General features: G+C 41.5%; 2 protein-coding genes across 4 annotated transcripts; both read left to right on the top strand.

The window, feature by feature from the left end:
- Nucleotides 1-419: 419 nt before the first annotated feature.
- On the top strand, nucleotides 420-4,289 carry LOC118085117 (uncharacterized). The gene is made up of 3 exons (XM_035115430.3): nucleotides 420-708; nucleotides 1,727-1,789; nucleotides 3,369-4,289. Exons 1-3 carry the CDS (start codon nucleotides 543-545, stop codon nucleotides 4,160-4,162), a joined length of 1,023 nt encoding a protein of 340 aa, XP_034971321.3. The 5' UTR covers nucleotides 420-542; the 3' UTR covers nucleotides 4,163-4,289.
- A 1,930-nt stretch (nucleotides 4,290-6,219) lies between these two features.
- MIPEP (mitochondrial intermediate peptidase) lies at nucleotides 6,220-55,044 on the top strand. Of its 3 annotated transcripts, XR_015949690.1 has the most exons (20): nucleotides 6,220-6,450; nucleotides 8,211-8,384; nucleotides 9,023-9,111; nucleotides 9,628-9,714; nucleotides 11,367-11,430; nucleotides 11,766-11,948; nucleotides 12,669-12,825; nucleotides 14,021-14,069; nucleotides 14,595-14,655; nucleotides 16,212-16,264; nucleotides 20,743-20,896; nucleotides 22,425-22,502; nucleotides 23,022-23,226; nucleotides 25,226-25,335; nucleotides 32,545-32,619; nucleotides 37,660-37,779; nucleotides 47,025-47,146; nucleotides 49,506-49,579; nucleotides 49,946-50,067; nucleotides 53,423-54,857. XR_015949690.1 is itself a non-coding variant. In XM_035115153.3 (19 exons), the coding sequence occupies exons 2-19, from the start codon at nucleotides 8,337-8,339 to the stop codon at nucleotides 53,518-53,520; spliced, it is 1,827 nt and encodes a 608-aa protein (XP_034971044.2). In that variant the 5' UTR covers nucleotides 6,220-6,666; nucleotides 8,211-8,336; the 3' UTR covers nucleotides 53,521-55,044. The 3 variants fall into 3 exon arrangements, 2 of the variants coding, with proteins under 2 accessions (XP_034971044.2, XP_034971042.2); XM_035115153.3 differs by lacking the exon at nucleotides 49,946-50,067 and having other exon boundaries at nucleotides 6,220-6,666; nucleotides 53,423-55,044; XM_035115151.3 differs by lacking the exon at nucleotides 49,946-50,067 and having other exon boundaries at nucleotides 53,423-55,044.
- The last annotated feature ends 10,927 nt before the right edge of the window (nucleotides 55,045-65,971 follow it).

The following is a 65,971-nucleotide window of genomic DNA, read 5'->3' on the forward strand; positions in this document are numbered from 1 at the left end:
TTATTAAGTTGTATTCTCTTAAAATATTTGCTCGCTGCTAAAACTAGCTCTTGATTAAGGGGTTTATAGACTTCCCATAGGAAGTCTAATCTAAACGAATTATGGACTACAGCAACCTATAAGGACTTGTTCAGTGACAAAGTACAGACTTTGCATGCAGGCATCTCTATTCCTCGTGCCCCCCCCCCAAAAAAAACCCTGATTACTCCTCTTGAGATCTCTGAGCTGCTTCTAGACAGAGTGTGGAGCACCGTACTAGCTGGACTAATGGTCTGACAGTATAAGACAACTTTGTATGTTCACAGTAACCTCCTGTTATCAAAATGAATTTTACCCCCACACACCCTACACTACATAACCTTGTGCCCAATTGACAGCATGTGTTAGCGAACTCTCAAATGCATTTAAAACAAGATGAAGATGCACAACAACTTTATGATTAAAACATAGCATTTATTTGGCAAAGCATGCTATTAATTGGTTGTTTTATGTTGGTTTTTTGCTTTTAAATATATTGATTCCTTCAGCTGAAATTAGATAGCATGAAACTCTGGATTATTCTGCTGGCTGTTGCAGTCAGCACAGAAGAAATACAAAGACAGAGCAGTTGCAATGAAAGGTATCCTGGGATCCCTGGGAATCCTGGACACAACGGCATACCGGGACGTGACGGACGTGATGGACCAAAGGGAGAAAAAGGAGACACAGGTATCACACGTGTTGTCATCATGAGAACCCCATGTGCCAAGGTAGAGGAGAGCGGAGCCACTGATTCACTGTAACAATTGAGTTTACGGTGATTTTCAAGGCTACTTTGGGTGTGAGGTTAATGTTTGCGTCTGCAACCAATGCTGATGGGTTGTCAGAAGTTGTGGCTGTGCAGTACTATGTGTAGCACAATTATGTGGTTGGGAGTTTATGAATGGAAGAAGTTTATGAATGGAAGAAGTTTTATCCCCTCCCCGATTAGAGCCTGCTGTGAGCCCCTCTCAGGTGAGAGATGGGAAAGCAGCATTTGGTGGTCCAGACTCCAGCATTAGTGTTTCAGAGATGGGATGAGTCTCTAATATGTTACAGGTAGGTAGCCGTGTTGGTCTGGGTCGAAGTAAAATAAAAAAATTCCTTCAGTAGCACCTTAAAGACCAACTAAGTTTTTATTTTGGTATGAGCTTTCGTGTGCATGTATCTGAAGAAGTGTGCATGCACACGAAAGCTCATACCAAAATAAAAACTTAGTTGGTCTTTAAGGTGCTACTGAAGGAATTTTTTTATTTTACTTCTCTAATATGTGTATACCCAGCAGTGATCCTTTGTATGGGAGTTGTAATATTGCTGAGTGTGAGTGGTTGGCTAATGAATGGCTGGTTGACAGAGATAATGAAAGAGGTACGACTTCCAGTTTTAAAAAGCAAAGCTAATTACAGAAGACCAAAATCACCCAGCCATTAACTTAGAATCCATCAGTAACAAATATGAACAAGTGTAATAATGCACCTACTCAATATGGCTGTACCTGTGCAAGCAATGACCAGTGGTGCTGCTTGCAGGAACATTATCTTGCACTGCCTTTGATTTTGTGCATTCCAGTTCTCCCTAATGGAGCAGAATTGTGTGTTGTTGCAGGATGTGAGGTCATTTTTGCAGTCCAAAAGCAGAAAGCTTAAACATTACCTTTTTTTAGAATGAAATGCTTAACAGAACTGACACTGCCTTTTTCTGCGGCTAGGTGAACCAGGACATCCTGGAAAATCAGGCACAGATGGCATAAATGGAGAAAAGGGAGATTCAGGTGAGAGCAAAAAGTGGTTTTGCTTGTTTTAGCTTGTTACCGTGTTTCTCATATTTTAAGGCATCCCCAAAAAATAAGCCATGACAGGATTTCTAAGGGTTGGTGAAAAATAAGACATACCCCGAAAATAAGCCATGTCGTGTAGCCCCGACCGAGCGAGAGGCGAAGGCGCGGGACCCAGCAGGAGCTCCCTGCCTGCTTCCCCGAGCCGTCGCGCATCGGGGGACAGAGCCGAAGATCGGCGGGCGCTCCTTGCTGGGCTTGACAAGCCCGGGAAACAGCGCCCGCCGATCTTCGGACCTGTGCTGTGTGACAGGCAGGAGTGGGGGGAAGCGGAGATCGTTCTCCGCTCTCCCCCCACCCCCGCCTGTCACCAAAGATCGGCGGGCGCTCCTTGCTGGGCTTGACAAGCCCGGCAAACAGCGCCCGCCGATCTTCGGACCTGTCCTGTGTGACAGGCGGGGGTGGGGGGGGAAGCGGAGATCGTTCTCCGCTCTCCCCCCACCCCCGCCTGTCACCAAAGATCGGCGGGCGCTCCTTGCTGGGCTTGACAAGCCCGGCAAACAGCGCCCGCCGATCTTCGGACCTGTCCTGTGTGACAGGCGGGGGGGGGAAGCGGAGATCGTTCTCCGCTCTCCCCCCATCCCCGCCTGTCACCGAAGATCGGCGGGCGCTCCTAGCTGGGCTTGACAAGCCCGGCAAACAGCGCCCGCCGACCTGTGCTGTGTGACAGGCGGGGGTGGGGGGGAAGCGGAGATCGTTCTCCGCTCTCCGCCCACCCCCGCCTGTCACCGAAGATCGGCGGGCGCTGTTTGCTGGGCTTGACAAGCCCGGCAAACAGCGCCCGCGTGCACTTTATTAAAAAATAAGACATCCCTCAAAAATAAGCCATGTCGTGTTTTTTTGAAGAAAAAATTAATATAAGACATGACTTATAATATGAGAAACATGGTACCTGCTCCTGAGGGGATATGGATAGATGCAGCTGAATTTTCATGGGTTAGGAATGGGGTTCAGCTAAGATTTTAATGCAAACCTACCTAATTTGGGGGGGGGCATTTAATCTGCAGTAATGTAAAGTGAATTAAAAAGTGCCACTATTGGAGAATAGAGGTCACTGTCTCCCACTGTATGTCTTAAGCACTTCACTGAGCACATCATAATTAAAGTGGAATCCTCCCATTTCCTATATGTTTGGATATATATATATCCCAACTGACAGCTAAATTGCAGCTCTGGAAAATCTCTTTTTCTCCCACAACACTTTCTCTCATGCTCTGAAAATTCCAAGGCCGTCCTTGACCTTCTCATCTCCTATCAGGGCAGTGTTAGCTAATTTCTCCTCCTTCTTTGGTGATCACTCGTAGCTGAGTAAGATTGTCTTCCATAAACACGATCTTAACAATGGGTCCATAAGTGACTGTGAAGGCCAAATCTGGATCCACATGTCCTTCCACAGTGGGGACATTGGTTTCCCCTGTTATCTTGCACACATGTTCCTACAGTAACAATCTTATACTAGATAATTAATCCATTCTCTTAAATAAAAGAAATCTCTCTCTTTCTCCTTTGCTTTTAGGAGCTGATGGCAGAGTTGAAGAGAAAGGGAACAAAGGCAATAAAGGGTCAAGAGGCTGGCCTGGGAAATTTGGACCTAAGGGAATTCCTGGTCCTGTTGGTGATAAAGGTCAAAAGGGTGAGCTAGGACTGCAAGGACAAAAGGGGACAAAAGGGGACATTGGGCCCATTGGCCCAAAAGGACTCAAAGGTGAAATTGGAGTCCAAGGCGAAATAGGCTTAAGGGGTCCCATTGGACCAATTGGCCCCATTGGTCCAAAAGGAGATGTGGGAGGCCCAGGTCCAAAGGGCAGTAGAGGAATCCAGGGAGAAAGGGGATGGAAGGGAGACAGGGGAGAAAAGGGAAAACTTGGTAGTATCCCAGTCATCCCGAGAAGTGCCTTCAGTGTAGGTCTTACCACTAAGTTTCCTCCTCTCAACGTTCCCATCAAATTTGACAAAGTGATGTACAACGGCTTAAACCATTATAACACTGCCACTGGGGTATTCACTTGCCAGATTCCTGGTGTCTATTACTTCACCTACCACATCACTGTCTATTCAAGGAACGTTAAGGTAGCTCTGATTAAAAATGGGAACAGGATGCTCCACACCGCTGACCACTACCAGAATGGTGAAGACCAGGCCTCAGGAGCAACCATCTTGGAGCTGCAGAAAGGTGATCAGATATGGCTGCAGACCCATGGGACTTCTAATGGTTTGTTTGCAGACCCTGATGATGACACAACCTTCACAGGCTTCCTTATATTTAGTACCTCAGAGACAGCAGCTCCTATACCACTCCTTAGTTTGTGATCTGTTTTGTTTCTAATGTGATGCCAATTATACATACTATTACTTATTTCTCACATCGAGATTTGTATGGCAACAAAGCTTACAAGAGCATATTAATAGCTAATTGCATGTGACATAGTCCTTGATGCTAAACATTTGCACACTACTTTGTTTATATTATTCCCAGGAGCAGTCTTGTTGGTTTTGAAGAAAAAAATCTGAAAACTAGGCCGGCTAGTCCATATCTCAATTTATACAAAATTCTGTCTGCAACACTGTATGTAACACTCAGAATCACAAATGTGGAGAATTATCTTACCTTGGGAGAACAGGGTGTTGCTGTTTGTTTGTTTTAAATGAGAAGAATAAGCTCCCATACTTTTTGCCAGAATAGCTAGACCTGGATTAAATTGTGCAACCTACTTTTGCATGCCCATGCCAAGATGCAATGAGCTTGTTGCTAGATGCCGCATCAGGACCTGAAGAAATTTATCCTATTTCTGCCACTCCCCACCCTCTCAAGTTCCCAGTTAGTCTGTAGAACTTGGGTTTTCTGTTTTGCAGTGGTGACGAACCAAGCAAATTCAGGTTCCCTGTTATGGTTGGTACTGTAGCTGACATTTTCCCTAACATGCTACAATGTTTCTGAACATTGGACAATGTTTGCCTGGAATAAAACATACTTTTACCTATTTAGTATCTTATCTTTGGGGGGCATAAAAATTATTACACATTACTCTGGAATTCTAAATGTGTGAGAGAGACAGAGGGGAGAGGAATATCCCTTGATGCCTAATTTGAGTGAAGGGCAATAAGACTGCTTTGTTGTTGTTGTTTAGTCGTTTAGTCGTGTCCGACTCTTCGTGACCCCATGGACCATAGCACGTCAGGCACTCCTGTCTTGCACTGCCTCCCGCAGTTTGGTCAAACTCATGTTCGTAGCAATAAGACTGCTAACCGAATTTATTTAATTAATTTATTTAGTAATACACAGTACCCTTATTTATTACTTCCTCTCAGGAGCTCTGGGCAACATTGAAGCGTCTCTCTTCCTTGTATCCTAATATCAACTCTGTGACATAGCTTACTGCAAGAGAGAGTGACTGGCCCAGAGACACCCAGCAAGTTTCAAGACTGACCTTGAAGCTGGCTGCGCTCCCTCTGAATCCCACACTCTAACCACTATACCACCCCACCGAATTCACATTTCCGGGAGTGCAAAACCCATCAGCAGGTTCGGCCCACCCATGAGACAAGGTGAAGCAACCACTTCGGGCAGCAGGATCTGCAGGGGCAGCAGATCCAGATGTGGGTCTTTATTCCTCCCCCACCCCCTTGTTCATGATGTACTGTAGAATGATCTTCACTCAGGCCTTTTCCCCGGCGGGGAGGGGGAGGCCATTTTATGATCTACCTCAGGCACAAAAATAAATGGGGCCTGGGGCTGCCCATTCGTCTCAGCAAGAGTCCCACTTCAGATGAAATCAGCCTGCACAGCAAACTGTGGCTCGGGTGTAGCATTTACACCTAAAAGTGGTAGATCTGTAAATACATGTCGCCCATGCAATGTGCAAAGATGGGGCGTCGTTTTTTAAAATATTATTTCAGGTTGTTTTTTTTTTTAAAAAAGCCAGCAAACAAAATGCCTTGCAACACCAGAGCAGCGTGAAAAGTTGCAACCCCCTTTTTTGTAAGGAGGATTCTTGCTTGCTTGCATTATTTACTAGTTCTTTCGCTTTCCCTATTAAAGCAGCGTTCAAAAAAATTAAGTAGAGCCCATTAGCAGAGGCGGCGCATCATCATCTTTACCATCATCTCCTTCAGCTGTCCGCCGCCGCCTCGGAGTGAAGGATAATTGAAAACATAAGGGCGGAAAGCCGAAGCGCTAGGGAAATCCCTCTTGCCGCCACACCGGGGCGAATGTCTGCCTCCAGGACGCGAGAGAGGAGGCGACGAAGCTCCTCCTCACGGCCCGGCCGCGTAAGAGGTCGCCGCCGGAACCAGGAACAAGCGAGGCCGAGGCGCTCTAGCGGCCTGGTCGGCGTGTAGCCAAGGGAGCTTTCCCCCCTCAAGAAAAAGAGTACAGGCCAAGCAGGCAGGCGGGGAGCCCGGCCGGTGCCGCCATGCTGGCCGGCTGCGGTCGTGTGGCGCGGTCTGCCGCGAGCGGCCTGAGGTGGGGCCGGGCCGGCGGCTGCAGCAGCAGCAACGGCAGCTCCGGTCCCCAGAGATGGGTCAGCACCAGCTGGTCCCCGGTGGGCGCTGCCTTTAACGCTCAGCAGCAGCACCGGTGGGAGCTGGGGAAGAAAACGGTGAGAGGCCGCATGGGCCGGGGAGGCTGCGGCGACCCCCTCATGGGGTCGGAGAGAGAGGGGCTTGTTCTGAGCCCCAGGACCTCTTTTCGGTGCCAAGACTCCGGAGCAAGCGATGCGAAGACTGTGCACGGCCAGGATTTTATTTTTATTCATGCCTGCTTCCGAAAGGAATAGATAGCTGCTCCCACCCATCCCTTTATCCTCACCACAGCGGTTTGTGTAGTGTGTTGTTTCTTACCTGTGCATAATGGTTTTGTACTATTGTATGCTACTTAAAGGTTTTTTTAAAAGTGGTTTACATCCACTACCGCTCCTAAATAAATAAAACAGCCCTGTGAGGTGGGTTAAGCAGCTGGCCCAAGTTTTGTGGCCGAGTGGAGATCTGACCCAAAGTGCCTCAGGTTTGAATAAAACACCTTAACTACTACACCTGGTTGGTTCCCAGTGTCTGGGGTCTCACTGAATTTCCCCACAGAATAGTCCTTGATTTGAATTGGGGGTTTAGCAACACCTCACCCCTTAGAGCTTCATGGCATAGTAGCTGAGCTAGAAATCCAGCAGGACCTTTTTTCCACCTCTGTCTCTCTATGCTAGGACAAGCTTTCCAAGCTCTTTGCTTGTTGTGCACTGTTAAAGCATACCTGCGCACTCCTTGTTCTGCTAAGTCTTTGGAGCACTGGCGTTAGGGCTCAGTTAATTTAATGTATCCACTGCTGGTTTTGGATGAGCTGAATTTTAACTCTGAACTAATCCTGGATCAGCAACATGTCACATAGCACAGGTTGACCTGAAAAGCCAGCTAGAGTTGTCAGTAAAACACAGGAATAATCCATAAAGGCGACAACCTTCGGCTTAATGGTGGCATTTGGAAATTAGTGACCCATTCAAGAGTTTTTTCTCTTTTGAAAAGTGATTAGCAAGTTATGGTAACCTGGTGTAAGAAGTCACTAATCTATATACTGCACCTCAGTTTCCAACACTGAGGTTTTGTGTATGCGTACAGATGTAGATGTACCTCGGTTTCCGAACGCCTTTGTTGTTGTACGTTTCGGTTCTCGAACGCTGAAAACGTAGAAGTAAATGCTTCCGTTTTTGAACGTTTTTCGGAACTCAAACGTGCAACATGACTTCCGCTGGGTGCAATAAGCTCTTACAACCAATGGGAAGATGTGCCTTGGTTTTCAAACTTTTCGGAAGCCAAATGGTCTTCCGGAACAGATTACTTTCAAGATCCGAGGTACCACTCTGTATGTATAATGTACATCACAGACGCACATATTATATATGACACATAAACACATATGTTGCAGACACATGCATATATAAACCTATGGGGGAAGCCCCAAAACATCCCTATAACTGAATAAGCTCAGTGGATACAGGATGCTGACTGGCCTATGGGATGGGGTGAATGGAGCATCCTGAAAGACTCCATGGCTCACCGGTGAACTGAGTAGCAGCATCCCAAGCAACAACATTTTGTTGCAAAGCATACCAGTGATTCCCACTTGTACTTTAAACGCAAGATGATGTAATATAAATTTAGGAATCTACTTCGGGCATCCAAATAAAAACATAATTGCTGTGTTGTGGAATTGGTGATTAGATAAAGTGTGCTGAAACATTTTCACACTTCACGTCTTTTTACAAATACAGCTTAAATGTAAAAAGCGGGTTTATAATTTATAGCATTGCTGCGAACAGGAAAAGTTGTAGTGTATTTATTTTTTATATGGGACCTGTTCTCTGTGTTTTAGGGTCTGTTTGGTGTACCAGAGCTGAGTTGTCCAGAAGGATTTCAAGAAGCTCAAGAAAAATCACTGCAAGAAACAGAACAACTAGTACAAAAAGCATGTACTACACCGCCTGGGAAGGAGACAGTCATGATCTTTGATCAGCTCTCAGATGCTTTGTGTAGAGTAGCAGATCTGGTAAGATACTTTTGAAACTTTGAAATTGTCATTTGTTAATTAACACATTTCTAGATTCCAGTTTCATAAACTTTGTCAAATGCAGTGGGAACTATATCAATATTAGAATCTAACAATGAAACTAAATGAGATTTCCTGCTAAAACAGACAAGCCTGTTGCTCTAACTCCTTGATTTCTTTTTTAAAATGTAGTGCCCAATACTGTATAGTGAACACTGGGCTTGTTAATACATTGCTTTTAGGCAGTAATTGATTACCTGGGGATTATGCCGTTATATTAGATAGTGCATGTATTTGTTCTATACATTTTGGTAACCCACTGCTAATTATGGCTTCCCATTACGTATACAGACAGTAGAATAGACATGTGGCTGATCCTCAAGCACAGTGGTACAAAGACTTTCCTCCTCTCATGTTCATCTGTGTATGAAAATAATTTAAATGTGCTTTTTCCTGAGGCTGGGTGAGGAAAATGCCGTGTTAAATAGTATCAATAGATTGTACTGCTATGAAACACAAGATGCACTTACAAAAAAAGATGCACATGGCAATTTAAGTTAGAATTTATAACTTTTCTTTAAATATCAAAATAAACATTTCCCTATCACTATTATAGTTTCTTTTTTTTACCGCTTTAGGCTGACTTTGTGAAAATTGCCCATCCAGATTTTGCTTTCAGAGAGGCTGCTGAGGAAGCCTGCAGAAGCATTGGCACTATGGTAGAAAAGTATGTTTTATTCATTATGTTACAGCTTATCTGTTTATTGAATGCTGTTATGAACAGTAGATAACAAGGTGTTTTGTTTTCCTATGTATTCTAAAGTCTTTATGGAAACAAGGAGAATCTCTTCCAATTAAGAAATCTGGTAAAAATGTTTTTTAGTTTATAGTAATTACAGCCCTGATATTCCAATTCTAAATACATGTTTCCTAACTACTAGGGCTGTTTCCAGACTGACATCTAATAGTGTTACTAATTATAATTGAGATATTGTCCTTTTACAATGTGTTATATTTTTCTATGTTCTGTCCATACCAGTGGGGAAAGCAATGGTCCATATTACATGAGTGGTCATTTAATTAAAATGAAATCCAAGAGTTCCATTTAAAAAACCAACCTGACAGTTTAAAAGACATGACAGAAAAATTCTGCAGAAATAGTAAACCTAAAAATGTTTTTGTTATTGTATTGTGAAATAATTGTATTAGTAGCAACTGATCCTTTAATCTTCTGTATTTCTAGATTAAATACAGATGTAGATTTGTGCCAAAGTCTAAGAAAGTTGTTGGCTGATAAAGGTGTAATGGCGTCCCTTGATCCAGAAACAAGGTACACATTTTTTATTTTGTTTCAGTAGATATTTCTTCATGATACTCAAAATGTTGGCTATTTAATGTTCTGCATATACCTTATTACAATATAGGAAGTTCAAAACACGGTGAAATTATTTTCATAGTATACCATATTTGTGAGTCTAATTTCAGTCTTTAACTATAGAACACATTGTGTTAGTGGTCTAGGTAACCTATGGTTACAGGTGCCATTTCATGCTTTGAAATATATACCCAATATATCCAGACTTGTCCTTTCATAGACTTACCATGCTTCCATCTACATTCCTCAATACAGAATCTACTCGCTGCTTTGAAACTGAAGGGACTTTTGTAAAATTTGTAAAATTCTGTGCTTTCCTCTGGAAATTTTAAAACTCCATGCTTTGGTCAGGGTTGGTAACCCTAACACCCCAATTATCATGGTCATCTTCAATTCCTTTTGACTTTTTTATCTAAGGCCTCAGAGCTGTATCAGACTTATGGTCAGTGTGCCACAAAAAAAGTTTGCAAGCAAGACATGATAATATCTATTGTTAGAAGGAATTAAACAATGCAAATATTTGTCTTCCCTGTGAACATGAAGGTTACCATGAGCCTGCAATCTTAACCCTGCTTACCTGGGAGTAAGCACCATTGAATTCAACAGGACTTACTTCTGAGAGCACATGGTTAGGATTGTTTTGTACATATGCCATATGGAAAGCTATTTTCATAAAAAAAGATGTTCCATTGCTGTGAGATTGCATCCATGTTACTATTTGTTTTCATCAGCACCAGGCAATTAGTGAGTAAATTGCATACTTCATGATTCTGCTGGCTTGACTGTGAAGTCAGCTGGTATGTCATTGTTAATGATTTTCAATATTTTCTGTATGCCACACTCAGTTTGTGGAATACCCTTCCCTCTAAGGCATGGCTGGGACTGATACTATCCATTTTTCAGTGCCAGCTGAAAACTTTCCTCTGCCTCCAGGTCTTTGGATATTTCAGGGCAATTTGCCTGTACAGAAATAGTGATGGAGGATTTTTAAAAAATTGAATTGTGTATTGCTTTTGATTTTGTAAAACATATTTTAATAATTGTAACACTCTCTGGGGTCCTGTGGTGAAAAGTGGGATAGAAATTATATTAAATAATGAATAAATTGTATTGATAATTCCCTACATTGACAAATTAGAACTTGGTCTGCAATATAGGTAAAGGGACCCCTGACCATTAGGTCCACTTGTGACCGACTCTGGGGTTGCGCGCTCATCTCGCATTATTGGCCGAGGGAGCCGGCATATAGCTTCCAGGTCATGTGGCCAGCATGACAAAGCCACTTCTGGCGAACCAGAGCAGCACACGGAAACACCGTTTACCTTCCCACTGTAGCGGTTCCTATTTATCTACTTGCATTTTGACGTGCTTTCGAACTGCTAGGTTGGCAGGAGCTGGGACCGAGCAACGGGAGCTCACCCCGTCGCAGGGATTCGAACCGCTGACCTTCTGATCAGCAAGCCCTAGGCTCAGTGGTTTAACCCACAGCTCCACCTGGGTCCCTATGGTCTGCAATATAATAATCTGCAAAATGTAATATATATTCGTAAAAGGGATGACTCTATAACAGTACATGTCCTGGACTTAATGTGATTTTATTATTTTAGGCGAGTGGCGGAACTTTTCATGTTTGATTTTGAGATCAGTGGTATTCATTTGGATGAAGAAAAGGTGAGTTATTTCCATTATAAGAAAGGCTATTGCCTGAGCCTTCTAAAAACTAAGCCCATATCCCAAGCATAATCTGCTGATTAACCACCATAATCAAGATTTACAGAATACAATGATCCTTAACCTTAATAGCATGGTATTGATTTCTACAGCTAAGATACTATGGCCTTAGTTTTTAAAACATCTTAATTACATAAGGAATATGTATGCATGGGAATATTCCCACAGATTGCTGAACCAATGCAATGCAGGAATCTCAACTAAAGTTTGAAAGATGTTAACGGAAACTATATTTTAAAGAAATATTTATTACTCTGTTTATTTCTCATTTGCAGCGAAGGAGAGCAGTAAATCTCAATGTCAAAATATTGGATTTGTGTAATGAATTTCTCATAGGATCTCATCTTCCAAACAAGGTTGACAAGCACATTTTACCAGAACACATTCGGCATCATTTTGCAGTTGAAGGCAATTATGCCCAAATCAGTGGTCTCAATGCTGATAGTCCTGATGATCTGGTATGTATACATGAAGTACATTACAGCACCATATATAGTACGATCACACCTTACAAGCATTTAACTCATGTTAGTTCAACCCTATGTGGTTGAAGGCCATTTGGTTGAAACCCACAAGTTAAATGCAAGCAAGGCCCTCTTGGCGCATCGGTTCTAGGATGCTCTCATGAGATCTCTTGGAGTCATCCTTGTTCCTGTGAGGTATTGTGCCAGCATCCCTAGCCTTCTGGAGCCAATGTGCTGAGCAGGACTTGCCAAGCAAGCAAGGCAGGGAGCTTAAAAGTTCTTTTCGCACTGGGAAAACCCAGTAATCCAAGTTGACCATCACCCCAATTCCATAGTATGTGCTATGTGAAGAAGACTTCTTTTTGTCTGTCTGGGATCTTCCAACTTCCAACTGGGTTCTTTAAGTACGTGAGAGGGAGGAAAACCTTCAATCATCTCCATTTGTCTGCATGGAGGTCTTTTAACTGTACAGTGTACCCCACACCTAAGCCATAGGTGTGATGACTAAATTTGCTAAAGCTATCTTCTTTAATGCTCCATCTAATGACCGGGAAAAGGGATTCAGAAATTGACCAGTTAGGGAAGAAGCGAATATTCCTACTGTCTCTTCCCTTCATTTGGGTGATACTGTATAATATAAATGTCTTTTCATCCATTTCTGCATTTTGCTATTATAGTTGTCCATATATTGCTTTTCTTTTGAATTAACCTTAGGTACGTGAAGTTGCCTACAAGATTTTCCTGTACCCAAATGCTCAGCAATTACACTGTTTAGAGGAACTTCTTACCAGCAGAAACCTTCTGGCCCAGTTAGTAGGATATGATACATTTGCTCATCGGGCTCTTCAGGGGACAATGGCCAAAACTCCAGGTACAGTAATGCTTGCATTGTGAATTATGCCAGGATAAATGCAGGCTGTGCAGATTGTTACAAGAGATTAGTAGTACACGGGAGGTGAGAAAAGTAGGAGGGGAACATTTTCCTTCGTGTTCAATTCCCCCTCCCCCTGGCAACAGTTTCTCTCATATTGATTCTAATGGGAGGGAAATAACACTAGCTCTGTTTCAGGGAAGTGGGATGCCTTTGGATCCTGTGGATCTACAGCCTTTCCTGGCATGCCCCTGACAGCACCCTGCAAGGCCCATATTTGCCCTCTCCCAACACCCGAGGGGCACTATGTGGACCTTTTCACAGCCTCATGAGGGTGGCATACGAGGTTGGATCTCCCTCTCCAAGGGTGGACCTTTGTTTCTCTCCATCCTCTGAAAGGGATATCAGAGAATCCTATGGTCCTGGGACACTCTCCCAAGGAACATGATTTCCCAAACACTAATTTATGCAGTGTCAGAATGTTTTAAATATATTACACCCTCATACGAAATACACTGCATAGAATGATGTCTCAGTGAAATCGTTATGTTAAAGAAATGTTGCTGCTTGTTATTTTAGTTATGTTGACCGTCCATGAGTATTTATTATTTGCTGTTAATAGACAACTTCCTTTATTCAGTATATTCCCATTGTTTCAAAGTTCCAGTGAACTTTGCATGGGGAACATTCAGATGTTGTTAGACTACAATTCTTGTCATCTCTGACCATCCCGGGCCATCCTTGCTGTGTGACAAAGAGGAGTTGGAGTCAAACAATATCTGTTGGTCCACAGGTTCCTCAGCTGTAGTAAAGTTGAATACTCAAACTTCTGCATTATGATTTAATTGTTATCCATCAGTTTTAAGATTAGGAACCTAGAAACCTTGCACTAGTCAGTTCTGTTTATTCAGCTATGACCTGCTGTAGTTCTTTTAGGGCTGAAAATGAACCTACATTAATGTCTCCAGGGAGTCAGAAATTTCAAGTTTAATTTTGCTTAATAGCTTTTTTAGTAAATAAAACAGGTAACCACTACATTCAGCCTTTTTAAAAAACTATGGCTTAATTCACTTCTGAATTATGAATTGTTTAGTAGATTACTTTAAACTAGATAAAAGTTTACAGCTGTATATGTTATTTCTTAAGTGTTCTTTCTGGCTACTGTACCAATATTTTCTTCCATTCTGTTTTTTAGAGAAAGTAATGCAATTTCTTGTGAAGCTTTCAGATAAGTTATTCAGTCGGTGAGTTTATTTTTAATAAGATTTAAAAGAACAAATTTGCCTTGCTGCAGTGTAAAAATATTGTAATATTACTTGTAGAATCAATAAAAATACCCTTAGATTTCATAATTAATTCCCCCATCTTAATACTGCAAGATTATTGTAAATAATTATATCTAATCAACTGCAGACTAAGGTCATAATTGTAAAAATATTCTGAACGGTGGATGTCTCACTGCCAGCCAAAAGGCCCATTCATGGTACAGTAAATGTTCTTTTTTCCAGTGATGTAAAGAGGAAAACCAGCCAAATACTTTCTGGATATTGCAAAGTATTAACCCTTACTGAAAAACCTATTCTAAAAAAGCAGAGAAGAATCACAACTCTTTATGTGATTTTGTTTGTTTGTCTTCATTTTGTTTGTTTGCTTGTGTGAATGATACTTTTATTTGCAAAATGGACAAATGGTTGTCTAGTAATTGTCTTATACTACAAGGTCTTTTGAAAAGCACTTTAACAAAATTTTATGGTGAAATTGTTTTTCAGAACTCTAAAGGATTTTGAAATGATGAAGGGCATGAAAATGAAACTAAATCCTATAAAATCAGTAAGTTATATTTAGCATTTACTTTTTCTCAACTTGAATGAGTTGAATGCTAGTTTGAGAAAATACTTTCTATAATTTCAGAGTTATGTTGATGTAAACTAAGCTTTCTCTTTCTCTTGGCTTTGTATTATAACGGTGTTGGGTTTCAAGGCTCTTTTCTCTAAGGGAAACTAACCACTAAAAAGAAGATATTGGTTTAAACACAGTGATTTAAGTGGTAGCCAAAACCTAAGATGGAAAATGTAATGTCTTCTCTTGAGTATGTCAAACATTTTGTTCAATTAGTTTTTGCAAGCTTGAAAAGGCAGAGGCCAGATTTGAAAAACTGCACGTGTCTAGCCTGTATGTTGGCAGGCATCAGTATTTTTGTTCAGAAACCACCGTTTTTCCAATAACTGGGTTGCTGCATGATTATTCTAATAGTTCTGCCTCACAGTGTATAATTTGGGACCTCAAATGCCCCTCAATGAATTTTGGTTGGATAAATACAAGTGGACATCTTGAAGCCTTTTAAGTCTTAGATCACATTATTTGATAATATTAAAATCTTCTAGTTGCCTGTCCTGGATGCTCAAGGCAAGTTCACTTAGCACCACTTTTCACTTGCTGCTTTGTACTTTGATGTGGTCATATCATCTGTAAATGATGTAGATGTGTTAAATCTGTGCTTTCTTTTGTAAAATACACAGAAGTGGTAGGTAAATTCTTTCCTGATCATCATTTCTTTGTATTTCTCCCCGCTCCAGAAAACTGGAGATACTTAATTGAACATGCCCCTTTTAGAGCGGATGCATGTGGGAGGAGAAGTTTGGCTTAAGTTACTAAAGAGATTGTGTATTTATGTATTTTAATCTTTGTTGGAAGCCACCCAGAGTGACTGGGGAAACCCACCGGATGGGCAGGGTACAAATATTATTGTTGTTGTTGTTTTTTAAAAAAGGCATATTGAATTTTGCCTTTGATTTCATGGATAGCCCTTGCCATCACTGAAACACAGGTATCATGTGCTCTCAGTTATCTTTTTGGTGTTTATTCACATATTTTTCATTTGTTACAGGGGTGGCTATAAGACGTAGGGCCTTTTCAGTAGTAGCACCCAGTTAAGGAATTCTGTACCTAGGCTCACCTGCTAACATCCTTCTTTATCTTTTGATGGCAGGTGGAAACCATACTTTTTCAAAGGGCGTTTGGCTTGCTAAAATATTAGGATGTTAGCAGCGTTCTTAGCTGGATTATTTGCTTAATTCTTGCTTTGGTCTTTATTTTTGTTTGTTTTCTTGTGTTATTGTCGATACACTTTTATGTAAAACCATAACACTGGCAATGAAGTGATATATACATTCGAAAAACAACACGTCCAGAACTTGTAAATTGTGTTTCCATGCACCATGCATAAGCCAAATAGCCAGGATGTGTACAGGGCAGGTAAGATAGCACCTAAAGCTCTGTGAAACAGTCATTACAGGAATGCTGCTGTGGAAAGAAAGCTGTTGTATCTGACTTGTTTCATCTGATTTGTGTTATGTGTTTGAAAATGTGAATGCTTTAATTTTCAGAAATTGATGCCTTGGGATCATCCATACCACAGTGGTGTCCTACGTGCTGAGAGGTCAGTGTTATGACCTTCTGCTGCAGCTGGTGTATCTAGCACTTTATTTGCATTCTAAAATTTGATTTTTAGTTGTTAAAAGTTCTGCTATAGTTATATATACTCCCATAGCAAATTCTTGTTTCTTTACCTTTTTGTATTGTTTTGAAATGCGTGTTTTTGTTTGAGCTTGCATTGGAGCCAGCCACAACTTTTCAATGTACAGAATATATTTTCTATATAAGAGCTGAGATAATCACCAGGTTGTAGTTTTCTTTTCTGTGAAGGAGGGTATGGCTAGGAATCTATTTGCATTGGTCACCTTTCTCCAAAACCATGTGCGTGTTCTGGAAAAATAAGCGTTTAAACCCCTCTGCTATCTGTTGGATTTTTTAATGGATATAACTGAATCCTCCCAAAGTAAAATGTGCCAGTGTCTTCCCAGATAATAATCATCCTAAATATTGAACATACATTTTTTTAAAATCACACTGAAGCCAGCAAAACACATACGTACCATGTACGTGTTAATAATTATTCCTAATTAATTCATTAGTTCAGTTGATCTTTAAAGAGAGGCATTGTGATACCTTACGCTATTGTAATAAAATAATGTTGTGGTTAGTTTATCATCTTACACCATAACAGACACATTACAGTCAGTGAGCATAGTTATTCAGCAAAGTCTATGTTAAGCATATTTCTAGGAAATAAAATTGAACCTGAGTAATACTTTTAATGAGTGGAGTTTAAGGAGAATGGCTTTTATGAAGAAAAGCATACTTTCACACCCCACACTTCGCTTTGCACCCCTTGCAAATTTACCCCCCAGGGGGATTGGGGAACCCGCTGAAACAGAATGGCATGTGTTGCAGTGGGATGCAGCAGGAAGGTGAGATGGCCAAAGCTGCAACAAAAAGTTTGAATCACAATCTTTATGTTTGAGGTTTTTTAAAGCAAAATGTGTACTGTATTTCTTAGAAATACAGGTGGCCCCACCCTATTTACATGGGGGTTATATTCGGAAACACTGTGCACATTGGTGAAATCGCATATAATTGAAACCTATTGAAAAAGCCTGCAAACACCCTGTTCCACCCCTGTTCTGCCCTTTTAGTGACTTTTCGGTGGCATCTTTATGATGTTTCTGGGTCACTTCCAGGTTCAGTTGCACGCAAATTGAATGTGTGTAAACGGGGGGGGGGGGGGCTGCCTGTAGTTTACATTTGCCATGTAATCAGTGATTTGAGATTCTGCATAATGAAATATATTTTCTCAATATCTTCGGCCCTGATTTTACTGGTGCTTTTTAATGTTTATTATTAACTGTGTGATTTTAAAGATTCCGCTACATAAGCAGAAAGCACTTGTGTGTGTCCTGGGCAAGTCTACCAGCCCACCCACCCACCATCGTCAGCTCCCCTGGCCTAAAACTAAGGTAGAAGGCATCTTGATTCCTTGGAGCCAGTCTTCAGGGGTGCAGGGGCACAGATGAATTTGGGGGTGGGAAGGTGTGTCCTGCAGCCTGAGGCCCTTCCACATGTACAGCAGGATTTTGTGTCCAGGCCTATTAATAGTAACATTTCTATTTGTAAACACCAGGGGGAGCTCCTGCACCAGTTTGCCACTTTTTTTGCATAGCTTTGTCAAGTTTTCTTTTGGAAAGATGAGCTGCCTCTTAGCTCTGCCGTCAGAGAACAGCAATAGTTTTCATTTTATGATTAGACTAGCTGGCCCGGCCACGCATTGCTGTGGGTTTTTGTGTTAAATGGACCCTTTTCTGTTAAATTGACCTTCAGAGTCTCCCTTCAGAGTCCCCTCACCTGCCCTGTCCCAACCCTGACTCCCCTACTGTGTGTTTCAAAAATAAGACTCCCCCACCCACGCGTGTACCTGAAAATGTCCCCACCCCCCACTGCTTTGGCTGACTCAGGGTCCTACCTCCCCCCCATGGCTATGTGTTCCCCCCCTCTCCCGTTGTTGTGCCTCTTCCCTATGATTCCCCCACCCTGTGAAAGGCCCATATTCTGTTTGTTTTTGCCTGTGGCCTACTGGGCAATGTTACGGCCTACTAATTTTTCCCTGTCCCAACCCACCCCAACTGCTTTGGCTGACTCAGGGTTCTTCCTTCCCCCCATGGCTATGTGTTCCCCCCTCCTTTTGTTGTCCCTCATCCTTGTGACCCCCCCCATTGTGAAAGCCCCATATTCTGTTTGCTTTTGCTGGGCAATGTTGCGGCCTACTCAGTTTTTCCTGTCCCAACCCACCCCCCCCCACTGCTTGGGCTGACTCAGGGTTCTCCCCCCCACAATGGCTATGTGTTCTCCCTTCCCTTTGTTGTGCCTCATCCCTGTGACTACCCCCCCCCATTGTGAAAGGCCCTATTCTGTTTGTTTTTCCCTGTGGCCTACTGAATGGTGCGGTCTACTCAGGGCAGTCTCGAGCAGGTCGTGCGCCCTGGTGCTGAGGGGCGGAGATCGCTCCGGCGCCCCTGCCCTCACAGGGCGCAGCATGGTTTCCTACCGGACTATCTGAAGAAGTGTGCATGCACACAAAAGCTCATACCAATGACAAACTTAGTTGGTCTCTAAGGTGCTACTGGAAGGAATTTTTTTTTTGTTTCAAATAAAACTGCAATCTGAAGTACGCATCACCTAGGAGAGCCAGCATGTAAAACAGATATAGTGTTGGTGTTGGACTGGGAAGACTTGATTCAAAACACCCCTTGGCCATAGAACTCCTTGGGTGGTCTTGAGCCAATTGCTGTTTCTTACTCTACATTATGCCACAGGGTTGTTGGGAATATAAAATGGGTAATCCCATGTACACTGCCCTGAGCTCCTTGGAGAAAGCATAGACATGCAGAATATGAGAAATAAATGATTACACCGATTTAGGACTAAGCTGTAAGTCTGTAAGTATTGTTGTCTGGCATGCAGTTAAGGCTAGAAATGATTTAAATAAGTCATTTCTTTGGCTAATGTATTCCAGTGTTTTGGTTGTTAAAACAAAATCTCAAAATGCTCAACAATCAAACAAACATGGGGTAATTATATATGGGGTAATTATATTTCCCCCTTTTATTGGCATATGTTATGGTTAAGGAATGCTGCAAGAAATTATCTCCCCGTGTGATAGCTACAGTTCTGAATGTTCAGTGATTAATGATATAGAGTAAATATAACCCTTCCTTTAATTACTAGGTCTATCAAAAAGATTTTGAATAAAGTTGATGACAGTCATAATACACAAGAGTCTTAACTTCTTTCCAAATGTACAACTTAAATGAATGCAGTTTTATACTCCTTCATTTTATTTGGACTGAATGAAGCCATCTAGGCTTAGAAATAATTGTTTACAATGGCACACTACATCTATTGCTCTTTAGAAGTACTTTCTTTCCAATTTGAATCGTGCTGTTCATGAAGAATAATGAACACCTCATTGTACCATTTAACTTCATGTTTAAAGCAGCTGGCTTGGTGTCTTGCCTTTCAAAATACTAGTAAGTCAAATGCTGTATGATTAAGGTCATTGGATTGCTTCCCATAACTCATCCTTTTAATCTAAAACAGGATTTCACATCAAATAAAGAAACCAATGCCCTCTATCATTTTATCAACTTTCTTAGTACATTTGTTGTGCTTTCTCAACCCTACATTCACCTTCTTATGAAATGTGTTATAGGGGAAACCTCTTATTACAGTGCAATGGTAATCCTGATGTAACATGTCAAGCTTTGCCTCTAGAAACCAAGGAGTTGGAAGAAACCTGGTGTATGAAATATGTTTATATTTATCAGCAGTAAAACTGTCAGCAAACTTTGTATACTTTAGCTGTATCCTGTGTACAATTCAGGTTGCATCACAACCAGTCGTTGCTTGATTTTGTGTGGTCACGTTATCGATATGTATAACCACACTATGATATTGGCTGGCTTTTTAAAGTCATTTTCCTAATGTAAAATATTGTACCGGTAGCTAGGATCAAATATTGTAGCTGAACCCCAGAACACAGGAATCGTTTGCCTTTAACTAGCAAACATAAAATTGTGGTACCAAATGTGCAATCCACCTGATCTATTTATTGAAAATATTTGTAGGCCACCTTCTAGGGTGAAGAACAAACATTGGCTACAGCTTGCGGTTAGTAAGGAGAGCGTTTAGCCACATCTCCTGGTTTGGATGGCCTGCTAAGCCAAACTTTGGCATAGCTTAGGGCCACTCAGCAGCAAAAAGGACCGGGACGAGCAAAGCAGCTGCAAGCTCATTTCTGGAATCTACGTGTTTGTGTTGACATACTAAGTCAAGGTTTGCCTTAGCATGCCACGTGAATGAGACCATGTTTCTGCCTAAGTGTTCGATCCGAGTAGATGCCCTATTTCTAGCAAGTGTGATGTTTTAATTCATTTAATTGTGGATTGCATGATATAAACTGTTTAAATTGGGACAATGTTGTAGCTCTTCATAATTCATTTCCTTCCATTTTGTATGTTTTAGGTATAATATTGAACCCAGCCTGTATTGCCCCTTTTTCTCTCTTGGAGCATGTATGGAAGGCCTGAACATCTTGTTCAATAAACTCTTAGGGATCTCTCTTTATGCTGAACAGACCATGAAGGGAGAGGTGTGGAGTGAGGAGGTTCGCAAACTGGTAAGAATTCAGAGTCCTGAATTTCAGACCCCTTGTGCACAAAAACAATAAAGATAATAAGTACCGTAAATCCCACTGTTGAGCAAAGCACGAGATGCTTAGAAAGGAAGTTTTCTGAATTACACCGAAACACACCTCGTAGGGCAATATATAGCTATTTGTTTTTAATTCCTGCATTGTCTTTGTTACCGTTAACAATCATTTTGTATAGCACCTATAAATGCAAAAAAGGCTTGTTCCCAAGCTGGTGCTTAAGAATATCTCTCTTTTTTCCATTTTAAAGAACGGAGAAATATGTCAGGCTTTTAGACCAAAGGGAGGGAACAGACAGCAAAATGAAGAGGTGGATTCTGGTGGCATTATATAGAACTTATCTAGATCAAGGAAGGGCAGCATTTCTGGGAATTTTGGATCAGATAGTGGTAAACAATTGGACATTTGGTAATATCTGATTTCCTGGGCCAGGAGGATTCTGGGCTGTTGGGTGTGAATTTTCAAGCTTGAACTGCCTGCAGTTCCCTTCTCCTTGGTACCCAGTGATGACTGAGATAAATATTTGCCCAAGGCCACTGAGGAAGGGCTTGTTTCTGGTGCCACATCTCCCGCCTTGCATTTTACAAATATGTTTAAGGAAGCAGCTTGAAAATGGCTACAGGCAAAAATTTCGTAAAGTTGAAAGAGCCAAGACCTAAGAATGAGCTACACAGACTTCAAAAGAAAATGTGTTTGATGGCACATTGAGACTAACTTTTAATAAGCTTTTTATTGCAAAATGGCGTGAGCTTTCATGGGCAACAACCAACCTCAGATTCTGAGTTGGAACAAACTTTAAAGAAGATCATGGGAAAACAAATTTGCAAAACAAATTAAATATTTACAACTTAAATTTATTTCTTAATGCTTGAACTTGTATCCTGCTTTTCTTCTCTCTACGGTATTTCCAATATCTAAAACATGCATGTAGGAAAATGTGATATTAAAATCAGTACTGTGACTAAGAAAACATTTAAAAGCAGGTTTATCAGGTCTAGGGCATGCTGGTTTTCTCACATCTTTTTATTTCCTTTTCTTAATGCTTGCTAGTGGGTCATCTTTCTCTCTTATACTTCAAAGTCCAATTAACAGCAGGAGCTGTCATTCATCAAACATCTGTAAAGTGAATAAACTATTCCTGTCTCATCTTTCATAACTGCTTCCCATTAGACATTTGCTCATATTGCTTAATTGTGATATATGTAGTGTGAAACAGATTTAAAACTCAAATATTGCTTTAAAAGGTATTGGTTATTTTTGTATTGCTTCATGAGTCACCAATTGGATAAGCGGAAGAACTTGTATATTAAAACCTTTAGCAATCTTGTGAATGAGACTTGAATCACCTAGTAGTAGCTTGAATTCTACAACAAAGAGAAAAAATTGTAAAATCATATAAAATGGTCAGATTTGGAATGTTCTTCCCATAAAGCCTACAGTAGCATATCACCGGTTATTGGGTCTTTCACTTTGTCCTTTCCTGTTTTATTTTTAGGCAGTTGTCCATGAACAAGAGGGATTATTGGGATACATCTATTGTGATTTTTTTCAAAGACCAGACAAGCCTTATCAGGTAACAACTCCCTAACATTACAAACGCTATGAGCCTTTTTTCTTCTCAAAATATGATCCCAAAGCCCCCTGTGGCCCTCCAAACACATCTCTGGTCAGGAGATCTTTGTAAGGGGTGTAGAACCAGGGGTACTGGGGGCTGCTAGTGGAGAGGGGATCATGGAAAATCTTCAAAGGGTTGAGTTGGTATTTCAGCTTCAAAAGCAGAATTATGCCCTGAAAGCGTGCACCCAATTTGATCCTGGTATCTCAGTGTTCAACTGAATTGCCACATTTAAAATAAACCAGTAAACAAACTTATAAACAGAATGCCAAACAATCAAGTTAAACCAAAGGGCTTCACTTTGCTTAGCCACTCCATCTGTTCCGGTACGGTGCAACAGCTTGATTTCAGATGATTCTATAATTGTAAGCAGATTCTGTGACTGCTTGAAACCGTGCGGATGTCTTAAATTATATTAGTATGCTGAAGTATTGTCGAAAAAGAGTGTTTTTTCCTGATCTAAATATATATTTATAGGATTGCCACTTTACAATACGTGGAGGCAGACTAAAAGAAAATGGAGAATACCAGCTTCCTGTTGTGGTCGTTATGCTAAGTTTACCCCATTCCACTAGTAGTTCACCAACATTGCTTACTCCTGGGATGATGGAGAATCTCTTCCATGAAATGGGACATGCCATGCATTCTATGCTGGGAAGGACTCGATACCAACATGTCACTGGTAAGCTTACTGGTTAAAAGTCAAATAAGTACTTCAGTGCAACCCTTTCATAGTTTGCACATTATGTATCTGGTTGTACTGCAAGTAGAGGTTTTAGTCTTTAAGGCAGCTGAGAGCAATTTTCTTACTGGCCTTTAAAAACTACTCCAAATTATCTTCTGTATATTACATATAAGCCTTTTCCCAACTGCCCATCATACTTTGCGTGAATAAGGAGCAGAAACAAGGATGGTACTATGCGGGAACAGACTTAATTCTTGATAGGTGGAGTAGTGGGCAGAGACAGGGAGCAGATTTAGTCTCCATTTCAGTAGCATCCATGTTAATGATGATTTTGCTAGCATTAAATCTATCAGATCAGTAGTAAGTGGTGAGCTAGAAATTTTGGTATGTTGCAGAAGCTTCCTCCCCGAACTCTGTTGTGCTTAACCTTCCTTCAGACTCTTTGTGATTCCTCAGTTTCACTGTTACTCCTCTTCCTCCTTCTATTCTCCTCTAAATGATGTAATTAAACTAGTTCTCATCCCATGCAAGAGGTGGGGGAACATAAGAGGAGCCTGCTGGATCATGTCATTGGGCCATCTAGTCCAGCATCCTGTTCTCACAGTAGCCAACCAGGTGTTTGTCGGAAGTCTGCAGGCAGCATATGAGCAGAATAGCACTCTGCCCACCTGCGATTCCCAGCAGCTGGTATTCAAAGGCATACTACCTCTGACAGTGGAGGTAGAACATAGCCATCATGGCTAGTCGCCACTAAAAGCCTTATCGTCCATTAATTTGTCCAGTCATCTTTTAAAGCCATCCAAGTTGGTGGTGGCCACCACTTACCTTCTGTGGGAGCACATTCTATAGTTTAACTACGAGCTTCATGAAGAAGTGCTGGGAGTGAGAAATGTACAATGCATCCCCCCCCAACCTGGCACTGTTCAGTAGATGTTCATGACACTCATGTTACACACAGCCTCCCAGACCACAATGGATCTGCTAGCTAAGGCTAAGGAAACAAAACGTCGTCGCAGCATGTTGTGGTTTGAGCGCTGCAAAAATGCAAGATCCCCCATCTACTTGAGGAAAGAAGTCCAGGTTGTGTACAAAGTGGTGGGGAACCTCCAGCCCTCAGGCCTAATTAGGCTTGCCAGGTTTTGGAGGTTGGCTTGCCAAGTGGCTTTGGGCAAATCACACCCACCTTTCTTGTAGGCGCCAGTTGCAGGAAAAACCTTTTGAACCTCGGCTTGAATTCATGCCAAGGATGCAAAGGTTCTTCCTTTCAACTGTGGTCTGAACATGCTGCAACTTCAAAGGAAGGTCCTTTTCATTCCCAGATTGAATTTTCCATTGCAGCTTGAGTTTTGAATCACCTTATGTTATATGATGTCACCTTACGTTACATGACTGGATCCACCAGCTGGATCTAGTTCCCTACCCCCTTCCACACAAGGAATAGTAATATACAAATATTTGTAGCTCCAGAAAGTGACAATCTATAACCCCCCCCCAAAAAAACTGCTTTTCAGTGACTGATACCTTGAACAATAAAGGAAAGCAAATATGGACAATAATTGTGCTAGCTCATCAGACAGATGGGATGATAATATTTGTAAATGGGATTAAATTTTTAAGCACAGTTTGATATTTTTATTGTAATTAGGTATAAAGTAACCACAATTAAGGATTTAGTGTTTAAAGTGGGGCCAGATTGGCTGTAGCCTGGTTTAAGTTTATAAAGGGTGTGAGCCATAGCTTTATAGGGTGCCTCACCCAGCTGTTCAAATATTGTATTTACTTTGCGATTTGCAGTAAAACATGTAGGATTATAATTTAGCTTTTCTGCCAGTTTGTACAATAACATTACAGAAATGAAATATTTACTTAATGAATGATTTACCACAGTTCATCAAAAGTGCAGATGGAAAGCTAAGAGGAACTTTGGGGAAGACAGAAGAATTTATGTAAACTTTATGGCTACCTGTATGTTAATGCTTCTGCTTCTTTTCTATAGGGACAAGATGTTCTACAGACTTTGCTGAAGTTCCCTCTATCTTGATGGAGTATTTTGCAAATGATTATCGAGTGGTGAACCAATTTGCAAGGCACTATAAAACGGGTCAGGTAGGATAACTAAAAAGCAGGCTGATTGTAAATAACATAAGAGTTTTGGGTTGTTGAGGTTTTTTTGGGGGGGCAACAGAATAGATTCAGATGTATGAAGCTAGGTGGAGAAATATTTTGTCATGAGACTCATACCTCATGGCCCCCTTTTTGTATGTTCCCATAAGTAACTGAGTGATAGAAACAAAATGATTGAGACTGCCATTTTTATTTTTAAAAACTTTATTTTTGAGCCTTTGGAAATATTAAGTCTTAAGTGCTGTGAGACGTCCTCAGGCTTTTGGGCAGCCTTCCCCAACCTGGTGCCCTTCAGGCATTTTGAACAGCAATTTCCATTGGTACTGGAGAGGGCTAATGGGAGCTGTGGTCTGGAACATTTGGAGGGCAGCAGGTTGGAGAAAGCCTACTCCAGTGCTTCTTCCTCGTCAAGTGGTCCATTCCTTCCCTAGCCTGGAAGGATTATAAAGGTTTCCAGGAATCTGCCTGATCAGATTTCAACTATGGCTGCTGTTTCCAAGGCTTTGCTTCCTTTCCCCTCTGCGGGGCCCAGTGCAGACAGGGATGCTGAGGGAAACGGAATGTCAGGGCTGGAGTCAGACGCAGGTCAGGACAAAAGACGCAGGGCTCCATTGTCAGTGAAGTTAACCCTTTATTCAAGGAAATGGCATACAACCCCAGGGACACTTCTTAGTAGGTCTTGCTCTATGGAGCAGTTGCCAGGACTGAAGGTCCCTGCCTTCCACACTTTCTAAGACTCCTCTCTCAGATGTTTCCCAAGCAGTGTCAAACTGCGTCTGCATACCTCTGTTCTGCTCTTTTCATTATTCTGCATTTTCTTGGAGACCAGCAGGGAGGGGAGCTTGGTGCAGCAGGAGAGGGAGACTCCCTGGATTCTTGAGCAGCCTGTTGACTCCCCTTCTCTGCTTCAGCCTCGGAGTCTAAAGTGCTCCCTGTCACAGACTCTTCCTGCTCTACTAAACCCTGTTGCCCCTTCAGCATCCAGCCCCTGCTCCCCATCTTCTCCCTCTGAACTTTTCTCAGCATCCAACCACCAATCTCCTGGTTCTGAGCCTTCCCCCTCTGGGGTTTCTCTTGAGGGTCCCCCAGCTGGTGCCTCCCACCACACCTTTTCATCCAGCCAGTCCCCGACTGAGTTAGATAAAATTGCTATAAGTTGTTGTTGTGATTCAGAGGATTAATTTGATATCAAGCTGGATTTGAGTTTGTTGTTGTCTCTGGTAACCCCTCTTTTACATCATGGATGTTGACTCATATTATGACTGTATGATCCGTATTGTTTTATTGGTACTGTTGCTGCAGGTTTGTCATGGCCTTTGGCTAGAACAATAAAATTGAAGTCCTAAGTGTGCTACATGATTCTTCAAAGAACTAGGAGCTTTCAAATCTGTAAAACAGCAGTGGGAATTCAGGATATTCAGTGTTTAACAAGGAGCTGCCATCACTTAAAAGAATCAGTAACACGCAATTCCTTGGTGATAGAAAGATACGGTTGGGATGGTTGTTTCCAGTGCATTTCAATGAATTTATTTGTTTAATATTATTTTGCAGAGTTGAAAATATCCCAGGCACCTCAACATTTAATACTGACTTTTAAAAGATGCTTTTGTTTCTTTTTAGCCAGCCCTGTTGTCTAGCCTTGTGGAACTGATTTATAGAATGATGTGGGCTTAAGGGAGAAATACATTTAAGAAAGATACTTACAATGAAATCCTAAAAATGTTTTCTTGGAAGTAAGTCCCACTAATCCAGTGGGATTTACTTTCTGGTAAGTGTGCCTCAGATCGCAGCCTTAAGGGTATAATATACTACTTCTATTTTCCAGATACTTTACAAAGCTTGTCTCTTTTTAGCTCACAAATTTGGAGCCAGGCACTGTATGCCCCATTCCTTAGATATTCCTGGCCTGTTTTGTGATGGAAGCCGTTTGGCATAGAATCATTGTGTACCAGGAAGTAATTGAGTCAGCTTTAATTCATCCTTGCAGACAGGATAAAATGTAATGTGGGATTAGGACTTGAGCCTAAACAACTGTTTTCATGTCATGTTTCTGAATGTGCATTTCTTTCACATTTCTGAATAGCTTAAAAATTATTTTTGACTCAGTTGTCTATTTTTCTTTTTTAAAGGGTGATTGGTTTTAAAGGGTTTGATAACAAATGCTTTTATTTCCTGTAATTTTGAATAAAAATTTGAGAGCAGACCTGTTGTTTGCTATGTTAATAACTGGTTGTGACCTATTTTGTCTGGAGGAAACTTGTTTTCATGTGCTTAGAAGGAGGACCAGATTCTACTCACTTTCCTCGCCATATTTGATTCTTTCTGAGGACTGTTGCTTTGACTTGGCACTCTCAATTATATCAGCTTTAGTAAAACGTAAGCAAAAAGCTTTCACCGAGCATTTTTGGTTATAGAACAAAAAACTGGGGCTAGGTTTTAACCAGAAAAGTCTGGTGCCTTTTGAACATTCACTGATTTAGTGGAATTTACAAAAGTCATTAAAATATGTTTTCTCAATTACTTTCTTTGTGAGAAAGGAAGAGAAAATGAAGAGGGAATGGGATGGATAGGGGTGTGACTGATTGATTATGTTAGGTGCTGATGACCTGAAAATCATCATGACCTTGCATCTCCATCCAGCTTTCTTTGTTTGTTTGTCTTTCTGTCTTTCTGTCTTTATCTGTTTCTCTCTCACTCTCTCTTTCACACACACACACAATTCCCAACTGAGTCTCGGGAAAAGACATAGAAATAGCCACTCATCTTCCTCTCCTCTCTTTATCCCCTCTTTGCAGTCTCTATCAAATAGCCCTCTCCTGCCCACCAGCGACTGACAGTGTTTTGAAGTCCCATGACTTCTGTGGCCATGTCCCCCCCCCCTTCATTGGCTGTTCCCATTCCTCCCCTCCACTTTCATTTTCCAGCCAATTCTCAAGAGACTGTGGCTATAAAGTAAAGTCAATCTCCACTGGGATGTTTGGGAAGATATAGCGCCTTTAGGTTTTTTGTTTTTTTAAAAAAGAACTTTTGTACTTCTGCTTATCTCAAGGTTCCCCTGAGCATGCTGATAACTCCCCTCTCCCTTTGTTCTTCAGTAACCCTGTTTTGGCTACAATCATGTTGGCATTTGCCATCTGAGCTGTTGGTTAGAAATAGTGATATGTTGTCACGGGTTGGCATTTTAAAAGAATTATAAAAGATTGCTGAGGCAGGAGTACCCTTTGCAGAAACCATGTGGATTAATTCTCAGCAAGGGTTTAATAATGCTAGCTTTAATAATCCATTTACATGAGGCAGAAGAATGGCTACCCTGGGCTAGCCTATGTGGTGCACTCCAGATGTTGCTGGACTGCAACTCCCATTGGCCTCAGCCAGCATGGTCAGTGGTCAGGGATAATGGAAGTTGTAGTTCAGCAACACCAAGAGTGCACCACATTGGCTACTTCTGGGTTAGCAGACCATAGGTTCCAGATACTATCTTTAAAATAAAAAAGATTGCCCTCCAATCGTTTGGCAAGATGGCTAATTTTAATAAGTTGCATTTTTAAAAACCATTTCAATGATTTAAAGACAGTTAGGTGAAAGTTATCTGGCCCCAGGGACATATTAATTTGTAATTTGTCAGCGATGAATTTGACTCTTACCTTTGTATATTCTGGTCATGCCAAAAGCAGAGGTTTCCGCGCGCGCGCACACACACACACACCCCTCTCCATCCATGCAAGGAAAAGTTTGAAGTCTACAAGGGTGTAGAGCAAGCCTAGTGAGGGCTGAGGCCTAAGAAAGAGGTATGCCTCAGGTAGAGTCTTGAGGGCTGGATGAAGAAGCCTAGAGAGCCACATTTGAGCCTGGGCCTGGGATTCCCCACTCCTGCTGCAGAGGGGAAATATGTGTAGTGCTGCCTTGTTCTGTTACCTGCAGTGGTGCTTTAACTGCATCAGGAGGGATGCTTTCACCCCTCTACTATCCCAGAGAGGTGCATGGTTAGTTATGTTTCTCATTCCCTGACAACAAAGGGCTTCCTGCTCTATGCTTCACTGAACTGCAAACCTGGATTTCCATTTCAGCGAGGATTTGTGGGATTGTGGTTTACCAAAATACCAATTAGCAGGGTTCTGCTATTTTGTTCTGTTTAAAACAGGATACCACTTGACAGCTCTGAGGCTCAGTTTCTGTTTGATGTGATTTGAAACAGCCAAAGTATAAAACTGCAAAAAAAAGTAAAGTTATACTAGAAGAGCCAATTTGGCTGTAACTGTGTTAAAAATTAGAGCCCTATAAAATAAAACCATTCCCTCCTGCCAAGTTTTTAAATGTTTATATTTTGTACCGTAGACTTCTTTTTTTAAAAAAAAAACAACAACCCAAAAACTATGAGTATACTGAATGTGTAAATGGGGGACTCTTTCTCAGGTGTTTAGTGACCGTTGTGGGTCGTGACTGGGAAGAAGGAAGTTTTGTTCAGGAATGGGGAACCTGTATCCTTATAGAGGTCATTGTATTACAACTCCCAGCATCCTTGTCCAGTAGCCTGGGACTGATGCAAGGTGTAGTCCACCAACATCCAGGTGGGGTCACAGGTTCATCATCCCTGCTTTAGAACATAAAAAGAGCCTTGCCGAATCAGACTATAGACTCAACAAGCTAACACTTGGTTTCCAGCAAATTTATTCATTTAATTAAAAGATTCCTTTTGTAAGCTTTTCTTAGAAAGTGCGGCACACGAAGGGTGGGATTCAGCATTGCACCATTGGGAACATTCAGTCTGTGCAAGCATTTCCGTTTGCCGGATGGAACACTCTGCCCTCAGCTCCCCTCATGTTCTGGGGGTTCTCCCACCCCCCACCCCCCCTTGAGCCAATTTCAGGGGGAGAGGGGGAAACCCTGTTGTGCACGTGGAAGTCCTTGCTCAGGACTTCCGCTGATGGGGCTTCTTAGATGAATCCCACCCACAGTTTTTCTCCAATAGAGGGAAGTAGAAGAAATGGCCCGGGAGGCAGGCAATGGCAGCAGTCCCCACTTAGCCTTAGGCCTTCTGAAGTGGCTGCCTCACTCTGCCTAAAGGTGGGCTTTCTGGACTATCACTTGCCGCTCTCACATTAAATTTTCCAGAATAGGCAGAACCACTCATCCACAGCTTCTGCTCATCCTGTGTTATACAGATGTGGTCTAGGGGGAATGCTAGGATGAGCTGATGCAGTGTTCTTTGAGCCTCTTATCTCTCTCTCCCCCCCCCCCCACACCTTTAAGCATTAGATGCCACCTGGGATACAGCTTTAGAGCTCAGAGAAGTAAAAATGGATTAACTGGCATAGTAGCAATTACCAGCTTCAGGGAGTTAAGTTATATTTTCAGTTTAACATTTCTTTCATAATTAAGAAGAGGAAAGCCTTGGGTCCACCTGTCTTCCTTTTATCTGGGTTGGTGCTGATTAGGCCTGTGTGTGGTCTAACATGTACATCTCTGTTATATGTTTATGTTTGTATTCTTTACAGGTTTTTTTGGGTGGGAGGGAGTGGGGAAAGGGATCTGGTTTTTTTTCCTAGTTTAGAAATCATTCTAATCAAGGGGTCCACGTCTGGGGGCTGAGTCCCAGAATAGCAGTTGTACTACAGTGTGGAATAATTGCCTGTTGTTTAAATGGTTCAATTTAAATTACAGCTTTGCACACTGGATATTCTTAAGTTTTCAAAACTATACTGCTATTTTCTGGATGGGAAAATTATAGATCTTGTGTGGTTAACTACTAAGTGAAGCATTTCAGTCTAGGAGCATTTCTTGCCCATTTTCACTTCCATCTAATTTGCTGATAATGTTTTTATTGGTTCTCAATAACTTTGATGCAGCTGCTTTTGTTCTACTAACATGAGCAGTTTTTCTAGATGTCATAATTGGTACAGAACCTGAACATTTTGCTACTTTGTAAGCTTTGATAGAACAATTCTTAAACACTTCAACTGTAAAGCTTCAGGCATGATTGAAGAGCTCTTTGTAAATGCCAGACATCTGTATTCCATTTTTGAAGCTACAGAGGCTCTTTAACAATTTGAAGGCTTTGGTCACACTGACACTCAGGGCACAAGTATAAATTAGTAAGAAGCATTCCATGTTCAGTCTTCGCACTTCGCTCTATATTGTGTAGAAAAACTTAATTTGTTCCTTCATGTTGTTAGGGCCAAGTAAACACATATTAGGATTACCCCAGGAGATAGGCTGTATTATAGAGGAGAGGGGGAAACTGGGCAGTGTTGTTAGTAGCATATAGTTTTGTCTTCAGACTTCTAATTTATTTTATTCTCGCTCCATTTTTTTATATGAGAAGCTATATCAAATGAAGCATCTTTCTTCTTCCCTTTCTCCTCATAGCTAGCAATAGATACTTTCTCCTGTCATAAAACGGAGTGTTTGTTTGCCTGGAATAGTTTACCTGTATGTGTCTCTTGACATGGTATGGATTTGTAACGTGAAGAGAACTAGAGTGATACATCCACATGTTGGGTTGTGTCTTATTGTTTGCCCAAGTAAGGAACATGTGATGTGATTGATTTCCTGTAGCTTCTCTTTCAGTTCTGCCCATGCCTTTGCCCAAAGCAGACAGGGATTCTCTTTTTTCCCCCATCTGGCTTTGATCTCAAGTTTCCCCTTTGGGTTTTTCCTTTCCTTTCCTTTTGTGTTTTTTCTACCTCTTCATCCCCCCAAAAATCTGGAGCAGAGATTCCATTTCTTCTTACCTGCCTTTTCTGCTTCATCATCTCTTCCAAAGTGACCGCTAAACTTGCAATGCAAACAGCACACATTACATTCACAAAAGGAAAACCTTAATTTTTCTTCTCCTCTGTCTCTTCCTCTGGAAGAAGATATTTTGTGTGACAGGTTGATCCAACTATTGCTACTTCTTTTCCAGGTCCTAAGCAAGCACCTGGCTATGTTTTTACTTGCACAACCATTTGCCTTCTCCAAACTAGGAGGTAGCAAGGAAAGCCAAGCCAAGTGTCCTTTCATTATACAATCAAGATGTGAAATAGGTGGTAGAAGCAACAGAGAGCCCCAAGCCATGTTCTTTTCCAGCATACAATTAAATACACATTTTACTTGCATGTGACTGTTATTTTGTCTGTTCATTGAGTCTGTTTAAAAATTGTTTAAAAGATTTCCAACTCCCCTCCATCTTTATTATTATTATTTTTCAAGCCATTGCCCAAACATATGGTGTCAAGACTCTGCGAATCTAAGAAAGTTTGTGCTGCTGCCGACATGCAGCTTCAGGTATGTTGTTGGATTCTATGTGACTTTAACCTTACTATGAAGTTATGAAAGATCTTAAGATTAGCACCGCATCATTTTAAAGTTATGACTCAGTGATGCAGATTCTTTGCCACATTTGTACAACTGTTGAATACTTAAAATGAATTACTTTAAAACTTTATGGGATTTTAATGTTACCTACTTTTAAGTGTGGGATGAGGGTGGCGCTGTGGTGTAAACCACAGAGCCTAGGGCTTGCCGATCAGAAGGTCGGTGGTTTGAATCCCCATGACGGGGTGAGCTCCCATTGCTCGGTCCCAGCTTCTGCCCACCTAGCAGTTTGAAAGCACATCAAAGTGCAAGTAGATAAATAGGTACCACTCTGGCGGGAAGGTAAATGGCGTTTCCGTACACTGCTCTGGTTCACCAGAAGCAGCTCAGTCATGCTGGCCACACGACCCAGAAACTGTCTGCGGACAAACACCAGCTCCCTTGGTTTATAGAGCGAGATGAGCACTGCAACCCCAGAGTCGTCCGTGACTGGACCTAATGGTTAGGGGTACCTTTACCTTTACCTTACTTTTAAGTGTAGAATGAGTTGCAGTTTGAAAGTTATACATATCCAAATAAACTTTTCTAAAAGTTAAAACTTGACAGTCAAAAGTCAATCTAAGTTTTTTAAAGTCTGCGATGCTGTTAGAAAAAGTTCAGGGAACTCTGTAGGGAAAGAGATTTCTACATTGTGCAGCAACCAGTGAAAACTTACTTCTATAGAATGATGTGAATTTTAACTCTGGTTTCTTCTTGACTTCAATTAAAAAAGAAACAGCCAGCTTCAGAAGCACATCTTCCAAACACTAGCGTGAATTCTCTGCCTTAATGTGCCTCTGATGTTGACCATAGCTAGTGTTAAACTAGGTTTCCTTTTAATCAGGATCTGAAACTGCAGATTAAACTGGGGTTCAGATCCTAGTTTAAGGGCAAATTTAGTTAGTGTGAACTGGTTGAAGGTCAGTGCCAATATTTATCTGAACCATAGTTAAGGCAGAGTGGGAATGAAGAGAAGATGGGAGGGTAGCTGCCTCCCAATTTTCTTGGCCATGGGTAACAAAGAGCCAGCATTACATCTGCACTAGCCCCATGATGTGCCTTTGATCTCTAAATTTGGTGCAAAGATAGAATGGTTGTTCCTACTTCCTTACGATAGATTATAGTGGGTTCCTGAATCTAAATGTCTTGCTTGTGACCTCTGGATTGGAGGATGAGGCCAAATAATGTAGGGCCTTATCAAAGCCAAATTGTGTTTTGCTTTGTTTTTTGTTTCTTCTTTCTTTCTTGGTGTGTGTGTGTGTGGGGGGGAGAGAGAGAGAGAGAGAGAGAGAGAGAGAGAGAGAGAGAGAGAGAGGGAGAGAGAGACCTTCTAACTTCAGTGGGACATCTCCAAATTAAGTGTGCATGGTGTTGCAGCTTTATTTGGTGGCTCCATTAAATAAAAGGCACTGGAAACTGTCAGGCTAAAATATAAACATGCAGAACAAGAGCATGCAAGCAGAGTTTTCATTCTGGCAATGGACTTCAACAGTTTGCAAGTTGCCTTGTGCCTTTCCAAAAACTAATCATTCTAACAGAAGCAACATAATCCTTTAGAAATGTTTACATGCTTATTTCTAAAGACTCTGATAAAGGCATAAGCCGGAACAAATCTATAGCAAATAAATGCATTTTGGAAAAAATCAAAAGCTAATCTAGTGTGTAAATTTATTTATTTATTTATGAACCCAAATCTAATTTACCCAAAGAGGAAATGCATTTGAACATTCTAAACGAGGACTGATTCTATTTTAGGGAATTTATGCACATAACATATTGGCTTAATCATTAAAAAAAATCTTCCCCAAGGAAGTTCATCTCTAAGAAAATACTGAATAAAGCTTTCAGTTGTGTTTATTTTAATGAAAATGCGTTTGGTTTGTTTATGGCTCTCAAATTATTAAAAGAGCTCTTTTTAGGGAGATTAATCAGTGAATGAAATAATTACAACTTCTAGCTTATTGGGTAAGAAAATCACCTAGTATCTCCCTTTTCATTTATTTCCCTTAACATGAGATACAGTGCTTGAAGGATATATATGAATGAATGAACGAAACAAGTGGAGAGCAAGTACATAGAATGCTTTTCTTGTGCCCTTGCTGTATGTTAACTGAACTGAGATAAGGTCCCAGTGATGGAGAAAACTGTCCTGACTTTTCTCAGGTTTGCTGCTTAAAAAAATATACCATCCTGGAACATGCTGAGCCCTCCTGTCATGACATCAAGAGCTGTAATAGTAGTCACTTTTTTCTCCCTTGGCATTCATAGCAATTTATCCAACACCAAGCTTGCTTTGGAAATTGCAGGGTGACTAAGAGTTAGGCATAGGTCACCCACCTCATCCCACAAAGAACAAGGACAGTCTGAAACATAATTGTGGTTAAATGTCTGTCTCCTCCAAGCCTCTACAGGATATCAAGGCTTAGATAATTATAACTTTAAATTCTTAGCTCTTTCCCCTTCAGTTCTCTCCAAACCCACAGTTTGACTGGGAATATTTGGAATTCCAAATCTAGGGTAGAGGCTTTTAGTTCTTCTTTCACATATCACAAGCGTCTTTTCTGAACTGTACTGTTTCACATGGGTAGTTGCATTTAAACCCTCATTGCACACAGTCCAGCTCTCTCCCTCATGGGTTATATTTTTAGGTGCAAGGATCTTTAAACAAAAAACAAACAAAAAAACAAAAAACAGATGAGGTGGTCCAAAATAGAATAACCCTCCTGCAATCTGAAGTAATTTAATTTTTGCTCCACCAAAAAGCAGAATAAGGGAGCCTCCAGGCAAAATTACTGGCATATCTATAAATGTTGAAGAGCTTCAAAGTAATTTTTTACAGGCCTCTCAGAAGATGAGAGATAAGTGGGTGGCAAAGTCATGTTATAATGTTCTGTGCCAAGTTCCACAGGACTGATAAATCGGTGGTTCTTTGTGCCAAGAAATAACTTGGTGCAATTCAGTCAGTATTAAGCACTTTTCAGCCATGTTGCCTTAATTGGGAAAGAGAAGCACGTGAGACCTAAAAGTCAGTAACTCTGGTGAAGCAATCCTCTCATTTCATTTTAGATACACTATCTTACAAAATGTTACTTTTTATCCAAATTTCTAGTGCTAGCTCTTTGGTGGGATGAGAGATTGTGGCAGTACTGGGAGGACACCAGAACCCTGGCTTTATGTTCTAAGACAGTGTTTCTCAACCAGTGTGCCTCCAGATGTTTTGGGACTACAACTCCCATCATCCCTAGCTAGCAAGACCAGTGGTCAGGAATGATGGGAGTTGTAGTCCCAAAACATCTGGAGGCACACTGGTTGAGAAACACTGTTCTAAGACTACGTACAGTAGTTTGAAAAGGACCTGGAAAGGAATTCTCCCCAACACTATAGTTTTCCATGGGAATTTATGTGGTGCAATACTGGGGTTTGGTTCTTCTTGAAGATGTTGTTCTCATGTCTTGGAATCCACATCTTGCCACTCCCACAAAGACTGCAGTGGGGACAATGACTGCCACCCTGTCAAAAAAAGAAGACAGTATATTTTTCATGTACAGCAACCATTCATGTCTCAAATTAATTATAATTTGATTCTTTATAACTTTGCTCTAGGCTTTGATTGATAAGACCAGTTATTAAGATGCAAAAGCAAAAAATGGAGTAACACCCCCCCCCGGGGTTTCTGCAATGTTTCTTTATAAATAGCACATCAATGATGGCCTCAATCAAAATTTGGCTAGAAACCAACCATGTGTCCCAGCCTGCCTTCAATATATTTGCTGCTGTTCAAATAACACTGCAAAAATATGCTGGTGGATCCAGCATAGTGCTTGATTTCTTCTCTAATTTCCTGTCTCCCTGACTTGTTCCTATTAACCCCAGGTATTTAGCTAGAAATTAGTACTGACGCAAGAAGTGGAAGCCTTAGATTTGCTCAGGCTTAGCTTATAACAGCTATGCAGAAATAAAGATCCTGAGGGCTGTGTGGAGGGTGCTGTTGTAATACAAGAGTCAATAAGACACATGCACATACCTACCTGATGTGACAGTATGGTATCTTTTAAGGATCAGGCTGAAGTCCTATGGATGTATGGCAGCTTCCTTTTGAAAAACCAGGATTTTTGTGCATACCCAAGACTTGAGAATGGGAACATCATAGGAAGGTGTATTGGGCAGAATCAGATCACCATCTAGCTCAGTATTATCTATGCTGATTGGCAGTAGCTGTCCAGGTTTACAGACAGAGGTCTTTTGGAGATGCCTGGGACTGTAGCTAGAGTCTTCTCCATACAACCCATATGCTCTTTTACTGAACCCAGTATTGAACATATGAACAGAATTATGTTTTTATTTGTGGGGGCGGGGGACACAGGTGGTGCTGTGGTCTAAACCACTGAGCCTCTTGGGCTTGCTGATCGGAAGGTCGGTGGTTTGAATCCCCACGGCGGGGTGAGCTCCCGTTGCTCTGCCCCAGCTCCTGCCCACCTAGCAGTTCAAAAGCACGCCAGTGCAAGTAGATAAATAGGTACCGCTGTGGCGGGAAGGTAAACAGCATTTTCTGCGCTCTGGCACTCATCATGGTCCTCCGTGGGCCAGTAGCAGTTTAGCTATGCTGGTCACATGACCCGGAAAACTGTCTGTAGGCAAACGCTGGCTCCCTCGGCCTGAAAGTGAAATGAGCACCGCAACCCCATAGTCGGTGTTCGCCCTTGACTGGACTTAACCATCCAGGGGTCCTTTACCTTTTACCTATATATTTGGAAGCCGCCCAGATGGCTGGGGCACCCCGGGCGGGTGGGCAAGGTACAAATAGTAATAAAATTAGTATTATTATTCTGAACGTTATTCTATATTACTCTCATGAAGAAAAGCAAGGGAATGCATGTATTTTAATCTCTTTTATTCTGCTGCATGTCTGAATTTGTTAACCACATGATAGCAAGAGTGAGCCATAGCTCAGTATATATATTATCTGTCTAGATCTTTTATGCTGTCTTGGACCAAATATACCATGGGAAACATCCTCTAGAGAAGTCAACCACAGAGATTTTGAAGGAAACTCAAGAGAAATTCTATGGATTGCCATACGTTCCTAATACCGTGAGTACCATATTTCATGCAGATTGATATTTTAAAAGAAAATGAAGGTTAATGGACTTAGTTATGGTCATTAATTTCTGAGTAAAAATTAGTTGACTACCACCCAAATAGTTCTATGTTATCATTTTAAAATTTTTTATATGTGGAACTGTTTTATATCTGTTATTATATTGTAAATTGCTTTGGGATGACTCATGGGAAGCAATTTGCAAGTGAAATAAATGCTACTAGTAATAAATACAGCTTGAGGTGAGGAGTCTAACATTCAAAATAGGAGGGGAAAGTAAAAACGTCCTTGGATAAGACCAGTGACTTGGATGCACCTAAAGTACGGTAGCTCTGTGGATCCCAGGCATAGTTTAGGTTTACTGCAAAGCATAGAAAAAAATCTTGAGACTACTTCAAAATGTTTGGCTATTACTTCTTGTTGAATTTCCTAAAGGGTATAATGTAATCATTAGCCTGTGTGCATTTTACACAAGTGAGGCTACAAACAGTTTAAATATGCATTGAAGAACTTCTGAGTGTTTTTTTAATGTTGTACAGAAAGCAGAAGTGCGTCGTTTTTAAGTAAAATATATGTTGTGGTCAATGTGGCTCTTTCATTCAATTTGCAAACCCAGAAAATTCAAAAATTCAGATTTTAGAGACGCTTGTGAAAACATCCTTTAGTTTGGGAATGCTTGTAACTTGCTGCTTCAGCCAAAGTGGAAAACCCGTTTGTTTATACAAATTGTATACCCTTGGATTAACTTTCAACTGGGTCATCTTAAAGTACACTGTAAAACCAGGTTTTACGAGACTGCGTGTAGGAAGAGGAAAATTAAATGAATGTGTAACAAACCCTTTGTGGATTTTTCTGTAAATAGTCTCTGGTTATTGTTTTATAAAGGTGGTTTCATAAACTCAGCATTCATTTCAAAACCATAACAAAGTTAGTACTTTGAAAACCAGCACATGAATCTTGGATTGCTTTTTTTTTTTTAAGAAGAAGCCCTTTCGTTTCTTCATTTGAACAGAAAAGCTACAGATAATGATCACAAGAAAACTGAATCCCAATGGGGCAAGTTAGTTGTGACTAACTGGAGCTATTAATTTAGTAGAGCTTAAGCCAACAATCTTCCTTTAAAGTGAGGCCAACAGTTTTTAGGAAACATTTCCTCCCAGAGTTCACAGTTCTTGAAGCAGAATGTTTGGAAGTTGTTGAATTATTTGTAAACCACTTGAAGTTTTTAAGGAAAAACTGACCTCATGAAATTCAGCCCTTTATGACTGTAACATTAGTGCTTTTTAGTAATAGGGTTGTGCCAGAAGTGATTTAGTGATGCTGGCCACATGACCCTGAAAGCTGGCTGTGGACAAACGCCGGCTCCCTCGGCCTGAAAAGCGAGATGAGCGCCACACCCCATAGTCGCCTTTGACTGGACTTAACTGTCCAGGGGTCCTTTACCTTTACAGTACTTTGCCTTTTGGTAATAACGTAGCATTTTGCTTACATATTGAGGGGTTGCTGGTTTTCCCCTTCAGACTGCATCCCCCTACCCTCAAGAGTCGCTCAGGGTGGCTGGAATTTCCTGGGATCCTATGTAGTGTGGAACAAAGTTTGCAGTGGAAAAAATTGGGGTCCCCCTCCCCTACCTTCTGTGTGACTGAATGGCCTTTCCCCATAATGTATGGGGAGTTTGGATACAAGTCATATGTGGTGTAGTGTGGTGTAGTGGTTAAGAGCAGTAGACTTGTAATCTGGGGAACCGGGTTCGCGTCTCCGCTCTTCCACATGCAGCTGCTGGGTGACCTTGGGCTAGTCATACTTCTCTGAAGTCTCTCAGCCCCACCCACCTCACAGGGTGTCTGTTGTGGGGGAGGAAGGGAAAGGAGAATGTTAGCCGCTTTGAGTCTCCTTCGGGTAGTGATAAAGCGGGATATCAAATCCAAACTACTACTACTACTCTTCTTCTTCTTCTTCTTCTTCTTCTTCTTCTTCTTCTTCTTCTTCTTCTTCTTCTTCTTCTTCTTCTTCTTCTTCTTCTTCTTCTTCTTCTATTCTATACAATTTGGGAGCTTTCTTCTGAAGCCTGCAGACCTCATTGGCGTGCATGTAGCAGGGATGTGATTAGATTTTGCCAGAGGCTGGCTTGGAAATGAATTTCTAGGATACTTAAAAGCGTGCCTTAAAGGAGACATTAACTTTTAGGAATCCCTGGATTCCTAGCACCCTTTGCTAACTTGGATCAATATCTGGGTCACAGAAGAGTTCCTAGTCTCTCCATGCTAGCTACCAAAGTGACCTCTCCTCTCCTTCCTTTACTTACTTATAGCCACAGCAACTGCAAAAGGGCTTGGGAAGGAAGGGAGGGCCCTCCGTATTGTCCCAATATGCCACTCATCCCAGGCACTATGGCCATGTGATATGCCTTGGGAAGACTCCAGTTCCCAAGAGCCACTGCTCCTTCAGCCCTGACATGCAATAATCCATTAAAAAGCTATAATTAATAATTCAAGGACCATATGGTATCTTTCCAGAAACACCTAAGTGGTTAATTGAATGTGAAATTCCTTCCCTCTTCTCCAATATAAACTACTACACAAATATTTATATCCCTTGTCTTGCTGGGTTTATTTATGAGTTGGTAATAAAAACACAGAAATGTTATAAATTGAAACTTTAATCTCTCGTTTGAGTCACTTTTCAAAATCTCAGGGTGCTTTTTTTGTTTTGTTTTTTACTTTCCTATTCCTGACTTTAGAATATCTCCTTCCTGTATTATTTTAAGCTGCAACTGTACACACTTACCTTTGTGTGCACAGTTCACATCTGTTCACATCATAGAACAGAGTTGGACTTACTTCTGGACTTAAATTATTTATGCAATTATTCATTGCATTTATATCTCACCTTTTCACTAAGGAGTTCAAGGTGGCATTCTTGGTCCATCCGTCCCCATTCAATCCCCACATCAATCCTGTGGGGTAAGTTAGGCTGAGAGGCAGTGACTGGCCCAAGGTCACCCCGTGAGCTTCATGGCTGAGGGGGGGGATTTGAACCCTAGTGCCCCCAGGTCATAGTCCAACACTCTATAACTGTTACTCTACACTGGCTATGCATGGGTTTGCACTGTTAAAAGGCAATTTTTCAAGTTAGCAGAAAATGGAAAATAATGCTTGGGGCCATGCTTCTGCTGATAACCCATTCTGCCCAGAAGACTTAAATGGAGGCTTAAATCCACTGTCTATGACTAAGAGGACATAAAAATGTTAGGAGGGCCTTGCTGGAACAGAACAAAGGCCCGTCTAGTCCAGCATCCTCTCACCTGCAATGGCCAACCCCATGCTTTTGTGAACCAGGACATGAAGGCAGCAGCCCTCTCCTGCTCTTGCTGTCCAGCAGCTAGTTTTTAGAGACACACTGCCTCTCAATCTGGAGACACCATATGGCCACCATGGCTAGAAACAATCCCAGTGAGTAGATTGCTTTCCCTATAGGCAAACAGGGCATTTACTGAAGAGGCAGAATTCCCATTTTTAAGATATTCTGTGCTTATCACCATCTTTGGGTTATAAAATAGCTAAGGGAAAGTACCTCATTAAACATGTAAGCTTCTTTGAGTTACCTAGAAGACTCTCAGGGAGAATGAGCAAGCTAATCACAAAATCTTTACCATTTCATAAACATACAGAACAGGATGACCCACAGGGGATTATAAAATGTTGCAATAACTTAATAATACTGTATGCCCATGCACTCACACAAGGAGAGCGATAGCATCAGAGGCAACCTCGTCCCCCCGATCAGAGACCAGGAAGCAGTTTTGTTGTTGTCTCGTCTAATGGAATGTTGTACAGGGTGGGATTCTAGGAGACTCAAGGACATTTTCACTCCTTTAGGTAACTCGGGATAGGTTTTGCTTCACTTTCTACCAGATTGCCATCTTTTGGCTTGGGAAAGCGGTCCTTGCCAGCAACCGTGGCTTTTATCATTTATTTACTTGTAACTTAACTTGCTTTTACAGCATTTGCCTTCTTAGTTCACTTGCCTAAGGCATGTATCTCTGGTCTGATTCATCTTGTTCATTCCTGCTTTCTGAAGCATAGCATTCATGAATTTCCTTGAGTTTGAAGCATTCATCTCAAGTTATGCTAGAATGCCTTTTCCGTACATCACATACAGGGCCAGGTTACCTTTAATGAAATGCAATTCTCTTTACAGCCCAAGACATAGTGAAGCAGACCATCCCTTTGCAGGCGCTGCATTGCAAAACATAGGAAGGTATTGAACTATGTTTTATTCAGAAGAGACCCATGGATATTAATGAATGTGGCTAATGTCCATTAACTTCAAAAGGTCTACTCTGAGTAAAACTTGATTGAATATCACCCACAGTATTCTACAAGTTTCACAATACCATTATGTTACTGGCACATCTGCTGGTATGCCTGTCCTTACATTTGCTTTCATGTTACCTGTTCCTTAATGAAAACAGTAAAGTAGCCCCAAAACGTTTTCATGCATCAAAACATTTTGACATACAATTAATTATCCTGAAGGAGGCTGTACACCCAGTTTCAAAGCCTTTCTCTTTAAACCATACTTCATGTGGTACAGTACTTTTTTCTAATTACCCAGGACACCCTTTAAGGATATTGTCGAAGTTTTCATTATGAATGAAGATCAATAGGGAGATGTCATGTTAGGAGAAATTATAGCTTCTGATTTACAGTCTTGTTACTTTTGATTTGCCTGCCAGCTTAAATAGTTAAGCCCCATTCCGTACATATTAATAAACATTCTACTGATGTGAATAAAGATTTGCTTCCATATAAAAGCATTCTGGCTCACCTGAAATTAGCATATTTTTCATTCTGGACTAATTATCTTTAACTTGAAGGGTAGAAAACTCTTTCACAAGCATGTTTGGCTAAAAAAAGTTTATTTTTAAATAATTGGCTTTAGAGTTCTAAAATCACAGCAGGCAACTCTCTCCTTCCCTAAATTCTCAAGCCAATTGAGTGAGAGCAGTGCTTCCTGAATAAGCATATACTTGAAGGAATCAGAAAATTACCAAACATCATTTTCTGACAGTTGAAAAGATTCATGCAAAGCAATTAGTACTTTCAGCACACAGCCCTAAGTAGGTCTGTATTAAGTTCTTCAGCTATCTTCAGCTAAAGTTTCCCTTTAAAATCTCTCTGCTTTTGCGAATGTTAGGTCATAATTTGATGTAGTGATCTCCAACATTTTGCTCCATAATTCCATCAAGATTTGACTAACTCAGACTGCTTACAGCTTTAAAGTTTAACTGACCCCTTTAGATAGCATATGGCTGCAGTTTGAATCAAAGCTTTTTGTGTGTGTGCTAAATTGAACGTAGGGTATTGTATTAATGCACTTATAATTATGTTTTATAGTCCTAGAATATAACAAATGTGTGTTTTATTTAAGACTCTTGGCCACAAGAGAGCAGTTAGCTTTTCATCCTTTCTAATAAAAATCATGTATGGAGTTTTTGGAAAACGTTCAGACAAGATAATCATTGGTGGATTGATGGTATGTTGATGGGAAGCAGGCATCTTTAAGTATTAATTTTTGTAGCTCAGTCATGCACCTTTATTTCTGTCTGGTATACTATATGAAAAAACAGGAAGGAACATGACCTGCAAATGGCATGTTATCACAACCCCATGGCTATGCTATAGAGCACATCACGATTTAATAAACTCCTGGAATGTTTTCCTGCAGCTTTTTCAATACTTATTACATATTTAACGGAGCAGTTGATATAGTTGAAGACTTCATCAACTTGCTTGCAAGTTAGAAACATGACCTTCGGTAAGGTGTAGGTTTTACTTATTTGTGCATGTAGCTGCAGGCTGGGTGAGTTCCCAAGTGGAATTTGAAACATGAGGGTTATTTTTATAGTTGAAAAGATCACATTGTGCAGTGACAGAAATGTGGAATATAAGCCGCAATTGAAATGAGAGTTAAAGTATGAAATGGGAAGAATACCACTCTTTCGCACTTCCTCCTTCAGCTCTATAGACTTTTCAGTGCTAAGCTAGGTGGGAGCAAGTACAGTATGTGATTCAACAGCTTGCTCTTGGCTGCCTAATCATGGTGACATTAGCATCATACCCTGCGGCTGTGTAGTGAGGGAAGTGAATCCTGCAGCACAACCAATTAATCTGCAATACTCTAAATGAATGGTTATAATAAAAAAAGTACATGCATGAAAAAGTTCTGTGATGATAAAAAATGCCTTTAGGATGTTGTGACATGCAAGATCCCCATCCTGTCCGTGTCCATGTCTATATCTAGTTTCATACAATACAACAGTTTTGTGTGATATCACTGTGGTGCATCTGGAGACTCTGGCTGTTGACGGTGCGCCAAACTGACTCAACCTGCAACACATTCATATTTCACACTAGTGAAGCAGGTGTTGTCTCACATTAATCAAAGGATCAAGCCAAAAGCTCTTCCCTTGAAATCATTCTGAGGGCTTGGTTGCAATCAAGATTCCTCATGAGAATGCGTTTGTCTGGAATCAGTTGGACGAAGTCACAAATGCCAGGACTTCGGAAGTGATCCACTGCTAATGGAATGCAATAGATAGGTACTGTACTTTCTTCTTCTTCTTCTTCTTCTTCTTCTTCTTCTTCTTCTTCTTCTTCTTCTTCTTCTTCTTCTTCTTCTTCTTCTTCTTCTTCCTCTTCTTCCTCTTCTTCCTCTTCTTCTTCTTCTTCTTCTTCTTCTTCTTCTTCTTCTTCTTCTTCTTCTTCTTCTTCTTCTTCTTCTTCTTCTTCCTCTTCTTCTTCTTCTTCTTCTTCTTCTTCTTCCTCTTCTTCCTCTTCTTCCTCTTCTTCCTCTTCTTCTTCTTCTTCTTCTTCTTCTTCTTCTTCTTCTTCTTCTTCTTCTTCTTCTTCTTCTTCTTCTTCTTCTTCTTCTTCTTCTTCCTTCTCAACTGGAGTATGGAGCTGATCAGTTCCTGTCTTTCCAGTCAGTGCATATAGCAGCAAACCTGTGGTCCTATTGTTAGTCAAGAAAAAGGGGGCCAACACAGATGAGAAGGAGGTGGCACTCCTATCCCCTTTCAGTGCCTTTTAATAACAATTAAACTGCAGTCTCTCACATTAAGTGAGAAACACCACATTAGGGATGGGAAGGTGTTTCCCCATAAATCAATGCCAATTTATAAGAAGGGCCCAACTTCAAAAAATGTGTATCCAGAGTGATAACACAACTCAACCAATGTCCTATGTTAACAGCATGCATACACCTCCCTAAGACTCTTCTGCAATACTTGAATGTAGATATGCTGAGGCTCCTCGCAGGCAAGTCAGTATTGAAAGAAGAAGTTCCTGCACAGTATGTAGGTAGCTGAAAACCACAGCACCAGAAGATCAGAATAATCCTTTTTTAGAGGCTCAGAGAGAGAGAAATCTGAAATAGTAGGGAAAACATCTATATTCTTTCACACTTTGGTAAGAAGGTCTGTTTGGAAGTAGTTCAGATCCTGGGCATGTAAAGAATAGTTCTATTGAAACCTTTCAAGCTGAAACTTCAAATCCTCAGATGAAAGACCAACATGTTTTAATAATTCAGCCTATCTTCCCAATATGTTTTAAATGTGTTTTGTGTGGTGGATTATAGCTAAGGGAGTGGAGGGGGTTTTTTTTGTTGGGGGGGAGATGTTAAGTTCAAATGTTGTTGCCAAAATACTTCTTCATTGTATGTAGAATAATCGGACTTGAAGGTTAACTCCTTTTCAGATCTAGTTTAGAGGGAATTAGGGTATAGCTTGAAGTTTGGTAACTTAATTTAAAAGCTACAGGACCATTTTCATTACATGTTTTTCTTCTAGTGTAGCATATAACCTGCAAACAATTATAGGAATAATCTAGTCCCTTTGTGGCAGAGCATGAATTTTGCTTGGTAGGAAGAAAAGAGATGCGTTTTCCCATTAATTATTTGAGAGCGACTATTTGAGTTCTAGCTCGTTAGCGTGTACAATCCTGCGTATACTTACCTAGGAGTAAGCTTCACTGCATAGAATCAGACTTGCTTCCAGTTAAATCTACATAGGATTGTGCTTCACATCACCTAAAGAATAATGTATTAAATATATATTCTGTTTTAGAAAAATAAATTCTGAATGAATTGACTAGTATACTAACCCAGCTAGCTTCAAATAAGATTTAAAATAAAACCAAATAAGTGCATTAAAATGTATATATGAATTTGTTCTTTATAAATGCCAAGTAAGATTTATTATAAATCATTACTAAATGTGCTGAAAATCCTTTGAGAGACAATCTGGTTTTTGTTTTGTTTTGTTTTGTTTTGTTTCTGGTGGTCTTCTGCAGGCTTACCTTTCTGGCTTTTATAAAATGCAAACCCTAACAGTAATTCTAACCAGTCATCTCTGTAAATCGACTCCAGTCTGTTCTTCATTAAGTAATTCAAAGAGCTCCGGAGCCTGTGTGCAATTTTCGGGGTGCCAGTTTCATTGTTTCCACTTGGATTCAGTGGAAACTTGGGCAAGCCAATGAGCCTTTTTTTTTTGGACTCTGCAAAGTCACAACCCCCTTATCCACGAGAGATATTACTCATTTTAATAGCATAGCACTCATTGCTATTTAACAACAGTACTTAGAGGAAAAAATCAAAGCATGAATCATAAATCCCTGACAGTTTATGGACAAATAGCAGCAGAATTACAGATGATAGTAATCTGTTTTAAATATACAAACAAAGCAGTGAAAAATGGCATGTTGTGTGTTCATCTTGCCTACCTCTGAGTCTGTATTTTGACATGTGGGAAGATGTTCTGGAAAACAGGACATGTCTCTGCTGTGATTTTGTTTTTGGCAGACTGTTGCAGGCTTACCTTTTCCAGGTGCAACCTTATATGTACCTAGATGGAAAATAAAACATAGTGACACTTATAACATGTAAACTGTGGTTTTTCTTTAATCCCCCAAAAGAAACAAAGATGGTTATAATGAAATGCACCTGCAGTTCTCAAGCCAATTGTTCTTCAGTACCTTTTGCACTGTTTATAATGGTTCCTTAAGATTAGAAAAGCTGAGGTGTTGCCATTTTGTTTTTTAAAAAACCTCACACACAAACGACTTAAAGGGTGATTTTCACCCATGAGATATAACATTTTTTTTAAACTGATGCTTTAGTTTCAAACAAACTTTCTGAAGAATGACAGAGTTTATTCTTTTCCTCCCCTCGCATACAGGCTTGGCAACTCAGATTCAACCATCTTGTGGGCTATGGGGCCAAGTATTATTCCTACCTCATGTCCAGGGCTGTCGCATCCATGGTTTGGAAACAATGTTTCGTACAGGATCCCTTTGACAGGTACAAAAGAAAAGAAAGTGTGTTGCTGTGCAGTTTCCATCTTTGCCACGGTTCTTTTACCTGCGATAGATGTGGAGAGATGAGGAGTGGTTTGTTTTAAAGAATCGCAAATGCATTGGGTTCTCCAGCTTCCTGTCTGTGTTTATGAGTAGGTAAGGACTGCGGGAAGAGCAGACTGGAACCTCAGCCAGTGTATGCACACATTCAGGGCACAGCAGAGCAGGAGCATTTTCCGGATGACCAGGGAACCATACTTGCACTCTTGGTAGATGTCAGTTTAGACCTCTGGCACCAGATTTGCTTCCCCACCTTTTGTACCTCTCGTTCTGACGTTTGCGGATATGATGGGGTAGGGGATAAAATGGAATGGGGGAGCACCAGAGAATAAATATCCCTCCATTGTCCATGATTAAGAACCGCTAATGACAATAGAGTGCTATGGATTGCCGTCCGCTAGAGGGTTGGGTAGTTGCCATTGTTGAGTTGTGAAGTAAAACCATTTTCAGTACGCTTGATTGATAGCTTTCTGAACAGGCCTCCTGTGCTTTGCTTTGCTTTGCTTTGCTTACACATTTTTTTACATTGTTTCATTCAATTACACATTTTTTCATTATTTATTCCACATTATACCACCTATCTATATCTATGTGTATTTATATATTTTCCTCATTCCTATCCTTGTGACTTCCGTCCACCCGAGCTTGGCTTCTTTTGTTTTTCATTACTTTTATATTGTGTTATACATATTGTTTACATATTCCCCAATGACCATCTTTCCATATTTTAACCTTAACTTTACAAACTTCTATCAATGCATATCAATATCTTTGTTTTGGAACAATGTTTTGCCATATATTCTTCTACACATTCCCATTCTTTCCTCAATTTCTGATTGGATTGAAATCTAATAGCTGCCGACATTTTGGCCAATTCTGTATACTCACAGAGTTTGTTTTGCCACTCCCTTATTGAGTGGCAAAACAATCAATATTTTTAGCAATCAATATTATGGCGGCAGCTGTAGCACATAAAAACACTTTTTTCTTGTCATTAGGTATGTCCATTGAGACTACATACCTAATAGGAACCTTTCTGGCTTTTTCCTCGAATGATGTTTTAAACATCTTTTTTAATTCTATGTGAATACTACTCCAGAATTTTTTTATTTCCCCGCATCCATACATGATGCATCGTTCCTTCTCAGGCCTGTGCTTTTCGTAGGTGGCTGCCATTGCAGCAGTACAGCCACAAAAGCAGCACCTGCTGAAAGGCTGCATGCCTCCATTACAGTCAGTTGTGAATATTGTAGGAAGTTTGTCCCGTGTGGAATTTGTCATTCTAACCCGTGGACCTTTAGGACTCTTAAGAAACAGGCTTGTTCAACTTCATTTAACAAAGACACATATTTTGCACAGCTAAACTTGCCACATCAGAACTCACCAGTGCACACATGTTGAGGAGCCATCCCCAAATGGATGGGAAATGCCTCAAATTAATGAAGGTTTGAGGCAGGTAGAAAATTCTGTAGGAAGTTGAGAAGCTTGGAGGAAGTCTGAAGAGCATGTTCAAGGGGCCTCTCTTCCTGCTAGGAGCAGCATGTTTTCCAAGCTCTGGAGGCAGACTGGGATTCTCTGACTTTACCCTTGACATAGCATGGAAACCTGCACCTGCTTGGATGCCTATCTGCTTACAGAAATGCAGTTCCCATGTGGTGATGCACATGCCAATCATCCATTCCTTCTTAATCCCATTAACTCAACCTGGATTTTTCTAGGGGATAAGTTGCTGTCATTTAAAGAACTTCCTGTCGGTGAGTGTTCAAAATCAAAACCACATGACTATTAATGTTGGAACTGGTCCAGGTCTTTTCTCTGCTGCCTATTTTAGTGTGAATGATACGATTGTGTACTGAAACGTGAAATTTCAGCCTCTGAATTTCTTACAGTTCTGTAAAGCAAAGATAACATAGACGTGTCACACTTTTCCGATTCAACACAATGAAAGCTTACTGTTTGGTGTATGTGTTGCGAATGGCAACACCAACAAAATGAATATATATATGAATGAAATGAATATGTATGTGTGTGTGTGTGTATATATATATATATATATATATATATATATATATATATATATATATATATATAGCTAGCTTTGGTTACAACTCCAATCTTTCAAGCTTAGCTTGCTCTAGTGTAACTTTATTTATAGTGTGCGTTTCTGAAATTGGACATGTGAGTTTGAAGCGACAGGCTTCATTAGATCTTTATCTGCAAGGAATCCGGAGACAGGTGTGACAGGAATCCGAGCTGGTTGTGATTGCAGGTGGCTGTAATAACAATACCATCTCTTCCTTCAGGGCAATGGGTGAACGTTACCGTAGAGAAATGCTAGCACATGGTGGAGGAAAAGAACCCATGCTCATGGTTCAAGGTAATATAAAATATTGTCACAGGCTGGTTTTCCCCCCAGTACACTTATTTGGGCAAAGACTACTGCTTGTACTTAAAAACAAAACAACAACAATAACCCTGCAAAGTAAACTTTTTACCACTGTGCCCTTTTCACTGCTCTTTTAGATAGCATTTGCAAAAGGGCACACACAATACAGCCATCCAGTTCTTAAAACTCTTCTTTGGTGAGGAATGAATGGAGCTATCTGCTTTTAGAGGAAGCTGAATACGGGAGCTGGCCCCTAACTGGTCCTCAATATTTTGATAAAGCTAATTAATACAGTTTTGAGTAATGTCATGTTAGACGTTGTGAATATTCACTTTAATGTGATATATTACTTTGCAGGTGTAATGGCTAATTGCAGCCTTAGCTGTAAGTTGCTATAACACCAACTTAATGAAACAAGCTAACGGAGCCAAAATCATTATGAAGTAATGAAAGGAACAGGACAGCAACATTTCGCCATGGTATTTACACTATTCCAATTGCTGGCGTTTGAAGGCTAGGAAAGGTGTGGTTAACCCTAGTATTGTAATATGGAAGGTGCAGGACTTCAAAGAAGGCGACTTCCATATTTGCCCCAGGCTTGGGAGGGACTGAGTCAAAATTACAGTCAGACCTATGCCTAAAATAAATTCACAGGTTTAAAAACAGCAGCTGCCTTTGTTAGATTTCTTGGAACTCAAGAGCCATGTATTCTGTATATATCACATACATTATAGTCCCTAAGGAACTATTGTTGTTACTGTAGACATTTGATCCTTGTGTTTTCAAACAGCAGGAATGTTGGCTTGGAGGGTGTGGATTTTTTTATGTGTCTGGTAAATCATGAATTTGTAACATTAACCTAAGTTTGAAAGACTGAAGAGAGTGTTTCGTAAATATGACTATAGTGCAGGCTGTTCATTGCTCTCAGTGTTTCTCTGTTGAGACAATGGAAGTGTTTGCCTTGGGTCATTTGAGGTTTAGGAAAGAGACCTCTTAGTGCAGAAAACAGAGCTGTAGCTGGTCAGAAGCTTAACTGGGATTGAGGAAGAAGAAACAGGGTTTTGGTTTTGATGCATTACTAGAACTAGCAATGCAGTCATACCTTGGACGTTGAACGTTCGACTTCCAAAAGGTTTGAAAACCAAATTGCAGCTTCTGCAAGCCGTGGAAGCCCCGTCAGATGTTTGGGTTCCAAAAGAACGTTCACAAACCAGAACGATCACTTCTGAGTTTGCGGCGTTCGGGAGCCAAAAAGTCCAAGTTCCAGGGCATTCAACAACCAAGGTATGACTGTATATACAAGCCCTTAAATAAATGTGAAAAATATTAACTAACTGTACAGGAAACTCCTGGTTTAGGCATATCTGAATGATGCTTTATTGCACACACGTACACAGTGCCGAACCCAGAAGTTGCCCCCAAATGTCATAAAGACTCAATGAAAAGGGGCGAGTGGTGCAGGCTTAAGTGCTCCACAAAAGTGGAGTTCCAGAATGTAACCCCTATGCAAAATGAGGATTGCCTGTAATTCCCCGAAGGGACTGTTAAAATTATGTTATGCTATCAGCAGTTTGATAACTGGAGGCTGCAATTAAGATAAGATGGAGAAAATGTTTGATTTAAGTACATCTGACAGGAGACTAATTTAGTTCAGTTTTAGGATTGTAAAATGATTATGTTGATAAATTTATCACTGACTTGAATAATATGGCATACTGTACAGTATATACTGGTACCTGCAATTAGCTGTTTAACCTGGAACTCAGTATGATTTTTAAAATTTTACTGTATATCAATAACATTCTTTTTTTTAAAAGAAACAACTTCCCTCATTCGTCCCACACATACTACAGGGCTCAAGACGTCCTCATTTTGGCTGTGTTTGTAAACTCTGTTACAGATTTTTACTTCTAGAGAGAAACAAGGAGTGATGAGCAGTGGTTTCAGGGGCAGGAGAGAAGTGGCATATTGTGAAAAAGTGGGGAAATGGCTGTGGGCAGAACTAGTATTTGGAAATTACAAAACTGTTTTATCAGTGTCAAATGGAAATTTATTGTCAAGACCACAAGTGTTACCAAAAGTGAAGGGGGTTCAAAGAGTCATCACTGCCCTATAGCTGATGCAGGCTGCCGGCTTCTGTAAAAATCTCACGAGTCCATTCCCCTCCCCATCTTTATTGCAGTTCATTTGAGTTTTAGAAATACAGGCTCCCTTAATATTCCTCCTCAGATAACTAAATGCCTGTATTAAAGCATGTCATATTTTTAATCATCTAGGTATTAACTTTTTTTATTCTACCAAAAGGCATTTGACGATGAAATTTGATCTGACTAAATTTTAAATCTCCTTTTTCTTTTTCTGCACTATTCATCAACTTTCTTTATGGGCATTCTTGTTGTTACTTGCAGTGTACATATTTTAGGCTTAATTAAAATCACGATGTGCTGAGATCCTAGCAAGGAACTTCAAATTGCCTCAAGATCTGGGCTCTTTCTTTCCCTGATTGGGTGTTTCTTTTTTGCGAACTGTTACTGTACATCAAAAAATACCTAATCAAACCAGTTGGCTCTTGTAGAAACTTATTAAAAGGCTCATGTGAAAGATTTCAGTTTCCCTAAATGCAGCAAGTATTGTTGTTGTTATTCCAATGGAAACCAAATAGATGGAGGCATGTTAGGAGTATAAAGTAATTGTACTAGGTACTCCTACAGTAAAAGGGTACAGCAAGGTCATATTTACATTGGCACTTCTGGCGGAGTGATTTACCTAAAAGAAGAGCCAAGTTTACACTGAGTGTTTTCTTTGTCCAGTGCAAAACAATATTGGAAAGTTCCTAATCTGACACTTAAAATGACATGAAAAAGACACATCCTTATGTTAAACTGTATATATTCAATTGTATATTTTTCCCCTATGGGAAAGAAAACATACACACACAAACTCATCCATGGCTGTTTAAAACCACAGCAGTAAGTACACATGTAGGTTACGCTTTCTGATATACAGTGGTGCCTCGCTAGACGAATTTAATTCGTTCCACGGGTCTTTTCTTATAACGAAAAATTCGTCTAGTGAATCCCATAGGAATGCATTGAATTTTTCCGAATTCTTTTTGCCCATAGGAACGCATTAATTGAATTTCAATGCATTCCTATGGGAAACCGTGATTCGCTAGACGAATTTTTCATAAAACGAATTCGTCTAGCGAGGCAACCTCTGCTCAAAAAATCCTTTCGTTAAGCGGAAATTTCGTTAAGCAGGCCATTCGTTAAGCGAGGCACCACTGTGGTACATCTGGTTGCAAATGGGATCCGTTCCGGAAGCCCGCTTGCAACGTGAAAAGCTCGCAACCTGAAGCGCCATATCTGCGTAGGTGCGTGGCGCGATTTGGCGCTTGTGCGCATGCACAAAGCACGATTTAGTGCTACTGCGCATGTGCAAGCAGCGAAACCCGGAAGTAACAGTTTCCGGTACTTCCGGGTCGCCGCGGGACGCAACCTGAAAAAAGTAACATGAAGCAAATGTAACTTGAGGTATGACTGTATGTATGTGTATTGTTTAGATATACATATCTGCTGGACATTTACTGGATAAGTAGGCATTTCCAAATAGAAACATTGTTCCTTTCATACTTAGGGGAGTGGTGAAGTGCTGATTGATCATGTGGTGTTTCTAAATCAATTCCCATATAATCTGAGTCCATGTATTTTGGCTGATGCTCTTGACAGCTATATTGGAGTGGTTCGATGTGACACAATTTCCTTCCACTTCAGGGCTGCCTTGCTTGTGAAATCCATTTTTCCCTGACCTGTGTTTCCACTACACCCCCCTTAGGTATGCTTCAGAAACGTCCATCAGTGGAAGACTTTGTGGATGCCCTTGTTTCAGACTTGGATCAGGATTTTGAAACATTCTTCATGGATTCTGAATAGCAAGAGAAGAAAATTAAACATTCCGGTGAATAATTTTGAAAGGTCGTGTACCATCAACAGTGTACACAGAACTCTCGTGGCTTGCACTGCTGCATCCTCACGAGTGCGTGGGTAAAATAAATGGTTTACCTGAAGAGCAGAATGTTTTTTCATTACAGAAAGATCGTCATAGCCAAGGCTTTGAAACAGGTATGCTTTGCATTCCTGTTAACCTATTTGAAAACGTATTCTTATATGAACACGTGTGTTCAGTGAATGTAGGAGGAGTGAGCAGGTGAGTTTCTGCTCGCCCTGTGCTGCATGTTAGCCATTAGTATGCATACAGCCGATAGCATTCGACAGCCTTAAGTAGGTACTAATGGTATGTGCTGTAATGGGCATGGCCACCCTTCTATGAGTTCACTGAATGCATTGGGAGGGTACAAACCTCTTATGTGATTACACTGGAAGCCTCTTTTGTCTGTTTACCCATGATTTTAAACTTAACAGAAAGCAAGTAACATTTGCAAATGGGAAGTGAAGAATTGCAAACCAATCAGAAGAAAAGAGGAACAAAAATGGCCTGGGAGAGGTTGATATGACAAAAACCAGGAAGTGAATGTTTTCATAGCATAAGATAAGCATTATTTATTGCTGATGTCTGTGTATCAAACTGCTGTTTAAACCTTGGGAGCAGGAGCCAGTAGGCAAAACTACAATAGACTCAAGATACCTCAGTCTTTGTTCCCAAAGAACTTGGGATTTTAAAATGCATAATAAATAAATAAAATGCACAATAATTTAGGATACGCTTTTCAGTTGTTATAGTGCTATCCTTAAACCATCTTTGCTTTGCTTTGCTTTGGTGTTTTTAATTTAAAAGTCAGACATTTATCAAACATTTAAGGAGTGTGTTTTGACCATTGTGCCAGTGGTACCTTCGGTTAAGAACTTAATTTGTTCTGGAGGTCCGTTCTTAACCTGAAACTGTTCTTCACCTGAGGTACCACTTTAGCTAATGGGGCTTCCCGCTGCCGCACGATTTCTATTCTCACCCTGAAGCAAAGTTCTTAACCCAAGGTACTATTTCTGGGTTAGCGAAGTCTGTAACCTGAAGTGTCTGTAACCTGAAGCATCTGTAACTCGAGGTACCACTGTACTAACTCCTGCAACTAAGATGTAATTTGACACATTAATGTTTTGCATTTTGTTTGGCTCTAACCACACGAGTGTGGAAAAGTCATCAGATTGTATCCTCCTGTAGGCATTACATTTTTATGAACAGTAAAATGCACTCTAAACTAATTGCTCTGGATTAAGATGCCAATAAAGAATTGTTACAATACAGATAAAGAAAAGGAATTATCCCGCTTACTGGAATATTAACCTAGGACTTTTCCTTGCTCTTGGAGAACTTACTTTCTGTAATTCTCTATTGGAAGAAGGAAAGTTTATTGAGGTTAACTGTTATTAAAAGAGCCCATATACTAGGGCCTGGTTTGCACATCATAATAAACCATGGTTTTCTAAACTCCGTTTATCAAACCATTGCCTAGTGTTTTGTGTGAACCCTTACAAGTAGCTTGATTATGGTTTGTTTATGTCCAAAAAATCACAGCCTGCAGTTGCCTTGGCATCACATGTTTGCTTGACCACCTCACCCCTGGTGCTCTCTAAACTAAAAAGGCAAGCACAGCTGGAAAAGAAACCAAACTTTGGAGAAGCAAACCATGGTTTCTTTGATTATATGTGAGACTATGTGTGGTTAAAGTCATGGCTTATTAAGAAGCCATGGCTTAGAAAAAAAGTAGAATCTATTTATTCAATTTATGAGCTGTTCCTCCACATGAATGAGGGGCACCTGTTAGAAAAAAAAATTGATGGTAGAGGTGGGGCTCTGTTTTACTTCCTACTATAGTCAGAAGTACAAGGTTCCCAGATGGTCCTCTCCCCGTGCATCAACTCAGACCAAAACCTGCTTAACTTTAGCAAGGTTTCTTCAGGACCATATGCTGTGATCTTTCAAATGTTACAAAAGATTTGTCAGTTCAAATTATTTTTATCTATGAAATATACATGGCACTGAAACTAATTCCTTGCTAATGTATTGCTAATGTATTGTTTTGTTGTCTTACTCAAAAGGAAACGGTATTCTGAAAAGATTTCTCCGTCATCTGCTAGCTTTAAAAATGCTTCCAGCTGTTTGGATGTCATAACTACATTAGCCATTTATTCTGTGCAGATTTACAGAGATCACTGAAACTGGCTTGGTTAACATGCAACAAAAGTCATGATCTAAAACAGTGAAAGACTTACTGCAAATGAGCAGTGTGCTGACGGATGCTGTTCATTTGCTCCTGCCCCCACCTCCATGCATTGCAAGGGTGGAAACAAATCAGAAGATTGGCTTAGTGTTATGTGCAAACGGACACTCACGGCTTATTTGGAGAGAAACAAGCAGTAGCTTGCATGAAACTAAGCCAGAGCTCTGGGTTGTTTCCTCTCCCATGCAGTCCAGGGAGGAAGGGGTTGTGTGTGAATGAGCAGCCTGCATAAGCAGGCTGTCCATTTGCAACAAGCCACGGTCTTCATATTACATATGTTGGGAAATAACTAGGGAATACCAATTAATTCTGAGGTCCCACATGTGTGGGAAGCCACAAAAGAAAAAAATGGCTGACTGCTTGAATTCAAGAAGAGTGGTGTTTGACTCACTCTCTAGTCAAAAGAACTCCCAGCACTAAAATATGCAGCATTTGCAAAGTGCAGGACATCTAGGTTGTTAGAACTTTAAATGTCCCAGTATTAAGTGCTCACAATGTGCTCCCCACATCTCTATCCCTCTTGCAGTGAATAGACTACAAACTTACTTAAGTTTAAATGCTTTACTTACAGTAATCAAAGGTCTCACTCACTCCAACTGTAAAGTTGGAAGGGACCACAAGGATCTTATTGTCAGAAAGTTCTTTCTGATGTTTAGACAGAATCTCCTTTCTTGTAACTTGAAGCCATTGGTTTGATACTACCCTCAAGAGCAGAAGCATCGTTCAGTGCTACAGCAGAAACAACACAAGCAAAAACTTCTTGAGTACAAAATACAAAAAGTATCTTTAAACATGGAGTCTGGGCATGGGAACTCAAGCATAATATGTCTGGTTAGTTACATGGTTCAAGAAGAAGAGAGAGGGAGAGAACAAGAAAATAAAACTTTATGTCCTCCCTCTCTGGGGTTGACGGGTCATGACCAAACTGAGCCTTCTCTAGCAATTTACAGCTCTGTGGTCCTTAACAGCTACATTTACTAACTAGCATAGACATGGGTTGTTAGGTTTGACTGCAAAATTTCCCGCAACATGCTAACCAGGTCTTATAATATTGTAAGTAGACCATGTTTACTGAGTAGCTCCATTCAGTTGAAACTCTGCACATGCCCCATAATGGTGTGTGTGATTTGGCTTTGCTGTAAGCAATCCGTATCATTGTGGTGGATAGGCAATTAGTCAGCACTAGTGTAAGATGGGGGATTTCATCTTTTCCCAGTTTACATTTATTCACACCTATTAATTTACAGTTGCAGTGCTAGCATTGTTGCTGGTCCTCTGGGGCAAGCACACTAATATTGATCAATCATCCAGACTAAGCGGAGTCATCAAGTTCAATGCAATTCTGTGTGCATGCAATCGTTTCTAGTAAATGTCCTAAGAGTAATATTGAGAATTCTCAGAAACGAGCCTTTTAGCAACTACATGTGTCCCCATGAAAGTGTGAGCACACCTACAGATCTGGGAGCAATCTCTTGTGACCCACAGTCTGTGCTTGCCCAGTCAACTCTTGGCAAATAGCACCATGTGGAAGAAGGAGTCATATTGTAGCACTCCTGTCTTATTGTCTCACTTGGGTTCTCAAAAGGGCAATTATAATTGTCCTTTACTTTTAATATTGTCATTTGGTGCAAAGGGCTCTTCAAAAGCAATAGCAGGAATCTTAAAATATAAGCAGTAAGAAGTAACAGCACTCTCAATAACCCAACCATATAAAACAGCAGGTGAAACGGGGTAAAAATGGCTAAGGATGAATTCTAACCATGTCTACTTCTAAGTTCCATTCAATTCAATGGATCTTACTCTCACGTAAGTGGGGTTAGGGTTGCTGCTGGCCAACACCAAATTTTGTGCAGATCATATATTGATCTGATGGAAGGTTATGCTGCTGAAACTAAGCAGATCTGGCCCAGTAAGTGTCACCTTGGAATTGCATGTAAGCTGCTTGATGGGTTGGTGGGTGGGTGTTTTACATCCCAATGATTTCAGTGGGATAACCATCCAGCAAATGCTTAAATCTCTCCTTTTGAAACTGCTGGATCATGCTCTTAAAAGTCTCCAAGGTCCTTTTAAAGGGCATGTCTTTTTGCAGCAGCCTATATACCATGCCTAAGTGTCAAATCCAGAAGGAAAATTGTTGCAACACTTTCCACTGGAGCCTTTGGGAATACAGGTGAACTAACAACTTTTATGCCACACTAAAACCCTCAATAAAATAAGTTATATCAGATTAATTGATACTAGGCAGTGGTAAAAGGTGTTTATTGCAGAGTGGATGTTTACATTATGGTTTATTATAGCCTTTGAAAAAGCACTGGGCAAAGAACTAGAGTAGACTGACTGCCCTAAATGGCATAGGCTAGAGCAGGCGTCAGCAAACTTTTTCAGCAGGGGGCCGGTCCACTGTCCCTCAGACCTTTTGGGGGGCTGGATTGTATTTTTTTTTGGGGGGGGGGAATGAACTAATACCTATGCCCCACAAATAACCCAGAGATGCATCTATATACATAAAAATGTAAAAATAATGAAAGTGTGGGCTCCACTTTTCTCCGTAACCGCTTGACCGATCGTCCTGAAATTTTGACACAATGATCCAGGCCACTCCCCGAGTGTTGTTAGGAAAGAAACCCACACATCTCACACCTCCACGGGTAAAAACCTGTTTTTCAACAAAGTAAAACAGCGCCCTCAAGTGGATTTCCTCCCACAGTACACCCCCTCCCTTCCTGTGAAATCTACACCACACCCACAAACCCCACCTCCACCACGAGATCCACCACTCACATATATCCATCCGGCAGAGGTGTCGAAGACCTCAGCAGAAACACACGACATCAACGTCTTGACCTCCTACGAGCTTCCTAAAATCTTCCAGAAGTAAACCTTTCCTCTCACACTTCCTCAATCATCCTAATACGTCTTTAAATTCTCTCACTGTCGTCCGCTCCTTACCCTCTCACAATCATAACCCCCCCACAGGCCCTCAAATACCCATTCCACCATTTTGATATCCTTCTAACCAACGTCCTCAGATCCTCTACACGGGCACCCTCCAATCCGTTCACTGCCACCATTCTCTGAGTCTTTCCCTCTCAACCCCTCCCCACAGCACCACATAGACTCTTTCCGACATCTTAAACCACTATAAAATGTTGTTGTCGTTTAGTCGTGTCTGACTCTTCGTGACCCCATGGACCATAGCACGCCAGGCACTCCTGTCTTGCACTGCCTCCCGCAGTTTGGTCAAACTCATGTTCGTAGCCTCGAGAACACTGTCCAACCATCTCATCCTCTGTCGTCCCCTTCCACTATAAAATAACGTCCTCCAAACCTCTACAGCAACGTCCTCTGATCCTTTCCCTCTACAATACTACAACTTCTACAATCAAAAATGGAAATTAAAGGTAAGCAGCAACAAGGCCAAACAACTGAAAAAACAGGCCTTTTGCAGCAACAAGGCCAAACCAACTGAAAACAGGCCTTTTGCAGCAACAAGGCCCAACATTGCCAAGTGGAGGTAGGGGCCTGCCTGGGGGGGATGGGGGGCCGAATAGGGGGCAGGGATAGGTAATGGGTCAGAACAGGGGGGGGACACAGGGATGAAACCTGCCCTCTCCACAGTATCTTGCCTCGGCTTTGCAGACTAGGCTGAGTGGATTTAGGGGCCTGCCTGGGGTGGGGGTGGGGGGCAAATAGGCCACAGCATAGAATCAACTGAATATGGGCCTTTTACAGGGCCGTGCCTTTGGGTAGAATAAATGTTATTTCACATAAAACACAGGGGAGTCAGGGTTGGGACAGGGCAAAATTTTACAGAACACCCGCTTTGGGGAATGATTGTCTGCAAAATGAACGGGTCACAGGGATAACCGGGGAGGGGGGTTTGGACGGAGGAGAGGAGGGAAATCACAGGTAAGTGGGGGGGTTAGGTGGAGGAGAGGGGGGAAATCACAGGGATAAACGGGGTGGGGGGAAGAGGGGGCATAATAGGTCATTGATCAGGACAGAGTTGGGGGGTTGACAGGGATGAGGGGGCAATCACAGGGATAAGCCGGGGGTGAGGAGAGGAGTGGGGGAATCCCAGGGATGCATCATGGATCAGCACAGCGTAGGGGAAATCTCGGCACAGGGTAGGGCAGGGGTGTCAAACTCAAATTCATCGGGGGCCGCATCAGCAGTTTGGTCACCCTCAAAGGGCCGGTTGTATCTGTAGGACTATGTGTCCACTTTTTATTATCATAAATTATTGTCACTGCATTCAATTATTACTGTTTTTTGTAATAATGTAAGTAATAACTAGCTCTGAAAGCAGAAACATAGTCAGAATAATGGCAAGTAGATATTCAAATGTACAATTATTGTACAATTTATTGAAAAATGATTTTTGGTAACTGCACTGGGTGGTGGAGGCTCGCTAGGGTTTCATGCAGGACCTTTGCAGAGCTACTAGTACCTGGAGATGCTGGGGTCCTTCTGCATGCAGGACAGATGTTCTGCCAGTGAGCCACCACCCTTCACCAAAGGGACTGGCTGAGGTTGACTCACTGGAGCTGCTCTCCTGGTTCCAGGGTTTAAGGGCCAGTATAAAGCAGTATCCTATGTTTCTGAGGAGAGGGGGAGGGAGGGGAGGGAGGGAGGGAGGGAGGAAGGAAGGAAGGAAGGAAGGAAGGAAGGAAGGAAGGAAGAAAAGAGGGGAGAGAAAGAAGAGTAGGAAATAAGGAAGGGAATAAAGAAGGAAAGAAAAAGAAAGAGGGAGAGAAGACGGAAAGGGAGAAAGAAGGAAGGAAGTAGAGGGAAAGAAAGAATAAGAATGAGGGAGAGGAAGAAAGATGGGAAGGGGGGGTCGCCGCCTTGATTCAGCGCCAGAAAAGAGCGCGAAGGGACCCAGGGGCAAAAAACATTTCCCGTGCAGCGTGAGGCAGCGGGTGTCCGTTTTAGGAGAAGTGCGTAAAGCCTCAGAGTTGCACGTTCGTGAGGCTGAGCCGCTGCTGAGCTCACGTTCATGAGGCTGAGCCGAGGCAGGAGGAGGAGGAGGAGGTGAGGCAAGAGGAGGAGGCGGCGGCTTCCCGGGTTGGTGCCCGGCAGCACCGTGCAGAGTCCCGAGCCTCTGGGACGCAGCAGTGCTCTGTAGCACTTTGAATCCTCCTCCTCCTCCACACGGCGCTGCTGGGTGCTTTGTCTGTGCTTCAGCAGCAGCAGCCGTTTCCAGGCGCCGAGCCCTGGCAGGAGGAGGAGGATTCAAAGTGCTACAGAGCACTGCTGCATCACAGAGGCTCGGGACTCTCCGCACGGTGCTGCCGGGCACCGACCCGGCAAGCTGCCTCCTCCTCCTGCTGCTGTGGCTCGGGGCGCTCCACGCAGCGCTGCTCTGGCCGCCTTTCTACCCCCCCCGGCCCCAGCTGTTTGTCGGCGCTTTGTCGGCGCGGCGCTTCAGCAGCAAGGTCCCGCTGCTGGGTCCCGCTGGCTGGGGCGCTCGGCGGGCCACATGACGAGGTCTGGCGGGCCGGATTTGGCCCCCGGGCCTTGTGTTTGACACCCGTGGGGTAGGGGAAATCACACAAACAACCCACAGCAACGCATGGCAGGGCCAGCTAGTTTTAAGTAAAAGGACACATTCTACTCATGTAAAAACACCAGGCAGCCCCACAAATAACCCAGAGATGCATTTTAAATAAAATGACACATTCTACTCATGTAAAAACATGCTGATTTCTGGACCATCCGCAGGCCGGATTTAGAAGGCGATTGGGCCGCATCCAGCCCCCGGGCCTTAGTTTGGGGCTCCCTGGGCTAGAGGGTCCTACCTCTTGTGTATAAATTAGGCTGAACCTTCCATAATGATATAAAACAAATATCTGAATAATATGGCTTGCAGCCCACCCACCAGAAATCATCTCCCATACAGTACATTGGGGAAATGGGATTTTGCACCTTGGGCTTCAACCATAGCATCAAAAAAAAAGCCAGGGAGCTCGTTAGCTACTATGGTTATCAGCTTCTCAAATGGCAGCTAGGGATGGAATTTCCTGAAACCCACATGAAAGCTTATGCACATAGTCGTTCCCCCCCCATCCCTTTCTCTTTCTTGAGCTCAATAAGAAAGCAAGGGAGGTGTTTGTTTGTTTGTTTGTTTGTTTGTTTTTTACCAGTTCTGCTAAAGATAGGAATACTTCTCAATGCCTTTTCTGTGGTGGCTCCCCTTTTGTGGATTACTCTCCCCAAGGACGCTCACCTGGCACCTTCATTACATGTCTTTAGGTGAAAACTTTTTTCTTCTAACAGGCATTAGGCTGATTAACATTCTAGGGCAGGCATCCCCAAACTTCGGCCCTCCAGATGTTTTGGACTACAATTCCCATCTTCCCTGACCACTGGTCCTGTTAGCTAGGGATCATGGGAGTTGTAGGCCGGAACATATGGAGGGCCGCAGTTTGGTGATACCTGTTCTAGGACTTTTAAAATGTATTCATGGGATTGCTGGATATCAGTTTGCTTTTGCTTTTTATTATATACTTTGTAATCTGATTTTGTATTTTTCTGTTGCAAACTGCCCTGGGACCTTCAGGTGAAGGGCGGTATACAAAGTTAACTAATAAAATAATAATAAAAATGTCATATCTATATGCATTGGCACTATAAAGTTTTCTCAAGTAGCCAACACATAAAGAGATATAACAATGCATCTAGCTGTATTAAAATATGTATGTGTTAATACTTTAAAGAATTTGCTGAAAATATACAGTACCACTCAGGGCATAAAAATGTGAGAACTTAAGAGCCTGCTGGATCAGGCCCATGACCCATCGAATCCAGCATCTTGTTCTCATGGTGGCCAACCAGAGGCCTATGGGAATCCTGCAAGCAAGATTTGAACATAAAACACTCTCCTCCGGTGGCGTCTAACAACTGGAATTCAGAAACATTGCTACATCCAACTTATGGCGACAGAGCATAGCCATCATGACTAGTGGTCCTCAATGACCTTGCATATTATTAGCTTGACTAGTCAGAACCACCCAATTCTGTGTATAAATACATTTAAAACAGATTCCTCCTCCACCCCTACTAACAGCATTTTTGACATTCAGGTGTTAGAAGTTGCTATTTATCTTTCGGTTATGGGGGGGTGGGTGACCACCTTCCGGTAGTTCGTGCTCCCGAAAAAGTCACAAAAGGGAGACCAAGCCCGTTTCCGCTCACCCTACCTGCTACCTGCTTCTCTTGCTGGCGAAACAGTTCAAGGTTTGGGGAGTTTCTTGGTCCTGCCAATCTTTCCCATGAATGGCGTTTACAGGAAAGGGTAGTCAGCTGAGTTCACTGCATTTCTTTATGGACATATGCTTTAAGTATGTACAAAAAAAGTTTTCCTGCTTGGCACCATGATTTCATTAGCTGGACTCTTGTTGGGAACAGCTACTGAGAGAGGGGGTTCAAAGCTCTTCTGCAATAAAGTAAATTATATGTGTGTAATGACATTGTGACGGAATATTATGATTCATGCAGCTTTTCAAAGCTGTTGCTGTTCTTTACGTTCTAGAAGTGCTTTGAAGCCCTCCAACTGGTAAAGCTTTTTCTCAGTGGGGTCATTTTAAAACATCTTTAAAAATCCCTTCTGTTGCCATCAGTTGATACAGCTGCAAAGCTAAAGGGAACAATGGCAAAGATCCTGCAAAGATTTAAACAGCTGCTCAGCTTTATGTGCTTTGCGAATAGCCTGTTGGAAGGGATATAAATCAAGCAAGCACCTGTATATATTTTTGCATGCTTAAGGGCAATCGAAGCGCTAGTTAAAGAAATACTAGACTTTTACTGGCTACAGTAAAAGTCTGTTATGTTTAACACCTCCATCATCCACAGACGTCCTGTTCCGCAGCTATAATTTTGAACTCATCCTTCTCTCACACAGCTTGTGTGCTGGCTACCACCACCAGAACATATAAATCTGAATTTTCAGTTTAAAGAAATAGCTGTAGTGCAGGTGCTGCTCCAGCAGAAAAGTTGCCCACCAGAGTTTACTGTGTGTTTGCAGCTGTTTGCATTCACATTTACTTTGTGTGGTTCACATGATATTACCCTCAAACAACACAATCTGAGTGCCCTCTCTCTTAAAACCTGGGTTTACCTGATAGTGGGGATAATAAGATAAGATGGGAGAAATTGGGCTCCAAACTGTCCCACTCGGGTCACAGTCTCATGGATGATTTAGAATCACAGAATTGTAGAGTTGGCAGGGACCACTAGGATCATCAAATCCATCCCCTGCAATGCAGGAATCTTTTGCCCAATGTGGCGCTCGAACCCACGACCCTGAGATTAAGAGTCTCATGCTACAGACTGAGCTACCTTGTTTTGGAGTTATGGGGTAAGTGGATCCACCATCACTTTCTGCCACTCCCCTTTCCATGCCCACTACTTCCTCAAGGCTTTCCTTTCTGGCTGTGACCGTGAACTAATTCTGGTTTGCTCCCGAACTGAGCCCCTCCCCCTCTTTTGAGCCCACAGATTTGCACATGCAACTTTGCAATGGTTTTGCACACATTTTGGGGTGGATATTGATTGATTGATTGATTGATTGATTGATTGATTGATTGATTAATATGTGCTCACAGCTATCTCTGTCCTCATGCCTATTGTTATTTAACAGGCATAATAGAACAATCAGATTAGAAGGCAGCGACAAACACAAAAGAGAAAGCCTATGAACAGGAAGGATCAAAGTTGCTCCTCATATACATATTCAAAAACCTGTGGGTGTGGCCTGCTACTGCCTAATCTGAATTGGGGGGGCAGGGGGTGGATTGGCCGTTAAATAATGCTCAAATGTGGACAATCCTTAAGCAAAACCATTTTGTCTCCTGCATCCATGGGACTCTTCCTAGCAGTAAATCATAGAATCATAGAGTTGGAAGAGACCACAAGGGCCATCCAGTCCAACCCCCTGCCAAGCAGGAAACACCATATTGGGGACAAATGGAAATGGATGCATTGGGAGCACCCTCTAATTTTGCAGCAGTAATTCAAGCTGTGGGAACAAGGAAGACTCTCTCCCATTGCAGCAGTTTGAACTCAAGTCATGGCTAGATCTGCAAAATTAGAGTCTTCCCTTTTAAACTTGGTCCCAAGATAGACATGCCATGCACCTGACAGCGCTGATGATAGTGCCATGCTTTCAGTCACCTTCCCATGACATCACATGGGGCCTCCCCTAGGTCTAAGGCAGGCATAGGCAAACCCGGCCCTCCAGATGTTTTGGGACTACAGTTCTCATCATCCCTGACCACTGGTCCTGTTAGCTAGGGATGATGGGAGTTGTAGTCCCAAAACATCTGGAGGGCTGAGTTTGCCTATATGCCTGGTCTAAGGCTTGGGCCTTGAAATCTCAGGATCAGGGATGCTTCTGACCTGGCAACCCTAATCCTGTCTCTAATGCAAATAGGTATAAATGCATGTGCATGGACACTCAGTGTGCTATTTCACACCATAATAATAATAATAATAATAATAATAATAATAATTTATTTATACCGCGCCCATCTGTCTGGGTTTCCCCAGCCACCCATACAGGTGATATGAGAATTAGGACATGTACTTGGCATGCAGAAGGCTGAAGGCTGAATCCACAGCATCTCCCATTCAAAATGTTATGTAGCAAGGGGTGCGAAAGACCTTGGAAAACCACTACCAATTAAGAGCTGACGATAGATACAATTTTAAACTGCAGAATAAGTTAATGCAAAGTAAAGAGAAATCGTGCCAATTTGCTTATAATATACAGACCACAGAATTGGGAATCCTGCAGCTCGGGTCTTTTTACTTTGGTTTAGTAAAAAGAATGGACAGGGGGGATGCTAAGGCTGTGATACTGGAATGATCAAAAGCAAAAATGGGCAGCGGCTTCTCTTTTGTTTTGATAAGTGTGCAACATTGGCATGCATAAAGGAGAGAAGCGCTGGGTGCTGAGATTCCTTCCTCAAACGCAGCTGTGAAAGACCTGGCTCCTTTTACAGCCGGGCACCTGACATGGGTTAAGGGTGAGCAAGCTGAGTCGGGGTGTGTGTTTGTGTGTTGGGAATGGCTCCACTCATCAAAACCCCACCTCTGATTCCTCATGTTCCTCCCCCCCAGCATAAATGAAATTATGAAGGAGCCTT

This window comes from Zootoca vivipara, chromosome 4, assembly GCF_965207765.1.
Source record: "Zootoca vivipara chromosome 4, rZooViv2.hap1.1, whole genome shotgun sequence".
NCBI lineage: Eukaryota > Metazoa > Chordata > Lepidosauria > Squamata > Lacertidae > Zootoca > Zootoca vivipara.

Bases quoted from the DNA above. Each gene is read 5' to 3' on its own strand.
- LOC118085117 (XM_035115430.3), top strand. From the start codon at position 543: ATGAAACTCTGGATTATTCTGCTGGCTGTTGCAGTCAGCACAGAAGAA. The intron at 709-1,726 runs GTATCACACGTG...TTCTGCGGCTAG, and splicing joins GGGAGAAAAAGGAGACACAG to GTGAACCAGGACATCCTGGA. The intron at 1,790-3,368 runs GTGAGAGCAAAA...CTTTGCTTTTAG, and splicing joins TGGAGAAAAGGGAGATTCAG to GAGCTGATGGCAGAGTTGAA.
- MIPEP (XM_035115151.3), top strand. From the start codon at position 6,265: ATGCTGGCCGGCTGCGGTCGTGTGGCGCGGTCTGCCGCGAGCGGCCTG. The intron at 8,385-9,022 runs GTAAGATACTTT...TTACCGCTTTAG, and splicing joins TGTGTAGAGTAGCAGATCTG to GCTGACTTTGTGAAAATTGC. The intron at 32,620-37,659 runs GTATGTTGTTGG...TTATCTGTCTAG, and splicing joins CTGCCGACATGCAGCTTCAG to ATCTTTTATGCTGTCTTGGA.